Source organism: Amblyomma maculatum, chromosome 3, assembly GCF_055883805.1.
Source record: "Amblyomma maculatum isolate TAMU_Amacu chromosome 3, ASM5588380v1, whole genome shotgun sequence".
Taxonomy (NCBI): domain Eukaryota; kingdom Metazoa; phylum Arthropoda; class Arachnida; order Ixodida; family Ixodidae; genus Amblyomma; species Amblyomma maculatum.
The window spans coordinates 74,268,454-74,340,542 of record NC_139346.1 but is presented as its reverse complement, the minus strand read 5'-3'; the positions used below and the strand labels follow the sequence as shown (position 1 = coordinate 74,340,542).

The window sequence follows — 72,089 nt, the reverse complement described above, 5'->3', positions numbered from 1 at the left end:
CTACCTCAAGGAAGAAGTGGACACCGGTCCCTCATATCCATCCCAACTTTCACCCCCACCCCCACCCATACCCTCACCTCCACCCTTAACCGCTCCCCCACCCCTACATTCATGAAGCAACTTAGTTCTGCCGCAAGGTAACGCCTACCGTAAGCAGAAATAAAGACGTAATAAAAAAACGATTAATTTATAGGAAAGGAAAGGCGCGGTAACTGTCCCACTTGCTTTCTGTGGACACCACAACCACGCCGTAAGGAAAGGGAGGAAGGTGGGAGAGAAATTGGAAAGAGAGAAAGAGGAGCCGTAGTGGAGGGCTACGGAGCAATTTCGACTACCTGGGGATCTTTAACGTGCGCTGACATCGCACAGCACACGACGCCTCTTCGTTTCGCCTCCATCGAAACGCAGCCGCCGAGGTCGGATTCGAACCCGGGTACTACGGCACAGTGGTCGGGCGTCTTAGCACTGCACCACCCCGGCGGGGCTTCGTGCAGACAGAAGGGAAAACAGAGAAGAAAGGAACAAGAAGTGGGAGAGAAATACGCTCGCCAACAGCCGTCGTCCACCCCCACCGAAGCGGTGCCGGGTGAACTGACGGCCTACAACAGAAAACATTCAGTGGCAGGCAAGCCCACCTGTACCAGCCCCATCAGGGGAAGTCAGTGGGCTCCTGAACCGTGCCGCAAGGAAAGGAAGGAAGGTGGGAGTGAAAGTGGAGCGTGTTACGAGGGACAACGTTGACGCCGCGAAACCCAGGAACTGGCGCCAATGAGCTGCGTTCTAAAACGCGATCGCGCGAAACGAAGAGGCGTCCGTGTGCTGTGCGATGTCAGCGCACGTTAAAGACCCCCAGGTGGTCGAAATTACTCCGTAGCCCTCCACTACGGCTCCTCTTTCTCTCTTTCCACTTTCATTCCCACCTTCCTCCCTTCCCTTACGGCGCGGTTCGGGTGTCCACAGAGCAAGTGTGACAGTTACTGCGCCTTTCCCTTCCTATGAACCAATTTAACTATCTCTAGGACAGCGGGCAACGATGGAACAAACTCTAACAGATCTGAGAAGAATGGTGCCCTTTTTGCAATCATAAGGTTAGCGAACATCTAGATTTTGCAAAAACGTTTTGAGCTGCATAAATGTTCAGTGATGACGTTATTACTCTCACTGAAAAATGGAGCGGTTTGGCATACTTAAAATGATTGGTTTGGTTTGGTTTCTGGGGTTTAACGTCCCAAAGCAACTCAGGCTATGAGAGACGCCGTAGTGAAGGACTCGGGTAATTTCGACCACCTGGGGGTCTTTAACGTGCACTGACATCATACAGCACACGGGCGCCTTGCCTTTGTCCTCCGTAGACAAGCTGGCAGGGATTCAATCCCGCATCTTTGGGAACAGTAGTCGAGTGCCGTAACCACAGCGCCACCCCAGCGGGGTACTTCGTGATATATTTGATCCATTAAGGAGTTAGAACACAGCAAGATCCGCGTCTAATTACTAGAACCGTTAGTGTTGGCTAAATGCGCGCAAGTGCTAATAAATCCTGGCATGGTAGGCAGATGCGCTGCTGGTCTGCATGTGACGCTGTATAAAGACCGCGAAGCAATATGAACATCCGCAGTGGCATCTCGTAGAAGGTTGTGCGCAGATCACACTATGATGTTTCTATCACCTGAGGTGAGCAAGTGTGTGCCCATGGTTATCGCGCGTTTATCATATTCCTCAATAAATTCTTCAAAGCAATCTTTGATCGCAGTTACAGGTAAACAAAAGTCTGTCAGAACACCATGGTGTCGCTTGAAACAAAGAGTTCACTATACAGCCATGTTTCTGCAAACATACGTTGTCTTTTTTCGAAACAGATCCTTGGGATAATGCGAAAGCGGCCACTTTTGCCACCAGCATTATTTACTCCTGTAAGGACGAAATCATATCGGCAGACATACGTGCTTCAGCATTAAAGGTGAGGGAGTAAAATGCTTTTGGAAATTATAATAAAAACATCTATGGACTAAACATTTGCTGATCTTGTGCAACGCGAAATGTATCATGATCCCGAAGGCAACAATTTTGTATTTATTTAGCTACATATGGATTAAATTTACTTCAACTCTGGGTACAACTGGCTGTTCTGTGTGGGACCTTTAAAGTCGGATCTTCTTTCCAATTGAAAGCAAGAGTATGCACTGATTTAATTTCGTATTGTATTGATCAAGGCGCCTTGACCGCCTAGTAAAGAGCAGAGACATTAGTCTGCCAACCAAAATCTGTATAACTCGTGCTATGGTCTTTCCAGTTGTGATGTATGGATGCGAGAGTTGGACGGTGAAAAAGACTAACCGCCGAAGAATTGACGCGTTTGAATTGTGGTGCTGGCGAAGACTCTTCAGAGTTCCTTGGACTGCCAGAAGATCAAATCAGTCAATATTATCGACCATAAACCCTGACTGCTCATTGGAGGGTCAAATTCTAAAGTTAAAGCTCAGCTACTTTGGTCATCTGATGAGAAGAGAGGAGTCGCTGGAGAAAGATTTGATGTTGGGAAAGGTTGACGGTCGCCGAAGAAGGGGTAGGCAGCGAACGCGATGGTTAGATGGCATCCTCGAGGCACTGCAGATGAAGTTATGTGATGTTAGGAAGATAGTGAGAGACCGGAAAGCGTGGCGTGACATGGTCCATAGGGTCACGAAGAGTCGGACACGACTGAACGACTGAACTGAACTGATTGATCAAGGCATCTCTGTAGGTTATGCAGTTGCCTCGCTTTAGAAGTGCTCATAAATAACATGTGAAAGCTTTAGAAAACTCCAGGAGGCTGTTGACCCCCTTTATATTCAATAAACATAGTTTTCACGGTATTTATGTCAGCAGGGAAAAATGCCAGGGCAAATGCCACGGAAGGCGATTTTAAGAATTTTGCAATACTGGTGCTCCGAAAGGGCAGCGTGCCCAATAAATATTTTACTTGCCCGCTCACGTTATTTTCAGACTATAAAGGTGGGACAAAAAAAACAACAAAATTTCGCTGTACATGTACACAAAATATTTCCTGGTTCTCTACAGCGGGTGAAAGCAATCCTAATAATATTAGTGAACAAAATAATGTCTTCGCTTGGTTGTGCAGCGTATAGTTTCTATATAATTGAAAACAATATAGTTACTTGAGCGCGGGCCGACCGAAACACACCAGGCACCCGGCTGTGGAAACAACCTTATTCAACTCATCGCTGCCTTATTCCATTCTTTGTCTTGCGCTCTGAATCAAGAACCTTGAATTTTGCGACTATGTCGAAATACTGGGTGCCATGTATTTATTCTCTGACTGACTCTTATCAATAGTGGCTTACTGTTTTTAGTCTCGTGTTTCCGTTCCTCGAAAACGTGATTTCTTGAGACGCCGTGTGCCCTATACCCCCGGGCATAGACAAATTTAGCAAAAGAAAGGAAGGGACTCCAATTTACATGCTATTGGCAGAGTAAATTTTGCAGCTGGACTTTTTGAGGAGTGATTATTTCGTTTTTTCTTCTTTCAGGAAGCAAACAGAGTTTGTGCATTCGCTAGGCTGTGTTACACGTTCATCGAAGGCAAAAATGTAAGCAGGTTCAAGCTTTTACTCTTAAATGTTTAGTAACTGTAGCGAGCATACTCGTTGATATTATTTTTTAGGCGGGGGGAGGGGGCCGAGCAAACGCCGTTTTAGCGTGATGTTCTGTACAATAGTTTATAGGACCTTTTTTGCCGACAAACGGCCCCTGTAATCAAGTTCCTTTGCGCGCAAACTGAATTCGCACGTAATTTTGCGTTCATAGAGTTTTACGCAATTACTCATGGTGCAGCTATCGCAATGGTGTCATTTCATTTTGATTCCCATTTAGGAATAATCTAATAGTCAATTTCAGTATAGTGTGCGAAGGGAATTCCAACCAATACTGTTCATTGTAAGTGAAGGATCCCACTAAGAAATCGAACAGGAATAGCGTCCTGCTTTCCCTAATAAAGAAATAAAATGAAGACCTTTACCACTTTACCAAACCCTGTGCCAGCCTCTCAACGTCAAAAATGGGCGAAATTACGAGTAAAATAAGCAGAGATGTTGCCAATAGTTTCTGCAGAGGACAAAGTCATTGTCAAGCCTATGGGTGCCCCGAAGCCTATTTAGGCGTTCTGACGCGAACTGTGCACTTAGCTAATGACCGTCTTGTTTACTACCAGCGTAAGCAAAAAATCATCTCGATTGGTCTCTTCTGCAGCGGCGTCAACGTTGGTCGCTGCCTGATCTGTCAAAAATATTTATTGTGCGATAACCTAACGTTGTTTTCGTGGAGAGAAACATACTCTAGTCTGCCTGTTTTTAGGAAAGATGATAGGGATGACGGTATACTCTGAATACGAAGCGGTGTGCATGCCGTGTCGGTGAAGGTCACTTCGATAGTTAATCCGAAATTATCAAAGATTAAGCATCCCATATGGAGTGTTAGCGAGACGCTGGTATTGAAAAGTCACGTGAGCTTCGGCTATCTGTGTGAGCGAATTACAGACCCATAATCCCGGGAAGTTATCGGTGAGGGGAAGAGCAGCGTTGCCTGCCCGATAAGACAGAAAACGCGTCTTCGTTCCAGGTAGCTAAAGTCAAAGTAAGGGAGGGTATAGGAGTAGTGACTGGTAACCTATGCGTGAACCTGATGGCAGAGATCAGCTTCTGGCATCCCTCTGTGTTTGCAAGGTGCCGAATGGGAGAAATTGTTTACTAGACGCAGCCCGAAAGTTTAGCCCGAGTATCAAAGTGTTTCGGATTACAGTGGACAGTAGATACCGGGTGCCTGTGGTGGCGGCTACGTTAAACCCGGATGGGAGGATGACTTAGAAATCCGGGTAACCTCGGATTTCTGGACGGGCACAAAAAATCTCCTGTCAAACGTTGTCGCTCAATTACATTCACCGCTTGTTGAAGCACGCATTCAACTTCGATGCTGTTGCCTCCTGAGACCGAGAGGATATTTTAATTGCGTAAGGCACTCTCGGCACCGAGAGTAGGGAGCAAATACTACGTTCTGCTGTATGACGATTTAATAATATAGAGGTTAGTGAGAACGGCTGAGAAGGGGTCGTTATTAAGTGTTTTCGGTTAGTTTGGACATACCAAAACCTTTGTTGTCACTCTGGTAGAGGGCACAGTAAGTATTTCGACAGCTGAGGCTTATTATAATACGTGGATAATTTTGCGGTAAAGACTACCATAGTGTCGCTGAGGAGAATAATGATGAAGATTTCGTCCCATTTATTTACTTTGAGCACCATCCGGTGTCACAAAGATGTGTATTGGGCAATTCAATGAAGATTATTGAAGGAAGTGCAATCGAACACGGCTGGTGCGCGGAAATGGGATGGTGGTTCTGGTCCATGTTACGCTTCGGAACAAAGGAATCAAATTTAAGATTAGTTCTGCAGGATAAAACACGCAAAATTGATTGCTGAGAATGAGTTGCTCCGTCATTTTCGCAGAAGAAGAAGAGGGACATATTGGTCGAAGTTGCTCGGTAGCTAGTCGAGCTTCGGACGTTGGTACGGACGTCACCCAGGAGCCATTCAATATAGTGGGATTTAATCCACGGTTCATTGGTCATTCATCAAAGCGAAGAGGGTCTCAATAAACTGTTCGTTCAAATTATTGAGTGTTGTGTTCGAAAAAGCGTCTATTTGACTAGCAGAGGTACGACAAAGCTGAGTGAGAGCAAATCTTACTTAGGCTCAGTAATTTTCACGTCTATTATGGAAACGGCACCGCTCACAAAATTATCGTTGAGCAGCAGGAGCTTCATCGAGGAATTCTGTCAGAGATCGGGTATGGATGAAATGTGCGAAGAATATTTTCCTATTGAAATATATAGCAACCATCCGTGTCTGAAAATTTCGAAAGCGCTGTTGAATGTACACTGCAGCAATGCGAAAACCTAAGCGTTGCTGGTTCACACGGTGTGTCACGTTTGCTCCCATTGTGATTATAAACTAAATTCATAGTCATTACTATTGCTAATATAAGCATTGTCATTACCAATAATATCAGCTTCGTCATCTCTTCTATCCTTCTCATGGTAGACGAGGGAAATTACGACGTGCGTCTCACGATCCTGGGCATGGCGCAGTTGGCTAAAGCGCTCGTCTGGGGATCCAACGGATAGAAGAGACTAGCCCGACGTCGAGAAGCTTAACAAGCACGGAAACGGGCGAAGTCATGCGGCAGCAGCGACTGCGACAGCAGCTGATGACTTACGCTTGTCACAGTCTTGCAGAACAGCTAAATCTGAACCATGTTTGCTTTGCGCAGTCACAAGGAGTAATCGTGTAGCCAAATGCATGTAACATTTTGAAGGTAAACGAGCGTCTAATAATAATTTTGGATTATGAGGCACTAACATAAGCCATAAAAGTACTGGTTTCGAAGTACGGCTCACGTTTCAACCGCAAGCACGCCTGCTGAAATTGCGGCCGCCTCTGTTACATTACATCAGTAGTGTACCGAATGTAACTTGTCCAGCCTTGTTAGTCTAGGTTGGGTTATTTCGGGATGCTCCTTGCCGCGATTGGTGTCTTAAGAAATGCAGAAACTGGACTAACACCTCTGGAGGTACGTAAATGTTCTACTTCGCAACACGTGCGAGCGTTTTAAACGTGTGAATCTGAAAGGTAGACCCCCAGGCATTGCTTGTTCCCAATAACCGCTTTAATTATCTCTCTTTCACCTTTTGAGAGAAACCGTTTAGTGTAATTCTTTTCATAATTTGAACATACCGCAGGTTTCAAGTGGTTACATAGACCAGCTCCTGGATTGTTTCGCACAAATGGGTCAATTATGGGGTACCCTACATCCAGTGAGTAAACACATTTCTATTTACGTGTAGATGCCGAGAAACAAAACAGGCGTATCAAATGTTTTGCTCATGGCACTGCGGCAAATATGATGTGATGAACGGTTTAAAGGATTCAGCATATATAAGTGCGAGTAAAGTGACGCTATGTATGGCCGGAAGTCCGAAAGGTCTTGTGGTGCAATGGAGACAACGAGCGTAAGGCGACCTCTGAATAATATTATTGGTTGTATTAGTGTATTAGGGGCTTTAAGACAAGAAGAAAGCAAATTGTTTTCGACTTTCGTTTGACAAGAGTAAAAGGCATGTTGTGCGGTAAGATACAATCCTCCCGGAACTCTTGAGAAAGATATCTCTAGAGTCACTTATGTACACCTTTATCTACACCGTTTCTGTATGCCCACCTTTTATTATGCTCTTTCCACAGAGCTGAAAGATAAAAATTATGGGGTTTAAGCATGACTTGAACTAGAGATAGAGCGAAAGCTACGAGTGCCCAAGGGGTAGCCTATGTAGCGCGACCCATTCATTATAAAACGTCAGGAAAGCCATCACAGTCATTAGTCATGACACCATCGCCGATACTGACATAAAGCACGTGCTTGTAGAAATCATTTCGAAAAAGCGACATGGAGGGTTTACATTTCTACTGAACGTGTACAGCCTGCCAAGAGAAAGGAAAATTAAATTCTTCGAACTCTTCCATGGTGCGCGGAAGCTGGCTAAGGAATATTCACTCATTATCGCACGAGATTTCAACACCATGGACAGGAGCTGAGCATGCCAGAAACAAGAATGAAGGAATGAATGTTAACGGAGGTAAATGAATATTTTGCTGAGTCTCATCATAGATCCCGCGACTTACGAAGAATGGGGAATAGTCTGAACACCGCCACCTGCCCGGACCTCACGTTCGTAAGGAAGAGCAGACAGTCACAGTGAAAAAATATGATAAAAAACTAGGCAGCGATACACTTATCCTCCAGACGCGTATAGCAACGGACACGATAAGGTGGATGATTGGACAAGCAAAACTCATAAACTGGAGCGTGTTCGCGGGGCTCGCAAAAAATTTGAATGCGGCATCCAATCGCTGGAAGAATGGAGCTGCATAATGAGATAAAAGCGAGACAAATGCACAAAAATTGCAAGATCACCAACGACACCCAAAGTAGACGGGCACGTCTTTCGACTATGTGAAGCCCGACGCGGTCTACCAAATGTTGGCGCAAGCAAGAACACACAAAAAAATCTAAAAATAGCAGAATTGTGGCAAAAGCTGAAAAATATGTGATGCAACTTGCGAAACAAAATTGGGAACAACTTAGCTTCTCGCTTGAGGGAACCCTTGAAACGGTCGCAACTTGGAATCTCCAAAGAGCATTACTCGATCGAAACAAAATTAAATCAGAAAACAAAATCCACCCACTGACTCATCGATTCCTTCGAGGGATTGGACACCGACCTTCTAGAGAAGGCACGAGAAAATTGCTCTGGTTAGCACAACGCCCCGCGCTACCAAGGACTGTACCCTGGTACCGGAAACGAGAGACTCGACTCCCCTTTGGGCAGGCATCAGGAACATGACCACAAACACGGCAGCAGGAGGGGACAGAATCGGCAATGCCCTGATCTGCAACCCGAGTGGCGGCATATTACAAGTGCTTATAAGCTTTTATGTCAAACATTGGGAGATGAGATGGGCTGGCGAAGACTGGAAATGATACCTAGACCTGGAAAAAGCTTCAAATTGAACGTTTCGTGCCTATCTCACGTCGTGCCTCGAAAAGCTTTACGAGCGCGTGTTGAGGCTACGACTTCAAAATTACATGAAATATAATGACCGTGAACCCAAAATCATGTTCAGTTTCATAGAAAAACTGTCGACCAGAGACGTACTCCTCCAAATCAACGATATGCTCCACCAGGTGTCCCGAACGAGTCAGAGTCATAATGGTCCGGGACATCAAGAGGGCATTCGATAACGTCAGCCACAAAGCAATCCTTGCAGGCCTAGACAGCCTGGACAGCGTATACGTGAAAGCCTTCCTGTCTAATATAACTGCACCAAGGGCATAGGAGACCTTCCATAGAAGAATTTTCACACGCCAAACAAAATAACATATCAAGAATTAGTCATCTCATTCATCCTGTTCAACATAGCTATGATAGGGCTAATTAATAAGTGAAAACTTGAGATTGAAGGCATCACGCTCACCATGTACGCCAATGAAGTAACAGTCTGGGGGAACACCGGCTTCCTCGGGGAGAAGGAAGAAAACCAACAGGAAGCGGCGTCCTGTGTGCATCACTTTCTTAGCCGAGAAATCGGAACTACTGCGAGTCTGGAGAGGCAAGCAAAACCGGACTGTCCAAGCCAGTGAGCACCTGAGACTAAACAGTCAGGTAGCTCATGCGGCCGGCCCGATATTGGAAATTGATTGACGACGTCTGGTCCACCAGTACCCTGGCATTGCCAATGCGCTATAAATAATGGTACAGCATACGATAAAATTGACCTCTCTTAGACGAGTGACTTACATGTTCTTCCCGTGATTGGCATTCATGGGCTATCAACGGGCAATAATGACCTTCTGTATAGAATTGCTTGCCAAGATTGTATACACAATGATATATGATGGCCAATATTACCAAGACATTGGCAATGTTCTGCCCATAATTCGCGAATCATGGTGTACATTGGTAATATTTTTCGGCCAGTATATATGGCTTGTCGACATTGAATATAGCTTGGCATTGATTGCTCAATATCATCCCTCTAGTCTTAATGGCTTATTAACGTTTCATGCATCTTCAGTTCCAGTGGCCGATATTGCCCAACGAGTGGTGGCCACTCGCCTACATGGCATGCATTGGTAAATATTGTCAAGCCAGTATTGGCGGCTTCATAACATCGAATATATCTTGGCATACCTTGGTCAATATCCCCCTGCCAATAGTGACTGCTTCCTAACATTCTGTATATCTGCAGATAAAAGGGTCGATGATGGCATACACGGGTAAATATTGTCCTTCCAGTATAGCTGGCTTGTCGACATCTAATATAGCTTGGCATATATTGGTTAATGTTATTCCACTGATTAAAGTGGCTTCCCAACAATGTATGCTTGTTGGTTCCAGTGGGCAATATTGCCCAATGAGCTGTGGCGACTGGCTAGCATTGCATCTATCATGGCATACAATGGTGAATATTGCAATGTCAGTATTATATGCTTGTCAGCATCGAATGTACCTTGGCATACATTGGTCAATATCCTCACGCCAGTCGTCTTGACTTCCCAGCAATGCATATATCTGCCATTACAGTGGTTTATGTTATCTGACGAAGTCTATTGGCTTGCCAAAATACCATACATCTTTACACCGGTTAATCAATACTCTCTTGCCATCATTGATGGTGTGTCAACTCGAAATATTTACTGCCATATTATGGTCAGTATTTTACTACTAGCTGAGATGGTTTCCCAATGTTGTATCCATTATGATTTGAAGGCTCCGCCTTCTAGAATACGGGTTCGCGAGCGATGGTCTCGCCCGACGAGTGAAAACCAAGTCTTTCTTAAAAACACCGGTTTATTCCGGATCAACAGAAAAGTATAAAATAGAAAAGAAACAGCATTGGTCAATACTGCGCTGGAAACATGCCGTCGAAGTTCGCGACAATGGACTATGCAGAATAAAACGGAACATGGGTCAGGGCTTCACCGCGACAACACAAAACACACTGCGGCGCGGATAGGGCGAGTAATAGGGCCAAAGCGTTGCTCACGGTACAAAAACATTGCTACTCGCGTGGCAGCACTCACGCTAACACTCCTAAGGCTTCCTTGAAGGCGCCGCTTCCGTCTTCGCCTCGCAGGACTCCGCTCCGTCGTCCGTGTACATCCCGCCGTCTTGGGACGCTGCCACGCCCCCCTTCTCTGGCCGGCCTCCCGACGAAAAAGCCCCGAGCCCTGCTTCCAACGCGCTTATCTACCCTCTGTCTCACGCCGATAACATGCCGCCCCCGCTCCGGGCAGCTCGCTCATGCGTACTCGCGCTGCCCGGGCGGACACCAACACAAACAGAAAAAAGCGCGCGCGGTTCGAAACGCTAAAAGGGGCTGTGGGGCCCCACAGATTTTAGTGGTCGATATTTTATGGGCAGCTGCGATGGCTTGCCAACATTGCATACATCATTGTATGCATTGATTGATATTATCCTGTTAGTATAGCTGGCTTATCTACATTGAATACTGTTTGGCATACAGTGGGCGAAATAGCCTTAACAATTTTGGAAACCTTACAACAATGAATATGAATGGGTTACAGTGGTCGATATGGTCCACTTAGTTTTGACTGCTGGAAGAACATTGCACATAACATGACATGTGTTTATCGGAACTGGCTTGCAGATATTAACATTCAGTTCTCAACCTGTATATCCTGATAGATTTTAACATCTCGAACATACTGTCGTGTCCTTCACGATGGCTTTCAAGTATGTTTTAAACATCGTCAATGGCTTAGGCGATAAGAGCACGGTTGGTATAGGGTCCTCCCCCTTTGCTCCGGTGGCTTAACCAGTGCCAGTGTAAGGCTACATTTTCCTGACAAACCCATGCCATGGATAAAGGCAGATTCTTTAGCCAAAACATTTAAAAATCCGCGAAATGAATGATTGGGTGGCACTACGCATGCAAACACAGCATGCTTCGTGCAATGTTGCCGTCGAGTCGGACGCGTGGCGTAAGCCGTCTACGAAGCACTTATAAGTTTAGTACAGAGGTGGAAGGCGCAGCAGTCACATGCCCTACCATTTAGTCTATAGGTCTTCAGCATGATGCGTGAGGCCACTCATACGTGAAAAGTTTAGGAATACTTCGCCGCCCTCCTCGATAAAATCGCAACAAAACAGACGCCTAATTTTTTAAAGCCGACAACGATCACTGACTATGTATAGAAACACTACACGGAGCAGTATACAGGCATATTCTGTTGTGCAGATTGACACACCTCTCGAATGTATATGAGTATCTGCCTGCTTTCAGCGCATCATATGCATTTTCGAGGCTTGCTGTTGTCCCCCTCATAGTAGATGTTATTTTTCTGAGCTCCGTTCTGAACGATGCTCTCGAACACATTACAACAGTTTCCAAAGTGTATTTATTTATTTATTTCATAATACTGCAGGCCTTATGGCCCAAGCAGGAGGGGCATACCAGGTAACAATCACACACAGAATTAACAAAAAATACAATACACACTACAGTTCGGCGAGAAAAAAGGAATCATAATAGTAATAGTAATATTAAAAAATTTGACAGTCTAACAAATAAAAATAGGCAATAACACACAGCACAATTCGGCATGAACAAAGGAAACAGATATAAAGTACTGAAAAGTTGGGCAGCCTAACCAAACAAATGACCTTCCAGTGCCTTGTTAAAATTACTGCTTTGGAAAAGAAATTCTGGAAGCAAATTCCAATCAGAGATGGTCCGTGGGAAAAAAACTGTACTTAAATGAATTTGTTCGGGCAAAGACAGGTTGCAGCATATGTTCCCTAGTGTGTCGTGTTCGTCTGGCAGTAGAAGGTTGGACAAAGTTAGGTAATGGAATATTAACTTCCTGTGACAGAATCTTACGAAGAAACAAAATTCTGTTCATTTTGCAGCGGACTGAAAGGAGCGGGATGTCATTTCGATTTCAATTATTCATCTATCGATTTGTTGTCTTCTATCTGTTGTCAGAATAATCGCTCTGAATGCGTTCGCTTTTTCCACTTGCTCAGCTGCATCACGTTTCAGAGCTGGTACAGCAACCCACGCAAGGCTGTCGTATCTTAGACTTGCTCTTAACTAATCATCCGAACAAGCAACAACGCGCGTCCTGGAGGGGATTACCGACTATAGGCTGGTTAACCGCTCCTTAATGATGCCTCGGACTAACAAAATAAAAGAAAAGAAAAAAATGCGCGACTACGCTCATGTAGATATGCAGGAAAATAATCATATATTTTCTAGTTTTCTCCCTTGTTTGCAGACACCCTTGAAATGCGATCCGCGAACGAGAATTGGGGCCTATTGCGTGATAAGCTCAAAGAATTTGAATCTATTTGTATTCCACAATTCACAATCAGGGCAGGATCAAATGACCCCTGGTTCACAGTCCATGCGAGGAGAAGCCTGAACAGAAAAAAGAGGGCTCATAAGAAAGCTACCCGAACCAATTCATCGCTTGACTGGGAAAGATACCATAGCGTTTTGAATCTCACTACAGCTGCAATCCTGGAAGCCAAGGAAAACTATTTTAGCCGGACTCTCCGTTTATGCCTAAAACCAACCCTAAAAAATTCTGACGCTCAGTTAATCCCAAACCTGACCAGACTGCGCCTATCCTAACGGACGAGAATGGTTGGTGCCTGTTCCTCTCCATTTATTGTTGAAACGTTTAGTGAGCTCTTTCGTCAAGTATTTACAGACGAGATGCCACTTAACATTTCCCATGTACTCACTCCTTCGTGTACACAGTTTAGTTCCCCCAATTGTGATATCTTAAAACGGTGTAGCGAAGGCGTTTTTCAGATTTCCGCTCTCCACCAGTCCTGGCCCTGATGGCATCACCTCCAAACTCCTCAAACTAACGTGCAATAAATAATCTTTTCTTTTGTCGCTGCTGCTTCAGCGGTCACTTAACTCAGGATGCGACCTAGATGATTGGAAGATCGCTCACATCATTCCTATACATAAGGCGGGAGCTCGTTCTGATCCTACTAAGTACAGACCCGTTTTCCGGACATCAATATGCTCCAAACTATTAGAACACATCTTGTTTTCTCCTATTATGAACCCTTTAAACACAAATATCCTGCTTCTAGAAAACCAGCATGGTTTCCGGTATAAAAGATTATGCCAAACGCAGTTTTATTAGTTACTGACCTACATCATGCGTTACATATGTCCCTTGATACAGATGCAATTTTTGTTGATTTTTCAAAAGCCAAGGATCGTGTTCCTCACAAACGTTTACTGTTAAAAAATAAATTCTGCAGCTTGATGATAACACGACCAGATGGATCGCTGAATTCTTGACTAATCGTTTCCAAGCAGTTAACATAAAGGATTGCATCTCTAACCCTGCACGTGTAAAATCAGTTGTCTCACAAGGGACAGCTCTCGGGCCTTTGCTCTTTCTAATTTATATAAATTGCATAGCAAGTAACATCATCTCATCAATTCGCCTATTTGCAGACGAGTGCGTAATCTATAAAACGACATCTAACGCGGAAGTTCGATCTAAACAGGCTAAGTGAATGGTGCCATACTTGGAAAATGGAAATTAATGAAGGAAAAATTGAACATATAAGATTTTCGCCTGTTCCAGGACCGTTACTTAGCATGTACACAATGAATGATAAAGCTGTGTAATCTGTTCCTTCAATAAAATATCTGGGTGTTCATTTGCATTTTAATCTCTGTTGAAATGCTCATATAGACCTCGATCATCACCGGCAAACCTTTTACAAAACTTGGCATGCTAAGAAGTCGTTTACACCTCGCAAAGTCTAACACAAGATATCAAGCTTACATGGCACTGATAAGACCAACCTTACAATATGCTTCTATCATATGGCATCCTCACCAGGACTCCCTTTCTAATCTTCTTGAATCCGTCCGGAATAAAGCAGCAAGATGCATTACATCATCTTATTGAAGTTGGCAGAGCGTATCATCAATTTAAAAAGTTTTAAACCTACCATCGCTCACTTTCAGAAGGAAGTTTGCGCAATTACCATTTCTTCACACATTATACTATAGATATTCGTAATTTGCTCGCTCCCATCTTCTTCCTGCTCCTCACGTCTCATCCCGCCTTGACCATGCAAACAAAATCCTCCCAATTTTCGCCTGAACAAAAAAATACCTATATGCACCACTCTCTTTAGACAATAAATGAACGGAATCAGTTGCCGTCAAATATCGCTGTTTTGACTGATCTATCACAGTTTAAAGCAGCATTGCTAGCTTCACCAGGCGCATTGTAGTCAATTTGTGCGGTTTTGTCGTTCCCTGTGAAGAGTTTCCTGTTCTTGATTCTTTCGGTGTCATCTTTGTTTCTGAGTCGGTGAGATCTAAAATGTTTCATTTATCATCCTTTTTTCTGGTTTTAGTTTCTGTATTCATGGTCAGCTTTGTTGTGTCTGTCATGCGCGATGAGCATGTTTTTCCCCTTTGCTGAAATCACTGCAAAGTTTGTTCTTTTTACAGTTCCTGATTACGTTGAAATGTTGATTGCCCAACTATTATTTCTTAGTTTTGTGTAAACATTACTATGACTAGTTATATACTCCCGTCACATACCACCATAAATTCATCTCTTATCCTCTTTTTCTTCTACTATGATTTTCTTCTACATCCCTCCTATGTAATGCCCTTTTGGGAATTTAGGGCATTTCAAGTAAATAAATAAATATACACTTCTGCAATCTGCAGTTGGCCAGTAAGACGCAGCACCTTCAAAACTATATATACTATAGGCAGTCAGCCCGGCGTAGTTTGTTGCGATGACACTGTGAAAAGAAAGCAAAGAACAAGTGCATGCACGCCTACATCACAAAACTCTCACTGGAAAATCTCTAGCAACCGGTGTATGAATGCCTCCTGTGTCGACAGCAACAAAACAGACATGCAGTACATATAATATAGAATTAACCCCTCTCTGCTCCAGTGACATTTCGCTGTGGTGGTTCAGTGGATAGGGAGTTGGAATTTTAAATCTATGAAGACGGATCAGTCCAGGATGCGTTTCCTATTTTCCTCTACAGGGGGGAAAAAGTTCCCATGCGTACTTTGTATAACATGTTTTTGGGTAGGTTGGAGACTTTCTTGATTCATAAGAGCCCCGAAGGAACGTCCTGATTTCACTTATCTTGTTTTTCAGTGCATGGTTAGGGCCTCAAGTCTTAAATGTATGAATCCCTGCCTTCCGATATCCTGCGTAGGCTGGATTACAATGGGCGTCAAATCCTGAAAATAGTCACACCATTTTAATGAATATACAAGAAGGAAGGTTAGAAAGACGATATGCGCGACGAAATCTATGAACAGCTGGGCCCGCTTGCACAAAACAATCTTAAGACTGTCTTAGCTAAGTCCAGACTTAACTGGAGTCTAAACAATAGGCCACTAGCATGGCCGCTTAAGACTGGAGTCAAGACTGGGCTTCAGTCCTGACTTGAATAAGTCGCTTGTATGATTACGACTCTAGTGCTGTCTTGGTTAAGACACAAGGACGCCAGGTGTCTAAGTAGAGAAATTTTGGGAAATACAGGGATGCGCTGGCACTGTTCTTGCTGTAAGATGTACACATTCCGTCAATTTTGCGTAGTGTAAAATCCGTGCCATTGCTTTTTGCGGCTTAAGATTGTGTTACGAGGAAAAATGCCCCAAGTGGTTGCTGAGGCCGTTCTCGGAAGCCACTCTGGTGAACATGAACCCGAAGCGTTCGACGTTCGGAACACGAGTCGTCTTAAATAAGCTTGGTCTTTCTAAAGACACCATTTAAGTCTGGACTTAGCTCGGACTTTATCGTGCAAGCCGGCCCTGGTTTTTGAAGAGACACCCGAAAAAGCAAGGATGCTATAATAGTACTGTCTGAGTGAAGACAATGCCCGTGAATAGGAACCCGACGTCGCCATATGCATACTCTGCACCGGTGCGATAGGCGCGGTCGGTTCGTTCGCTTGATTTCGCGCTCGTAGATGCTGATCTGCGAGAATGGTAGTGTTCTGCATCCCGCTTGAATAAATTATGAAGCGAGTAATATATGCCGACAGTGGCACAGTCCGCCAGAGGCACATGAAATATACAGCATCTGCTTTCGTTTTTTATTTGTTGAGCTGCGCATTCTTTTCTACGTGCTCAGTTTAGCATTACTGTGCGAAGACGTATCTTACTTATAAATTGAAACACAGGCAGGAATGTTTTTACTATTTTTGCCCTTTTCTCCATTAGCGATTGCTTTGAAGAACTAGCTTGCAAATATCCCTTGCAAGTGAAAAGGAAGCGACCGCCACTTAAACAGACGATCACATCACTGACTTTGCGATATGCATGGAGAGCCACATCTTCCATTTGTGCAAGAAAATAGTGGTACTGGACAAGAAAACCATACAGGATGCACCATATGATGAAGGGAAAATTGGCAAGTGTAACTTGCCGCCACCATCAAAGAAACAAATTTGATCATTAGTAACCAATTGCAGTAAAACCCCTCGATTTCAAGTAAAATGTTATTGCAATTCCATTAAGTTATTTGTTTGGTTATCTGCTAATTTGAGCTCTTGGGAAGTGTTCTCCAGTTATTTCTTGTTGTATTTAGAGCACGCTTTCTGCAATATGCAGATAGCGATTTCACATGAAGCGGGTAAGACTAGCTGGGATATAAGCACTAGCTGGGATATAAGCTGACCAGGAAATCCTACATACGAGCTCTCTAGGTAACACTAGGCTAAAACAAACGAACGCTTGCTGCGTGCACACTTCGCAAACAGTAATCAATATGTGACATTCAGCCTTCACGCCTTAGGACTGGCGGATGCATAAATTCTAGTTTTGTCCCGGTATAGTGCCGCACAGGCAGCTCGAAAGCATTATAAATAACATTTTGGCTTGCTCTGAAACAGCCTTCAACAGAATTGTCTGTCTGGCTGGGTCAAGTTTGGAACTTCTCCTACCATAACTTCATTTCAATGAAACACATTTCGGAGCTGGCTTGGCTCCTTCTGCAGGGGTCACAAAAGGGTTGCTTTATACAGGTATAAGTATAGCACTAAAGCGGGAGAGTCAAGGAGTGGACGATCACAGAATTGAGACATGATTGTTGAGAAAGGCTAGAAGGGGTGAGAAATTGGGATGGCTTAAAACCTTTCTTGAGTCCTGTGTTGGCACAAGCAGGGGTGCTTGATGTGGTTAGGTTTCTTCAAAATAATGTTATGGTTGTGGAATGTTCAAGTTTCATTAATTGCGCTCTATGACTCAAAGATCTGTGTCAACGTATTCCTTAAAATGCCGAACATGCTGTTTGTATGCAGCTACGGTTGGAAGGGCGCTTGTTGATATGTGCCTTCACAGCGAATATAGAGACTCAAGCGATATTGTAGGCACTTCGATACTCGATACAGCAAGTGTTCAAGACCTGGGACGCTGCAGAGAGCTACTTGGGTAGTATACAAGTCAGTGTTTCCTCCTTTACTTGTACTAGTTCTCAACATGGCGCAAGAAAAGAAGGCGAAAGAAATTAGGGTGACAATTAAGCACTGCCTTAAGCACATGACATAGTGACCATAGACTTTGTGGGGCACTTCCTCATTGAGAACACGACGTAAATATGTAATTCGCACTACGAAAGGCAGTTTCAAAGTTAGAACGCGGACACGGCATCTGTCTTGGCAACCATGCGGCAAGTCTTGATGAATTTCTTCGAGCCGCCGCATGCCGGCGCCACAGGCGTTTTTCCGACATGATTGACTAAATTTTGGGTTGCGGCGATGGCGAAGCCTTCTCAACCAGACGAGATATGCACGCTCGCATGCAAAAACGTTTAAATGGTAAATTTGACTATAATGGGGGGAATCGCAAAACAAACAGCTTAAAATGTGACGCTACTTCTGCCAGTTTCGCAGTGTGCAGCAAATGTTGTTTAGTAATGCGAAGCATGTTCGTAACTTATTTATTTAAACCTATTGAAACACGTTAGTTGAACGAGTAAGGGCAGAGATCGCAAGGCAGAGGACCTTCTTATTTGAGCGTTGGGTGCTTGGTAGGTTCTCCAGCATTTCCATGAAGGCAGATTGGTTAGGATTAAAATGGGGAGCACACTTATAGCTTTCAAATGTGCATGCGGCAACCTGTGCTTATATGAGTTGGTTTTGAAAAACAAAGGGAGATAACGAATGCTGAGGAGTGCGTCCATCTGTTCTTTTGATTTGCCTTAGAAGGTTTTGAGAAGCAGAGCTTCACGCATGATTTTCATTCTATGCTTTGTGCGTGAATGCGGAATTTGGTAATTTTGATTTATTTATTCATTCCTTTTGTATCTCTCAATAATCTTTCTTTGGTATGTATTGAATTCGTAAACTGCGTTCTGACTGTATAAAGGTCCAATACCAGTATCGCAAATTTTGGTAGGAATCTCGTTATAGAAATATACTGTTGTGCACGCGAACCAACGCACTGCCACACAGCCTCCTAGCAAACGGACGCACGGCCGCTCCAGTTGCAATGCCTCCTTGCACCTGCGCGCCGGCCGCTTCGGAGAGACCAGCGGGGGTCCCCCCTGCCTGCGGGGATCCCCCTGCTGCCTCGGAACTGGACCGTCCTCGGACCATGTGCGCGACCAGGGGACGAAAAGTAATGCTTTCTTTACAGGCGCTCGCGCTTCCCTCTTTCCTTCTCTTCCCCTCTTTCCCAAAGCACAATAAAGTAGTCTCTACCCAGCAACCGAATCGAGAGGTTCCTCGCTCACAGGGCTCCGACGCCCCGATGATAACACTAGCGATGCGACGTTTGATTTAGAGTAGATGCAGATTAAACTCAGGCCATGGCTACAGGAGCGATGCACGGCACCATCGAGCCGTTTAACGGCAAAAATTGGTCTTCGTGGGTGCAGCGCCTAACTGTCTACTTCTTTGCAAACGACGTCTCCAATGAAGTGAAGCGCGTCCTCCTGACGCTTTGCGGAACCGACACTTTCGAGACTGCCTGCGCGTTGGTTGCGCCGACGACTCCGGAAAGCAGTTCTCGAAAAGCACTTCGACGCTAAACCATCTGGGGTGTACAGCCGGTACGTTTTCCAGCGACGCGACCAACTGCCTGAAGATTCGATCAGCAAGTACGTCGCAGCCCTCTGAGGTTCGACAGCCGACTGCAACTTCGGAGTGCTGACGACAACGTCTGCAACATCGACTCCACCGGGAGGAGACACGACTGCTCTAACGAATCCCACCATGGTGCACCAAGGCGTCATGATTCGCGACAGATTCGTCTGCGTCATCTGTGACGAGCACCTCCAACAGAGACTGTTCGCGGAGAAAGACTTGTCATTTCAGCGTGCTTTTGACCCTGGCTATGTCAGCAGAAAGTGCGTCGAGGCAGCAGCGACGACTCAAGGGAGCGACGAGCTCCACAGAAGTGCACAAAACTTCGCAACTCAAAGAGCATAAGAATTCACCGCAGCAACGACACTGTTATCTATGTGACGGCTGGCACAAGGCTCACACCTGCAAGTTCAGGACAGCACAATGCCGTTTTTGCTCAAAAAAAAAGGAGACATCGAGAAAGCTTGCATCTTCCGCAAGAAGGAAGCTAAGGAAGGCAAGCCTAACACCAGGCCAGAAACGCACAGTGTGAACGCTCAGTCCACGAGCAACAACACTCTGCACCGCGATCCGTGCTACGGGCTTCACGCAGTGAGTGAGCGAAAACCCTGCCACAAATTCCTAGTTGATGTGAAAGTCTAGGGAAGGCCGCTAAAATTCGAAGTCGATACGAGCGCCATATGTTCTTTAATCAGCGAGTCTACTTACCGGCAAACATGGCCATCAAACTCCCTAAAGCTTACAAGGGAGCCCCTTGACTTGCGCACTTGGTCGGGAGAGGAACTTCGCACTCATGGATCGGTAGAAGTTCGTGTGCGATTTAAATCAAAAGACTACGTGCTACCTTTGCTCGTAATAAAAGAAACTGGCTGCAATTTGCTTGGACGTGACTGGTTTTCCGCGCTACACATGCGATTGTACGGAAGTAATCAGGTCGCTGAGCCAACACCAGAGCTGCAAGAGGTTCTCGCACACCATCCTGATGTGTTCAAGCAAGACATCGACGGCTACACAGGACCCTTGGTTCATTTGGTCTTGGAGCAAGGCGCAACGCCCGACTTCCGTAAGGCGCGTCCAGTGCCCCTTGCTTATCAAGAGCATATGGAGGAAGAGCTCGACCATCTTCAACAACAAGGCATTTTGGAACCGACGCAACGTGCCGAAATGGCTAACCTTTAGTGCGGGTGCGCACAAAAGACGGAACATTTCGTGTGTGCGGCGACTACAGGAGCACAGTTAAAGCAGTGGTCAAGAAGACGGCGTACCCGCTACCGACAATCGCGGAGGTATTCGCAAGGTTGCCTGTTGGAACCATCTTCTCGACGCTTCACCTCTACCAGGCTTATCAGCAGCTCAAGGTCGACGACGAGACGGCCGCAGTGCTCACTGTCAACACTATCAAAGGACTGTTCCGATGCAATGACTTCCTTTCGGAATACCCGCTGCGCCAGCCATCTTCCAGCGCATGATAGAGACAACACTGGCAGGATTTCCTGGGGTGAATGTTTACCTTGACGACATTATTGTCAGTGGGAAGGACGCTAGAGAACATGAGCAGCGTCTAGACAAAGGCCTGTCGAGGCTAAGCGAGAAAGGCCCACGCCTCAAGCAAGAAAAATGCCGCTTCGGCATCAAGTCAATCGAGTTTCACGGACATGAAATTGATGCGTAAGGCGTTCATACAACTGTGGGAAAACTCCAGGCTATCTTTCAGGCTCCAAAGCGGACTGACAAAACGTCTTTGTAGGCTTTTCTCGGGCTTTTGGCGTTTTATGACCGGTTTCTAGAAAACTGAGCTACGGTTGCAGCAGAGCTGTACAAGCTTCAGGAGAAAAACACACCCTGGACGTGGAAGAAAAGGCACCAGATTCCTTTTGACAAGGTCAAGCGTTTGATTCGCCCTTCCACAGTGCTTGCGCATTACGACGAGACAGAGCCTCTACTTTTGTCAGTGGATGCATCACCATATGGCGTTGGCACGATTCTAGCCCAGAAAGACGCGTTCGACAGATAGGCCCCAATTGCGTTCGCGTCGCGAACTTCGGGAGCAGCAGAAAAAAACTACTCCCAACTAGACAGGGAATGTCTGGCAGTAGTTTTCGGCGTGAGCCATTCAGTACATCGCTAGCCGGCACGTGACCGTATTAACGGATCTCCAACCGCTCCTCGGCATCATGGAAGAAAAGAAGCAGTTACCGCTGATACACTCGCCTAGGATGACCCGATGGCGTCTGAAGTTGGCCACGTACTATTATGATTTGTTGTACAAGCCCGGACGCCTGCACCAAAATGCTGACGCACTTAGCAGGCTGCTGCTGCCCGCTCAAGTAGATGAGCCACACCCTCCTGCGGATGTGCTCATGCTGGCTTCCACGCCGAGCATAAAAAAGTGTCTCCAGATCAACTCTCAGAACTTAGCCGGGAGGGTACATTGCTGTCCCGCGTAATGAGAGCTGTGTCAAGCGGAGGTCTGCACAGATTGCCCGGGCAGGAATTTTCTGCGTTCGAAAGGCTGGGGCCTGAATTATCGCTACAGCAAGGTTGCCTTATTCGAGGTACCAGATTGGTTGTTCCGGCGGAAGCGAGAAAAGACGTACTGCACTTGGTACATGCAGGTCACAGGGGTGTAGTTGACATGAAAGCGTGCGCTCGAGGATACTTTATTTGGTGGCCCGGTTTCGACAACGACATAGAGCGGCTAGTGAAAAATTGTGCAACTTGCTGCCAGCATCAAAGAATGCCGCCTAAAGCTCCACCTCCTGATTGGAAGCGCGCGACTGCTAAATGGCACACGGTGCACGCCGACCTCGCTGGCCCCGTGGAGGGAAGGATGCTGCTCATTGTTGTAGACGCGTACAGCAAGTGGCTCGAAGAGCGCTACATGCGTAACATACAGTCAACTCTAATCGAGGAACTGCGCAACCTGTTCGGACCTTCGGCATTCCCGAAAGGCTGGTAACGGATAGCGGCCCGTCCTTCGTTTCCACGGAAATAGAAGCCTTTCTAAAGAAGAACGGTGTAGCGCACATTACAAGCGCTCCCTATCATTCGGCCACGATAGTGCAAGCAGAGAGATTTGTGTATGAAACAAAACAGGCGTTGACCAAAAATCAGTCTAGAACATTCTCGTGCAGGCTGGCGCGGTTTCTGCTCAAGCAGCACACAACTGTTTCGGCAACAACGGGCAGAACACCAGCCTCACCCATGTTCGAACGTGAGCTCTCGACGGCACTTACACGTATTCAGCCATAACCTGCTGAGAATACCTCGGACGAGAGCGTTACGAGGCGAGCGGCCGTCGGAAAATCGGTTTTCTACCTCAGCTTCGCAGGAAGCTCTGCTTGGATAGAAGGCACCGTAAAAAAAAGACCGCAACTTCGCAGGAAGCTCTGCTTGGATAGAAGGCACCGTACAGAAAAGACTAAGGCATCGATCTTGGATGATCAATTCCAAAACCGGAGCGATTCGTCGGCACCTTGATCACATAAAGCTAGGTGCTGAATCCTACTCGACGGAAGATCCGCCACTGAACGATCAGACCAACGGACCAGCAGCAAGCGAACAACAGTCCACACTGCTGGTTCCTTACAAGATCGCGACAGCACAAGCGGAAGTTTCGCCTGCGGACGATTTGGCTACAGCGCCCCACTCCGAACACGAAGCTGAGGCCCGACAAAAGGACTGGGCGCGTTATGTTAGCCTGCTCCGAGCTCCGAGGAGGGAGTACTCAAGCGCGACACCTAGGAGCTCAGTCGGAGCGCAACTTGACGGCCATGCTGACGGCCATTTCATTCCTGTGCACGTATGAGCGCGCCACCCGGCGTTTCTGCCATTTTCGTTTCCGGAATTATTTCGTGCGCATTTTGATCATGGAAGCAGACAAGAGCACGTTGCTGAAATTCTTGCTAGACGATGACGAACTGGACGAGCTTGACGCCCGTAGGCGCAGGCAGAAGCAGCTGTTTACCTTCATGCTGCAAGCTGCCCGCAATTCAAGGTAAGGTTCCACTGATTTATCGCATTACAGAATATTAATTTTCTGCTCTGCCCGTATGAAGACCACAGAATCGCCGAGAGGAGCATCCGTGGCATTGAATGCTACGTACTCAACGTAGCATCCCTCGGTACACAGAGTTCAAGGAGTTCAATGCAATTCAAGGAGAATTTCTGGATGACCCGAAGCACCTTCAAGGTAAATGACACGGTCAGGTTTTTGTGCAGCGCTAACGAACGACACACAGAGAGGCACAGGATGGCGCTGTGCCTCACTGTATGCCATACTTGAGCGCTGCAAGAGCTTTTAGTAACTATAAACCAAAAAGCCCAGCTTGCAGTTTTGCTACATTTTTGTTTGTTCACCATGGCGAGTCCGAGTGCTATTAAGAATGCTGTACTTTTTGGGTGACCGGCGTCAAGGCCAACCAAAACGAGCGGAGCAGCGAGAGTTTTTTATAATATTTTGGACTGCGAGTGATCCGTAATTCCGCCCCAGAGGCTCCCTAAGATCAAGCAAGCACTAAACACACTTGTGAGCGCACTTTATGTCGGTAAAAGGGCAACACTTTCTATACAATTTGTAACTGCAGAGAGTTAGTATCTTAAAATGCACTGGCGCATTTTGTTGCTGATGAAATTCATTATATCTATGCTCATATCTTCAGCTGGAGCAGAAACCACTGGACATTCAAAACTTTATGGTTGCCATGCAGGTGCTGCTGAGAATCACGCAAGAGTGGCTCATTATGGAGATGGCGCCTCGAATACCTTTGCAAACTAAAGTGCTGATGAAATTGTGGTCGCTGGGCAGCCAGGAAGTCGTTTCGTGGAGTTGCAGATAGATTTGGCATCAACAAGTGCTTGCTGTTTTATCTAACAAATCGCATTATAGAGGTCTGGGCACGCGCTGCAAAAGAACTCAGCCGTTGGCCAACTAATCTGCAAAACGTTGCTTGGGAATGTGCACGAAAATGGCGCTTTCCAGGATTTGTTGGAGTGTGGACGGATGCCACATTGCGATCAAGGCCACCGAAAAAGAGCAAGATGCATACTACAATGGGAAAGCATTCCACTCAGTCATCTTGCAGGGTTGCTGCGACAGCAACATGATATTCACTAATGTACACGCAGGCAGCCCGGAACGAATGCACGATGCCAGAGTTTTCGCCACATCTGGCCTTCAAGAGGTAGTACGCAACTTACCGCAAACTCTCATATCCTAGGTGACTTTGCTTATCCCTTGTCAGTGGGTCTCATGCGGCCGTACAGAAACAATGGCCACTTGACAACACAGGAGATGAAGTTCAATGAAACGCTAGGAGCAGCAAGGTCAGCAATTGAGTGAGCTTTTGCTCAGCTGAAAGGAAAATTCAGAAGGCTGAAGTACCTTGACATGAAACCTACTGTGAAAATGAGCAACTATATTATGGCATCGTGCCTCGTTCACAACATAATCCTTCAATGAAAGGAAAAATTCGGTGACGACGACAACACCATGGAGGAAGAGCGTGATGCAGATCCGACTGCAAGCCCTCGTGGTAGACGTGTGCGGGACGCCTTCACTGATGCCCTGTTTGTTCTGCTTAATCACCCTGGGACAGCAACACGGCCTGTGCGTCACATATGTAGTGCTGCCTATGCTCCAGACTTGACGTGGTGGTTGGGCGCGGGAACCCCCTCATGGCACATGGAGCCAGACTGCTGGGGAAGTGATCAGCACCCTATCATCATCGGTCTCCATCTCTCCCGTCTCCGCCCTTTACGCCGCAAATGTTTTGTGATCAACTGGGACAGCTTTCGCTCATGTCTCGACAGTATGTCTTCAGATTCGCCGTCACTCCTTGTTGACCGTTTACCGAGAGCACTAAACAGCGCTACGACTACTACCTGAATTGATGTAGGTCGACCGCCACCAGATCTCGGCCTGCTTAACTTGTGGGCAGCCGGCCGTCAAGCTGAGCTGGCTGCTACGCGAGACCCTACTTCCGGGCAGGCACGTACACGACTGAAATCTGTTACTGCGAAGGCTCGAGGATATGAACGCGATCTCTCGCGACGCCAGTGGCATGCATGGTGTGAACAATTTTCTGATAAATCATCGAATGTCTCACTCTTGCGAACGTTTCGTGCAATGGAACACTGTCGTAGTTCTACTTACGCAGCAGCAACAGCATGCTTTGCGGCTAATCTGTCGCCGAGCGATTTCGCCAAAGAAGCTGCTCGAAAATTTTTCCCAAAATAGGATATACTGCCTCCTTTAGCTGCAAATCTTAATTTGGCAGGTATCCCTGCAGACGCATGGAAACTACCATTTGCTGCCGACGCAGATGGAATTGCGAGCCCTTTTTCGATGTCTGAGCTGCTGGCTGCAATTGACGATGCGAAACGGAAAACAGCGCCCGGCCTGGACAAAATTCAGTGTGATGTTTACAAGAACTTCAGTACTGCTGGACTTCCTCAACTACTAGACGCCATAAACAAAGTGTGGCTTGATGGTGTCGTACCCGAGAGCTGGAAAACCGCTGTCGTGATCCCTATTCCCAAACCTGGGAAGCCTCCAACAGACCTCGCCAACTTACGACCAATCTCCTTAACATCAACGCTTAGCAAGCTCGCAGAGAAAATGCTAGCCACACGACTTTCTTGGTGGCTTGAACAGCAAGGTTTGTATCACCCTGCTGAAATTGGATTTCGTCTATACATAGGTACAGAGGACGGTTTGGCTGTCCTGGCATCAGAAGTTCTATCATCTACCCGCAGCCGCAATGTACGTACCCTATTAGCAATGAACGTTGAAAAGGCATATGACAACGTCAGTCATGCTGCAATCCTGAATGCCATTGACATGCTTCATCTCCCTCCGAGAGTACGCACTTTTGTCGCATCATTTTTGGACGGAAGAAAATTTGCAATACGCCTCAGTGGTGACACTGTTGGTTCATTCGTTTCACTACGTGGCGTGCCCCAGGGATCCGTATTGTCTCCGACGTTGTTCAATATTACTTTAATTCCTTTAGCGTGGCGCTTACATGATATCCCTGAAATCAAGTTTTTGCAATAAGCAGATGATATCACGGGATGGAGCACTCACCATGATCTTCTCACTCAAGAGTCCGCCCTTCAGTCAGCATTAGACGTAACCTCTGATTACACATCCTTGATTAGCCTTCAAATTTCTGCGTGTAAAACTTCATACACGTCAGTCGCCAACCGCTGGGGACACCGTAAAGTTACCTAAATCCAATTCGGCTCTCTCTACCAGGCACCCCAACAAACGAAAGTTCGAGCCTGAAAATTCTGGGCTTAACAATTCACCAATCAGGATCAGCGACTGCTCAGCTTTCTCAGGCAGAAAAGCAAGCACTTGAAACTATGAGTTTAATAAAAAGAATTGCACCTAAAACGGGTGGCGCTGGCTCGTCTGTTGCACGGCAGTTTTTTTTAGTCGATATTTATTGCCTCGGGGCATCAGTAGGATATGAGATGAAAGATGATTGAATGATTAAATGAATGGAAAAAGGTTGGCTGATTTTATGAAGTCCAGAAGTGACGCCAGTTAGTGAGGGCGGTTCTGCAGCCACGTATTGTTTATCAGGCCCAGTTCCAGCATCTTACAAGAGCACAATGGGATCGCCTTGAAGGCGTAAATCGAGAAGCTATGAGGACCATAACATGCCTTCCACGACTCACACCGGTCGTAGCGTTACAGGAGAATGCGCAACTCAACACCATCGATTAGGTGGTGCAGCAGCGCCGTGATGCTCGCAGACTCAAGGCCACTTTGTAACATTCCACGCAAGCACTGAGGCAGTATGCAACGTCACACATTATTCTCCAGCCACCTGCGCAAGTTCTCCCCTCCTGGAAATTTATACAGTTAGGAGACAACAAGCCAACTGATATCCGCAGACCAACGTTTGCCAACTCGGCATCGTTGCTTCGCCAGAAATATGGATACTCACCTGCCTCAAGATTCCATAGTAGTGTACGTGGATGGAAGCCTGGAAGGCTGTGAAGACAAAACGGCAATCTACTGTCCACGGAGACCTAGCCTGAATCATACAACTACGTTTCAGCTTTCGGAACCACTTAAATCGTTCTGCGCTGAGCTCGTGGCAGTTCAGGAGGCACTCTGCTCCGTGGCTTCCATAACAATGCTCCCTACAGCCCACGTTGTCATCCGCACTGACGCACTTCAAGCAGTTCGTCTTCTCCGACGTATCAGCCGCTGCCCTCAAATTTGTCAAGACAACCACCAGCTTGTGGCGCGCATCCCACAATCAATACGCATTGAGTGGGTCCCACGGGATCTGCTGCCTTCCCAAAGTCAAGCTGATTTAGCAACTCGCCTCGTGAACCAAGACGCATCAATCCCACGGCTCCTCGAAGTGGACGACGCTACCCTCCTTTTGTCCAGAAAGGAGCACCTCCGGCGCCGCCACGTGCACTTATCCCTCCGTGTGCGATATCCCTTCCCCGTGGTCTCACCCGTGCAGAGGAGGTTGCGCTTAGGAGGATCCGGGTCGGTGTTGCCCTTACACCAGCTGGCACTAGAACGTGGTCATAATTCCAACACTTATATCCTTGCCCAGGATGCCCGATCTGTAAAAACAAAGATGTCGAGGCCGACATCCACCACTTGCTGTGGGACTGCCCAGCACTCAAACCAACACGAATCCGGCACCTGAGCATAGCTGGCCTTTGAGCAACCAATCCTGCCTCATACATCACTTGGACGCAGGGACCTCATCATCGCTCACTTCTGGACTTCATAAAATCAGCCAACCTTTTTCCATTCATTTAATCATTTATTCATCGTTCATCTCATACCCTACTGATGCCTTGTGGCAATAAATATCGACTAAAAAAAATAACACGCTTCCTGTGCAGAAAGTACTGTTAAAGTTTAAGACAGGCAGGGTACTTCCAGTCCCGAAGTATTATTCATGCAAGATACATCACACGCACAAGCCCTATGTGGCGAAAGTATTTATTGCATACACGAGTTGATCATTTTCAGCCAGAAGAACTCTCACTGGCAATAAAATGTTGAACACAGTGTCTGGTTGTTTTTTTGAATAAAAACTAAAGTGGGCGGTACTGGCTTGTACCACGATCACAGACTAGAATATAAACTGAGAAATTGCACAGTATTCAAACAGCAAACTCATACAGAATGAACGAAGTTTTTGCCCCAGCATGACACACAAAAAGAACATCACAAAGTTCACTGCTGCTTATCCAGTGCTGCGAGGCGTTTCAGCATACCCAGTTTGAGCCTCTACATCTTTATTTGCTGCTGGTATCGTCTTCTTTATTCATCCTGTCATTAGTGTAAGTTCAGCAGAATTTCCCCCAATACAGCTGCTGGTGTTCGACGATGCTTCACATTTGGTTTGCTTTTCTGGCGCGGAACATCATCATTTCTTGAGTTGTTTTCGCAGTGCACATTTTCTTCTGTTGTCGGTGGTTCATTGATGCTGCACGGGGTGGCCACAGCTAATGTGCAGGTAGCTGAGGTGGAGGGCTGTGGGGGCTGGCTTGACGCCACTGGAGCCTGGTACTCTGTTATTTGCAAGCAAGTCATCTATCACCTGAAGAAATGGCCACTCCTTTCTTTCCCTCCCACTCTTCTTCTTGTGCTGGCGGTGCTTGTCATACGCGCGCTTGAGACCTTTGAACTTCGTTTCACAGTCCGCAGCAGTTCGCGTGTACCCGTGCTTGCACATTTCTTCACTAATTTGTTTCCAAATGTCTTTTCCCTTTCTCTTTCTATCACTGAATTCTTGTTTATGATTCTCATAAGATGAAATCAAATGTACCTTGGCATGTCCCCAGCTTGAACTTTCTTTTGGGAGACCTACAGCAAAAGGAGAGCTACAGCTTAGGCCGCCTCATACGAGATCAGTAATAGAGCATGAAAACTACTTCAATGAAAAGAAAAGAGGCATTACTCACTGTTGTGGTTATGGGTATGTATGTTGTGAAAAACTGGTCATCTGTAAAAGTAAATCAGTCATGGTGCACATCAGCCTACACCAGGACTCATTTAATAAAGAAAAATATTAGACGCTAAAAATTTACAAAAAAGAAGAGGTCTTCGTCGCCCTGTGCGTCAAAAATAGTGGCAGTGAATACCTCCATAACCGCCCGTGTCGCGAGTACAGTGGAAAATTAACCCGGCAAAAAGTGAAAATTCATATCATATCACAATTTCTATCATAGTGAAAATGCAATTCATGAAATAAACAGCTTTCATATATTATAATATTCCCTAAAGAGCCCTACTGCTGCAAGCACTTTGGCAAGAACGAGCGATTGCGTGCACCAAATACAAGATTTGAGTAGGCGAGTAGGAAGTACCGATTTCACGAATTTCCGAAAGCACTTTGTACTTATTTTCGCTAAGTGCGGTGACGTATAACACATGGCGCTCGACAACGTGCCATAAACGTAGCTACAGCCTTAAAATAAAGGCGATGTGCTACGCCAGCAACGCAAGACAAAAGCAAGAATTTAGATTTTCAAAGCAAGATTTCTGCAGTTGTCGCTCGTAACTGCTCTTTCTCTGGAAACAAACACAACACTTGATAGTCCAAGAACGAAACAAGGCATTAAAAACTCGCATTGAACGGTTTCCGGGTAGACATCTGACCCTGTGCTCGCCACACCTCCTCACAGCTCAAGTAAGTCAGGCCCTACAGTCACAGCAGCCGTATAAAGTCCGAATCCTGCAAATGATTAAAACGAGGTCCCCGACGAACTAGCAACAGTTTACGTACCTGTGCTCGTGTTCACGACGAGCACAGGCTGCGCAGCCATAACTGCCGTCCCGTAACCGCGAAAGGCGCCAAAAAGGGAGTAGCTCCATAGTATCCGGAAATACGTCACGTCGCCAAACGCAAAAGACCCGCGCTCCCGCACACCGTCGTCGAAGACGGAGCGCGTAGAGCGCGCTCTGCAAACACACACCGGAAGTCAGTTGTGGTTGTTTAGCTTACTTGGAGCGCCCTCTGACGACTCAAGTGCGCTCGAGTCCTTTAACGTAACGCGCCCACTGCGTAACACAACCCTGCGACAGCCAACAAAACAAGTCCAGGCATGATCAAGCTCTGCCAAGGACTCAACGTGAACGCCGTCCACCCAACCGATACGGCGACCCAATCTAAGGAGGAAGGGATGTTGTGTACGCGAACCGACGCACTGCCACACCGCCTCCAAGCAAACGGACGCACGGCCGCTCCAGTTGCAATGCCTCCTGCACCTGAGAGCCAGCCGCTTCGGAGAGACTAGCGGGGATCCCCCCTGCCTGCGCCGACGAATGCGCGCGGGCCCGACGTAACACGAGCCGTGCGCTGCCTCGGAACTGGACCCTCCTCGGACCAGGGCACGAGAAGCAATGCCTTCTTTACGGGCGCTCGCGCTTCTCTCTTTCCTTCTCTTCCCCTCTCTCCAAAAGCACAATAAAGTAGTCTCTACCCAGCAACCAAATCGAGAGGTTCCTCGCTCACTGTGCTGCGACGCCCCGAACATAACATATACCTACCACGGTTTCATCTATAACGTTATTGGAATATAACAGTGGCGGGTGAGGCTTGCTAAAACAAGAGAACGAGTATAAAGATTGATCGACTAGAGTTGCGTTAGCTTCAAATTTCTATAGCCACCCCGAAATGCTGTTCCCCGCGAATAAAGCAATGTGGCTTATTTGCGATTTTGTGATACTTTAGAAAATTGAAGAACAGTTGTGTTTTCAGTAATCCGCAACTACGCTGAGTACTCCTTCACAGCGTGTCATGAATGACATAGCATTAATTAAAATCAAGAAATATTTTCACACCTTGTCGTGGTGGCAAGCAATAAATACATGCTTGGGAGAGTGAGTAGTCAAAAAGAGCTTGCGCGAACGCCTTTTTAGGATATGAAAAGTAGCAACTTCGAGATAACAGTTGGGCCACAATGTCTCACTCACGTGCTACCTCCCAGAGGTGTTGCAGTATGACCTGATATCAAACGGTTGAGTGAAGCCGGCGTGTGCAGGACTCGGAATGGACTCGTGTGGAGTGGGAATAACAGAATGGAAACATGGGACGCGATTTCAACCCAAGAACATTAAATACGTAGTCCGACAGAAAGCCCGGCTTCCCTGATATGAGCTCAAAGTCCAGGGAGTACCTAAGACGGGTGGTAGGTTGCAGGTAAAAGACGACAGGCGCTGACTGATCTGCTGGTTATACAACGTAATAGGACAACATGGTCACTCAGGTAGTTCTTTCGAAAACTAAGCGTGAGATAAGAATCGAAGACACATCTTAAACCAGGCACATTGACCCTTCACGTGGCGGGTTGATACCCGTTTCTTCAATTCTGCTATTTACAGCAGACGTATCCTCTAATCTGCCGGCTGATTCTTACTATTAAGTTATTATGGTCGGTCGTTTTTTATTCGTCTTTTATTTTACCGACTCATGTTTCCTTATTGTCTGATGTGAGCCCGCTTACATCTGAGGCATTCTGGCTAGTCGATGCTTTCGTTACACTGATACCTTTAAGTGTATCTGAGCCTTTAATGCACCTGGATTCTTTGTTATAGAAGGATTGATACCGCTCACAGACTGCTTCGGCACATAAAGCCCCACTGACTCGGCGCTTATGTGCCCAAAAACTTTGACGTTAATATTGATTCGGACTGCCCTAATATTGTCACGTGTTAGTGACGAGGTCGTACGTTCAAAAGGGAAGACAGGAGTAATAGTACTGGAATCAACTCTTTATTGGTCTGACTTTCGCCCGCGAAAGAACTAAGCAACTCTATGGCAGGAGCAGACATGCGCGTTGATCATCGGGTTAAACATGCATGGTGAATTCGTCAGCGCTGAACTTAAAGGGGGCGAATAACCATATAGATAACCGGCAAAGGAAACTAGAACAGTACAATGAACAATACAACGAACGATATAGAAATATCGTCACTTCTGTGTGATCTCTCGGGAAAATCTCTGATCTATAGGGAATGTGCAAATGAAGATTGGTATGATTCGGGGCAATATTGTTGACATGTTTCGCCTCATTTATTTCTAAATTATAATGTATTGAACTGCAGTTAATAACAAACGCAATACAGGTGTCTTTACACATAGAACACCTAAAATCCAACTGCCCCTTTGCGTGAGATGCTGACGGGTAAGGAATTGTATACTTTGGCCCTGAAACGGATTAGTGCGTACCACCTAGCAGATTTGTGATAAGCGTGGCTTTTGATCGAAGGAAATAGAGAGTAGGAGCTAGGAACCCCACTCATGATGTGGCCAATTATGATTCCTGTCCGGTGTTATCAGCAAAGTGTTTCAGTTTCTCAGAGAGAACAAGCCTTCGAATGCGAGCACATCCTTCATGAAGTCGTATCCCTATACTCAGTGACTCTTTGGCCTCTTGTAACTGTAAATATTATGACAACATTTGCTTTTATTTTGTTTCTTCGTTTTTACATTGTTCATATAAGAAAGTTCGTATAGTGACAACAGGTGTCTAGATTGTATTTTAAACGGGCAGCAGATAGACAGCACCCCGTGAAATAGGAAGCTGACAGGGTCATGTGCAAAATATTTTAGAGCATGCTTCCCACCATTTCTTCATTTCTTAGGTTGTTGACCCCTAGCCGAGAGACGCCATAGTGAAGACCTCCAAGAATTGTGACAATTTAGATTATTTGCTTGCCTGATCACGCTACTAGGCAGGGGTTTAAAAACTGTATCGCTGGAGCTTGGCTGCTCAGTCTCGCCGAGCAAAAAAGGCGTCTCAGTCTGAGTGTGTCGATGCCGAGCAGGCCTCGTGACGATGTGTTGCCATTTTTTAAGGAGCTTAGGCTAGGACAACTAGGTTTAACAGAGATGGTTTGGTTTGGTTTGCGGGGTTTAACGTCCCAAAGCGACTCAGGCTATGAGAGACGCTGTAGGGGAGGACTCCGGAAATTTCGACCACCTCGGGGTTTTTTAACGTGCACTGACATCGCACAGCACACGGGCGTCTTGCTTTTCGCCCCCACCGAAAAGCGGCCGCCAAGGCCGGGATTCGATCCCGCGTCCTTGGGAACAGTAGTCGAGCACCGTAACCGGTTTAACAGAGATAAAACTGCGTAATGGCTAAGTGCGAATAATGGTAACACAAACGAACCTGTCCCCTGAGCACATTGTTTGGCTTTGGATAATTCAATAGAAGACAGCTATTTATCTAGAAGGTTCAACTTGGCGCCTCAATATCAATAAATGACTTCAGTGAGGCGCTTCGACGACTGCAAGACGACTCCATAAACTACAATCTAGCCTCATACGCATCGCTCTCATTCTCGCAACTAGATAGAAAGAAAATGGGATGAGGGGGTAGCGCTCAGAAAACGTGCTTCTCTGTTGGGAGGAGGTGCGAAAAAACCGCGGAAGAAGAGGGAACTGCAAGCAATAAAATGAGTATGGAAACCTGAGCCAAGCAGCTGATGAAGAGAAGCCGTCACATTGTCTTACTGCCCCTTCAATTTTTCGTTTTAATATTGTCTTGCGTTTACCCCTGGTGCGTGTGAATTTATTGCAGTGCAGCTCTACTTGTCAAAAGCTGCATATAATTTATCGGGAGAACGACAGAGAATGTATGACGTACTCAACGAAAAATGGAAATCCGCTTCAAAATATGTGAGAAAAGAGCAAGAAGAATATTAACGCCTAGAGAACACGCCGTCTAGGCTAACTGAGCAAGACACTCCATTTCCTCGCATATTGATTGCTGTGGACATGGGGGCAGGTAGCACCTATCGCCGGCAGTTGTATAACTGGCAACTAGACGTGTGCTAGTCTCAGAGAGTTTAGTAGAGCGGCGATGGAACTGCGAAAGGTGTTGGGCGATCATGGCGTTTATTTTAATAGAGGCACCGTTTTCTAAAACGTTGTGGAGTGTATTCGCACTTTTCTTATGCTTTTCGGTAATGTCAGACTGTGAGCAAAAAATGCGTTGGTGCGGTGGCCGATTGAGTGAGTATTCGATAATGTTTTGTTCTGTACGCAAGTATTAAATAATGGCGTTTCGCCATGATTTGGTACGTTCGCTCTTCACGTTGCGTATGGCAATTTTCTTGTGATGTGATGTGGTATGAATCGAAACTTTGGCAGAAAAGTTTCTACGAAAGACAACCTTCTGCCTGGCTCTTTCTGGCTGCACAGCAACGTTTGTTGCTGCGATAGTTGGGTCATGGCCTTAAGGTGAAATCGTTTTTAACGCAGCACAAGCATTTGTTGTAAACATTGAGATGGAGAGGAGCAATGTGGATGATGGCTTGTGTATTTGCGCTGTCCGAGTTTGACCGATTAGGCGCGGTGGCAGTCACGGAATAAATGCAGTTATCGTTTCTTAGATGGTCCAAATTCTTAAAACAGAATGGTTGTTTTTATATTAAGTTTAGGCCAATAGCGATACTCGGCGCTACGTCGAACAGCAGGTAAGACGTAGAAGGCGTAATTGGACTGCGAGTAATCGGCTAGGTTTACTCATTTTAATAATTTTCATTTCAGAGAATGTTGCATTTGCAGAATAGCAATTGGTCCTTTATATATTATAGTAACAACAAAGATTTTCTCAAGGGTTACAATGCCGTAATTGTCACCCTGACAGTCGGTTTCTACAAATACCAAAGCGCCAGTGCCGTGTACGGCACAGATGGCCCGGCCAATGCGCTCTTGAAGTCAGGACTGCAAGCCCGATGAATTCGACTATTTGATAGCAACGCGGCGGCTACCAGTTTTTCCGCGGCCGAAACGAAATTGACACACAAACCGCTGTGCGCCCGTGTGGCTCTCTGTTGATGCCACCAGAGTGAAGGTGGAGCGATCTACGTGAGAAACGCAATGCTACTGTGTGAAGCTGCTTATCAGAGTGGCATTTGTGGGCCTTATATCACGCGCTGCAATTTTTAAAGAAAACTTGTTTATGCGGTGATACATTTGGACGAGGAGCTACACTTCTTCAAAACCAAAATAGCCGCAAAAATCAAATTTAAAAAGGTAATCAGTATGTTTAAAATATTTAGGGAAGTAAGTAAGCTATTTGCCTCTTAACTGGTGTCCAATGTAGGCCCAAACAGAGGCCCAGGAGGAAGTATATCTACCTTTCCCTTTAAAATCTGGACGTTCTAATATGACACCTTGTATTGCACTGGAAGCCTGACAGCACCAAAACATAAAATGTAGGGATAAACACGGGCCTCCCAACACAAGCCGACCCTACACCTCCTGCTTCTTTGCTTCAGATGCAGTCAGTGCCGCTCACTGTTATCAGCACATAATAAATCACAATCTCATGACCTGCCGATGTTTGTATAAACGCTGGGCAGATGTGACGTGTCACGGCAGATGTGACGTGTCAGGTGCCTTTAGGGCACATCTCCTATATGTAGGATCTGCGAGTCAAAACCGGCAAACCAGCAGTTTAAATGCGGTACATTCTTGCGCCGACCTTTTCCTTTATTTTTTGAATGCTCTCATGGATTACATATAATTTGTCGAAAATTTTATTTAGGACGAAGTGTTTCTAGTTTTGAAGACATGGAAGCTTCCAGGTGAAATAAAAAGAACATTTTCAGCTGTGAGTGGAGACAGTGATCGCACCTAGGAGATAGCCAAGGCAGACTGAATACAGAGTCGACTAAAGCGACAGTCGGACGTGTCGAAGCCGACAGTGGCACTTGTTGCCGTTTTTGGTACGTGTCTTCGTCGAAAATATTTGGGCCGATTGCAGCTCGCTATCTCTATCCGCTTGGTTCTTATCGACGTGATAAAATCACTACGCAGCACGGTCGCCATCAGGATTCACTGCCGATTTAGTGTGTACCGGGTCGTCCATTTCTAGCTAGAACAAGGCCACTGCTTTCAAAGTCACATTGCTCTCGACGCAGGCGCATGTCGAAGCAGAGCGACCAAATACAGAGGGGCATAGAGGTGGTGCATCGCACTGCCTACCAATTAGCTATAATGCGTGGCCGAGTCGGACGATGTGGCGCTTTGAAAGCAGTGAGTGCGTTATAGCTAAAAGTGGATGAGCCTGTACGTGATGAAACAAGGGGCAACTTTAACACGTTCGATAAAAAAAAAAAGATACGTCCGGAGTAGACAGCGAGCTTGCTCGTGCTGAAACTGAGCACATACGTATATAGATTAAGTGCTCGAAATGTGTGACGAAAGCGTTTCATTTTTGTACGTGTTTATCAAAGTTTTTTGCCAAAAAAGCCTATTTGCGCGTGCAGAGCGGATATTGTACAAAAACCTTCCGTTTTCTTGGCAACAAAACTACAATGCGATCCGTCAAAGCTGCCATGGAGAAGCATTTACCACGTGACGTAAGGAATTTTTCAAAGTGCCCCAACCGCCATCGAATGATAGGACGACGGCGAGCATTAATAACTGTGGCATGTTGGAGAACAGCACATGGGTCGCATTACTGCTTCGCTATTGTTGTCCTGTGTGGCTTACACCTAGCAAGCAACTGCAGTGACGTGCTGATAGCTCCTTGTCTGGTTCAGCGCGGTTATATTGTTATGATATAGGGTTGCCCGAGGTGAGAAACTAGCGCAAGGCGAACATGTTTGGCGGCGGACGTCACTGGGAGCAATGTAGAACTCCAGGGCCTTTTGTGCCGCACTTGAGAGAGCTGAGTGACACTCTACACTATCATTCATTCATGCGAAGGTTTTTTGAGGGCCTCCCTCGGTCACCGTGGCAAAGCATGTCCTCGACGTTCGCAAATTCAATGGGACTGGGGGGTTGCGGCGAAGCGTTGACAACAACATTTACCACGCCGGGCTATCTTACAAGATCGAGCGCGAAAGGAAGATCCGTCCTCTTGAATTTTCACGTAAAATTAAGGAAACGAAACTTACCAGAAAGCGTTCCTTGACTTCTCAGCGGAAAATATATAAATTACGAAGTTATCCTAAAGCTTATTTGGTGCACGGCTTGCATGCAATAAGTTGCGTACGAAAGAATTGTAGACTGACCTAATATATGTCTTTCACAGCCCCGCCATTTTTTATAGTGCCCAATTAAAAAACCAAACCGCAACATCGACGACAACAAAAAAACTTTTTTAATTTTACCTACACCTGTACTGAACAACGTTGGATTGACAATCAAGAGAAAGACTGCGCAAAGAGTGTGACAAGGTTTCTTCTTTTTCGACCACCTACGAAGCACATTAAGCGATGTTAAACTGATGATCGCCTTAGAAGTCTCGATAAAAGAATTAAGCTTAAAACCGTTCGAAAGGTGAATGCCATGTAATGCTGCCATTGCCTGATTCATCCGAAGTCTTCGAGAGAGGCCCGAAGGGCTCAAGATTCATCGAAATCGAGTGTCGAGCATAGAGCACAATAGCTCGCTTGCAACCTCCCAGTCAGAGCTCAGGGCAGGAAATAACCGACGAAAATCAGTCTGCGGCTGTGTATCAGCGATTCAAAGCAAGCAGATAAACCTAATGCGAAAACGTGCTCGCCATCGTTCACCGGACGAAGAAGACGTAAGAAGTTTCCTACTTGTAATCATTTACGGGATGACAAGGTCGCCTTTGCTTAGACGTGTATGTGTCCAGTGTATTGAAAAGCAGTGGGATGGTTTTGGGAAATTATTTTCGAGGCAGATTTACTAAGCGCGATACACGATTGTCTTGATCCGTTAATGTCGGCTACTCGTGGAGGCGTGTGGATCTGTACACGGCAGGATTGCGCGCCGTTTACCGGTATGTGGGGCCACATGGACCTCACAGGTCGGTCTGAGCATGCGCGGCCGCATCTCGCGTAAGCGGACCGAGGATAGCGCCTAACTTTAATTTTGCCTAGACATATTTTCTTTGTGTTCATAACTGTTGAGTGTCAAATATATTATTCGGCTTACCTTTAAGAACGTCCTTTGTCGTAAGCTTACATTTAGATTGCAGGAACTAATGCCCGAATCACATTTACGCAAATAGCTCACGATGACGAATTTCTTTGCCAAAAGCGTGTTTTTTTTTTCTTGAAACAGATCCATGGCACAATGCGAAAGCGAGCGCCGTCGCAACTGGACTTGTTTACGCCTGCAAGGACACCATTATGAACCTCAACATACATCCTGCAGCAATGAAGGTGAGGTAGTGAAATATATGTGGAAAGAAAGTAGGGAAAAACTGTCTCGTGTAAAAACTCGCGCAGGACTTTTCCGGCACAATATATATGAATGACGCGAATAGAAAATTATCTATTTGTTAAGACTTCGTGGGGATGAAAATTTTTCAACTCTGATGAAATGTCGCTGTGCAATGCCTGACATTTACTTTCTGCCTGGCGACGAAAACATATATCCTTGCTGTTATAGTTTGTTGTTTTGGAAGTAGTTGTATGGAAGCGGTGAAAAACCAAGAGGGCGTACAGTGCTTTATGCTTAATGAGCCAAATGTTTAGTCTATTTGCCTTTATCGTGAAAATAAATATAGATTCCAAGGCGGAACGAATTTTGAAAATTGTGCTATAATTTTACGCTTGGAAAGGCCGATAACTAATTGAAAATGCCGCAACATTCATTTCAGGGCTTTCAAGTTGCAGGATCTTATATCTTAATGGTATAAAAAGAGAATCCACGACGCCTGCACCTACACCCTTCTCCATACTAATTTCCTAACAGCTGTTCTTAGCTGTATCTTTTTCATTCCTTAAAGCGTTTCTATTCATTGGGTCATTCATTCGTTTGCGAACCCGCCGCTTAAACATGAGCTAAGAAAGCGAGGATACATGAAGGAGAGCCTACCTGCACAGGTCTAGCGCTCGGATGCAAAAGCAGCCATCAGCACCTTCTCGGCTCTGGCTCACCGTCTTCATCCGTGGCCTCATACACGGAACAAGAAATCTCGGTGCTCCAATTGCAGTCCCCCCCATTGCTTATTATATTTATTCATTAATACTTTTTTTTGGAGCGTTTATCGTGTTTAGTGATATATTCGCGTTATTCTGAAAAGTGATTATGAGCTTTTGCGATCATTAGTGCTATATTTAAAGACGCAGACCAAAGAAGCAAGTTTCATGGCACCAACTGTAATGTTCTATTCTGTAGAAAGCTCATAACATTCAGGGAGTATCATTGAAGAAACATAATTCGATTTTCTTTTTCTAGGAAGCCGACAGAGTTTGTGCGTTCGCTAGGCTGTGCTATGCTCTGAGCGAAGAAAACAAAAATGTAAGCGAAACTGTTTTTTCCCTTTATTAAGCCGCTTTGGAGAGCTCAAGCGAATATATTCAGGCAGGTCAGTGTTAAGTGTCCGTGCTTGCGAAGCGTGCTGCTTCAGTTTGATGAGTAAGGGTATTTCTACACGTAAAGATGCGCACATATATCTAAGGTGTCCCAGCTAACTTGGTCCAAGGTGTTACAAAACACGGTTTGCCCTATAGCAGCGTGAAACAAATTCAGAGATGTTTATAGTCGCCTATACTAACCTTCAGTATTATTTTAGTTTACTTAAGTTTAATAATTAGTAAAGACTAATTATTATTTCTAATTACTGGCTTGAGAAAATAAAGCTGATTTCGAATAATAGAAAGCTACGTTGTTTTCATCACGGTACGACTTACGCCGCCCTATTTATAGGCATTTTTTATTTATTTATTTATTTCAAGTACCTTCAGGGCCGTTGGCATTAGAGAGGGGAGTGGTTACAGGCATAAATAGAAATTAAATAAACAAAATGGACCAACTGTCGAAAGGTTACAGATGTGGTTAATCATACAATGTTAGCTAAGGCATCCTTGAAAAGCTGATGGTCTTTGATGGTTGCTGTTGGTGCCGGAAGGTGATTCCACTCTGCTGCAGTGCGAGGTAAAAAGGACTGAAAGAAAGCGTTAGTTCTGCAAAATGGTACACCGACTTTGTAGGCGTGATCTAGTCTTGATGATACGTGATGCGGGGGAGGGATAAGTTCAGTACGTAAGTGCGGATGATGAAACATTTTATGGAACAGACAGATACGAAACATTTTACGACGTGTAGCTAAGGGTGGCAGATTAAGGCTTGATTTCATTGAAGATATGCTGGCGCTCCTGTGATAGTTTGAAAGAATGAAACGGGTAGCGTTATGTTGGACCATTTCTAGCGAATGAATTAGAGTTTCGTGATGAGGGTCCCAGATAGGTGCGGCGTATTCTATCTTTGGACGTACCAACATTTTGTACAGCAAAAGTTTGAGCGAGGAAGGCGCTCTAGCGAAATTGCGGCGGATGTAACCCAGCATACGATTAGCGTTGTTAATTATGTGTGTGATATGTAAAGATCAAGTAAGAGTGGAATTGATGTGTACACCAAGGTACTTACATGAGTGTACCGATTCTAACGGAAGATGGTTTAGAAAATAAGTGGGAGTACTGTCGCAAGTTCTGGATACGCGAAGGGATTTACATTAATTGATGTTGAGTTCCATTAGCCATGTTTTGCACCAAGAAGTTATAGCATTCAGGTCTGATTGAAGGGTGGTTACATCGTCACTGCATGTTATTGCTCGAAAAATGACACAGTCGTCAGCAAATACGTGAATATGTGAGGAAACCCTTAGCAAAAAACAGGCACACTAAAAATGTACTTCAAACGCATTGTATTTATTTCATATTAATTTCGCATTTTTTTGTCCCAATGCCATACAAATATGTTATAAATATACTAGGAGTACAACACTGCATATCTTAATATAAATATGTTTAAAATATGCTTTTCGCCTATTGAGCATATTTCTAACATACTGAAAATGTACTTTCTTCAGCTTGGCAGGGTTCACAAAATCTTCCACCGATAGACTGACAATGTACTTTGAAAGTATTACTAATGTACTTGACCTATTTTTCATGCTGGGAGAAAGTACCCTTGGAATGGATTAAAAATATATGAAAAATAGGATGCGCTCATATTTTTTGGAGCATTACAAATATGTTGCAGTTATATTTTCCAAACCAAGAAAAATATACTAATAATATACTAAAAGCATAAATTTATACCATTCTCGGAATGCACTAAAAATACATGAAAAATGTGATGCGCTCATATTTTTGATGCATTACAAAAATGTTGCAAAAATGCACCAAAAATATAGCTGCCAAATGCTGAAAATACGTCCGACATTTTGAAAACTAGCTACCGAGAAACATAAATGAAGGGCAATACCGACAAACACCTCAATGCGACATTTGTGTCCATTGTCATGACCCTTTTTCATGCTCCTTGGTTGACAGTTTTCAAAAGTCAATGTTACTTAAGCTAACTTACCGTTATTTCCGTCCGTATTTTACCCACCCAGTCTGAATATATGTGACACAACTTCCTTTATATCTTTATTTGAAGCATTTGAGTACAATGACCCACCGTGGTGGTGCTGTGGTTAGGGTGCAAGACTTCTGTGCCCGAGGATGTGGGATCGAATCCTGGCCGCAGCAGCAACTTTTCGATGGAGGTGGAAAGCAAGGCGCCTGAGTGCTGTGCAATGTCAGTGCACATTAAAGAACCCCAGGTGGTCGAAATTTCCAAAGCCCTCCACTATGGGGTCTTTCATAGTACTCGCAGCAACCAATTTCGGCCATATCATATCACACATTAAATCACAATACAGTCCATGGAAAAGAAATACGCCTATGCCACTCAATATCTATTTACAGAGTTTAATTTTCAAGAAACAGTGCTACAATACACCAATATATAGAGTAACAAAACACTGATCTCGTGCTAAACGAAAGCAAGTAGAAAGTCCGGACCGCAGATCTGGATAGGTTCCAAACTTTGGACGCAACGTGGACTGAAAAGGAAGAAAACAAGACACAAATTAAAGTAGGCTTTTTAACATTCCAATTAACAATCATATACTGCTACAAGAACAAGCTTTAGAAACCAGATGGTTCGTTCCTTCTTAACATGGTTATGAATGATGACAAAACAAAAGTAAAAAAGCTGAGCTGGAGTTGGAAACCGCAATGTCTGAAACGCCGTATTTGAAATGTAGACTATGGCAAAGCCACCAACCTGTAATGGAAACCACAATAGGGCATTCTGTTTTTTTATCTGATCCTGACATGAATATAATAGTTCCATTTTTCAGAATAAAGGAGTGCGGGTTAGAATCTTGGAAGCATATTTTTTTTTTTTTTATCAGAGAATGAGAAATGAAACATACTTCCCGTTTATGCATGAGGTTCCATAGCGTGCATCAAAGAAAGGACCGAACACGAGCGCTCGTGTTATGTCCCTTCTTTAATGTGCACTATGGAACCTCATGTAGATTACCCACTAGCCCGAACCCTGACCCTTCCTGTTTATGATTCTTTACTTGCTTTCTTCAATGCACTCGCTGCATTGTTGAATTTGTGACGCAAAAAACTCTGGACCATAGAGTAAGGTAGGTGGGGAAATTTTGACATCGCATGAACTGAAGAGGAAGGAAACAAGACACAAATTAAAGCCCTCTTTTTAACATTTAAAACAATCAAATACTGTAACAAAATAATAAATACTGTAAGCTGTAACAAATATGGCAGCCCCTATTTACGCAAAATAAGTGAATAAAATTCTCAAATGCAGCCCAAATCTGGCCAGGTTAGATATACCAGTACCGCCCTTCTAAAAGCCGGTGTCATGATCACAGCTGACCGCATGCTTTCGTTGATTTATAAATGCAAGAATGGACAACTCTTGCAAAAAAAAAAAAAAAAAATGATAAATGTGCCGCTTCTTAACATTCGCATCCACCATAGCTTATGCTACTCCGCACGTTCAGACGACAAGGACGGTCGACTCTGGCAAAAAAACTAGAAAAAAAAAATCTCCGCTTCTTAACGTCCGCCCTAATCCATCCTAATTTACAACGAAATTTTGTTTTTACACAGCAGCATTTATATAAAAAAAAAACACTGTTATATTACGAACTTCACTGCATGAACAGTTTGTCTTTTAGCGGTGTAGAAAATACAAAACCCAAGTTTTCAAACCCTTCCCTTTCCGCTTAATCTTGAATGCATGCATTTGCGACTCTAATACAAGCGAATTTGGAAGAAACAGCAAACGAAACAAGTAAAGCTTTGGTAACATACAATTGCATACCTCAAAATATCAGTACAGTTGAAATTTTCTGTGGAGCCAAGCTGCTCCAAACAGGTGCTCTACCATTAATTTTGCCCACAGAAAACCTTTTGACCAAACTTGGGACATCTCAATTAAAATCCTGACTGACGGCTGGAGGTACAAACATTGCCATCAAAAATTATCATGAGCTTCATGTGTTGATACAACTGCCATGAAATGGGTGCTCCCACTCAATACGAAACCAATTGGCGCTGTGAATGTTTTAACGGTGCCTGAAAGTCTGCAACTGCATTGCAGGTATAATAGGAATGGGATGTGCAAACTGAAAGTCTCTGCAATACAGACCACCAAGTTCAGTTTGATTCTTGTACTATAAGTTCTCAATGGTTTTCTCACATGAATGCAAACTAGCGCCCATATTGTAAACGTGCCTCGACTCGACGCTCTACCACCAGTGCTTGGAGTGGAGAAAACAGCCACTCCTCCACTTCAGGGCCAATTAGGATTCATGAATCCAACTCGGCATTTCCTCTGACAAGTTCTCTTTCTACTCGAAGCAGCGCAAATGGCGTATGGGGATGAAATTAAGGCGTACTTTTGGCCCGAAAACTGTGTGCTAAAGTAGCACGCTTAGTTTTTCATGTTGAGTCTTCAACAACCTTCGCAAGCAAGTTCGATGTTAAGAGCATAGTGGAACTTGTTTTGTGGGCTAGATGAAAAGGGTGGCTGTGAAAAACTACCAAAAATGCTTTTGCGCCTGGCAACAGTCGCTGCTGGTGACAGAGTTTTATTTGTTTGGTGTGAGATGTTCTCGCCCTTTGCTGCTTTGCCTTTTTTTTTTTATTGCCATGCTTTGACAGACATCAAAATACATTTGAAAAAAAAAAAAAGTAAAAGCCGGCACTTTCTATGAACATGGCTTTGGCCTTCAGAGGGCTCGGGGGCAAACGGTGAAAACCTTCATGCTGCTTCACAGTGCGTTTCAGCGCATACACACTGAATTCGGAGCCCTAACTGAAAATGTGCTTGAAGAGAATGCCTTTGCTGGCAGCGAATATCCTTCCGTAGGACAAGCACACCAATGCACTCCCTCGACAGTGCCGCGCGTCCGAAGACGCACTACGTACCCTCAGGTGACAGGCAAGCCATTGATGCGTGGGGTGCAGCACAGATGTCCGCACAGCCCCACCGCGCCTTCGGTGCACCCCAGCTTACTGCATGTGACATGCTGTTCCCCCACGACAAGTTTGCCGCCGTTCATCAGACAAGGCGAGCTATGGAAGGAGTGCGCCTCCCCCACAGCTCGAGTCCACCTGCAAGCAAGCTCACCATTAACCGTGAAATGCGCGCCTCAACTCTGCACTCAGTAGGCTCCGAAAAGTTGTTCACTTCATCGGCAACGACTTGAAATGTACCCACACCACAGACGCATAATGCGATAATCAATTACAGTACTGGTACCGGCGGCTGATAACAGTTATAAAAGCTCGGCACGGGCAGCAAGAGGCTACGGCCACACCTGTAAAACTATAACGTGCCAGATGTCCTGGGTCGCTGTCACTTTCAGCCAATGCTTTAGAGAAAGGTTTGGTGCATCCTCGTCATATCCACTTTCGTGAAGTTTGATATACCGGTAGAACAAAGTCCACACAGCGAGCAAACGATGTGATGTCCTCAGTGTTTACAAGTGGAGTGGTCGAGGAGCGGCGCCAAGGCAGCGGCGCTGCGGACTAGAGATTCTTGAGAAAACTCGAGTTCTCTCTGCCACTGTTGGGAGTTATTCGAGTGGAGGTTGTTTTCTGAAACGAAAAACGGGCCTCGGGGGCCGCTTGGAGTAGAAGTTAGAGTGAAGGCGCAGTCGTGAATATGGCGGTAAGACTAACTGCCACATTCACGACATGCCTTCACTGCAACTTCTACTCCAGGCCGCTTGGAGCGGGAGATCTGTTTTTTTTTTTTCTTTTTTCTTTTTTGCCAGAGTCGACCATCCTTATAGTCTGAACGTGCGGCGTAGCATAAGCTTTGATAACTCTGATCAGCTGCCGGTACCAGTACTGTAATTAATCATCGCATTACACTTTTGTGGCATGGGCACATTTCAAGTCGTCACTGGTAAGCGAAAGTTTCGTGGCTTGCCCTGCGCGATGGCTTCCCCAGACGACGGTGGACTTGCAGGGAAGCAGTGTGTTACATGCAGTAAATTGGGGGAACTGGAGGTGCGGAGAAGCTGTGCGGACATCTGTGCTGCACCCCACGCATCAGTGCCTTGCCCATCGCAGTCGAAGAAGCGCATTCATTTACTCATCCTACAGAGCGATATTTGCAGTCAGCAAAGGGCATGGCTTTTCAAGCAGGTTTTCAATTATGGCTCCGAACTTGTCCGAAAGAGACTGGGCAATCAATGAACAGAAGGGTAAATGAACATCGGGCAGACACAGGCAAAAACCTCCCAAAAGCAGCTTCCCAGCATTTCAATCAGATGGGCCGTAAGGTTATTGAAATTTATTTATTTATTCTCCATGTTGGGCTTTAAATCTTCAAGGGACACAAAATATAGGGTGGCATATCTAATCCATAAATTTAGAAGATTGGAACCAACAGGAGCAAATATTGTTACGTGGAAACTATGTATTTACAGTATATTTACAACAGCCTCAACAAGCATAGCCGCGAGCAGCAACATGGAACCAGGCCCACTTTGTTGTCATCTCCTTGTCCCTTCCAAAAGGCAAGTGAAGGAAACACTTCGTTGTCGTTATCTTGCAACAATATCTTGAAAGAAGCATTAGTATTCCTTAAATATATTTCCTCTCTGCCACAACTAGTCATGACAACAATTCCATAAAGTGTAAATAGTACACTTTGTTCATAGCATATGTACAGGCTGTTTCACACTTAGGGGAAAACTCGGAGCGAGTGGCATCGCGAAACGGCGAGCGCTGCAATCGGGAGCCGCCAGCAGCTCCAGCATGCGCAGACGCTCGAGGGGCGGAGTCTAAGCCGCGTCGTCTGCTACGACGCTCGGCGCTCGCCGGGAAGGGCACCACTCTGGGCAGTGCGCGGTTTTCGTTGTTTTGCGGCAACTAAGCCGATATGCTGCACTAAAATTTTGCGACGCCAGCATGTAGGCCTTCATTGCCAATAATGGGCCTGTAAAGACTTCCCTTCAGAGCATGTGTCACTTTCTCTTTATTAGGAGGGCAAGGGTACTAAATGCGAGCAGCCCTATCCCCAGTGTGCGTTCCCGTAATAATCCAAGAACTGACACTAAACTGCGCGCAGTGCGTTCAGCCTTTATTGGACCACGAAATGAAAAATTACTAAACGCAAAATAGCCCATGCGGCTGTACGAGTCTAATACAATGAAACGATCTGATACGATTGAAAGAAATGTCTAGAGGAAGATATGGATGCTGATGGTGCTGCATCTCGACAACACTTTATTACCCCCAGACAGCCGTGCCCGCCGGCCGGAAAACGCACACGTCACGCTTGGAACTTCACTTAGTATATCTTCATGTCCCCAGCCACAGCGATAACAGTGCTCATTCTAGAAGGCAGCAGTGTGTAAATTGTCTCCGTCAGGGACCTCAAATCAAAGTACGCGCCATGAGGTATTAGTGGTGGACCTACTGGTGATTTTCGTTTTTTAAACTGCTTAAGGTCAAAAGAAATAGTGCTGAAAAGCCAACAAGCCTCGTCATCTTCCTTCAGTCACTGCTGCGAAAATACTGGCGTGACTCGATAAAGATACCGGTAGCTTTAAAAGATTGAAGACTGCTCTCGGCGCTCATCTTCCCTGCCTCACTCCAGCTTTTTTATTTGACAAGAGCGGTACTATACCGTCGGCGATCAGATTTTGTCTTGTGCACATGGCCCGTATTCCGGAGAAAGAGCGATTCAAAATTGTAGAACTATATTGCAGGGACTATACTCAAAAAAAGATAGCTGATATTATGGGAAGATCTCTAAAAGCTGTGAACAGGATTTTACAAGCATACAAGAAAGAAGGACGCATCAAGGATGCTCCCCGTGGACGTCCGCCAAGGGCCACAACAGAAGATGAGGATTTGTGGATAGTTGTGGCTGCTGCAGACGCCCCCCGCGCATCACTTCAAGAAATAAAGCAAAGCTTGAAGCTGAAGGCATCGAAGGCTACCGTCAGGCGGAGACTGAATGAAGCAGGCCTGAAGAGTAGAGCGGCAGCTCAAAAACCTCTGCTTCGGAATGAGAATAAGGCAAAGCGGCTAGGTTTTGCAAGAGAACATGAGAGGTGGTCCATTGAAGAGTGGAAAAATGTTGTCTTCAGTGACGAATCCACTTTTACGACCACTGGTGACGAAAGAGCACGAGTGTGGTGCCCTGTCAAGACACAGTATAGTCTTTACTGTATACCCACTAATTATTCATTTGCTAAATCTGGAGATTAACATATAATATTTACGTTTTTCTAAAGAGGTACGGCTCTAGCCTTATTTTTTCAGCATCCGGCAGATGAATCATAAAGCGTCAGAAAATAGTCCTTGGTCTAACAAATATTTAAATATATTTGGTTACTGGAACTGCTTATTAAATTGACCTAAAGCGCCGCAATGCATCACTTATTTCAGTCTGTATTGCAATTTAATCACCGAGTCTACGGAGGGTGCATGAGCTTGTGATTTGAACCAGCACTCGCAACGGTTCTGTGAACATGAACCAGTAAAGTGAACCTAGCCCAGATTCGAAGAAGGGTTGAGGCATGTGGTTTAAAATATCGGAACTCAATGGACGCTTTTTCGCTTTTTTTTTTCAGCTACATGTCTCAGTATCTGCAACGGGTCGCGGCGAGCGGGCGTACAAGTGTCAGCGTTTGGGCATGCATCAGTAAAGATGGACTTGGACCGCTAATACGTCTCGAAGGAAAGTTCACCGCCGAAAAGTACGCGGGAATTATAGGCGACGTTTTGATTCCTTACATTCTTGACGGCCCATTCCCAGAAGGCGACTACATATTTCAGCAAGACAGGTCGCCCATCCACACCGCTCGCGTTGTGAACGAGCTGCTCGAAGAACGCGGTGTTACTGTGCTCGAGTGGCCGCCCCAGTCACCGGACCTCAACATTATAGAAAATGTTTGGGGATCGTTAAAAGCATCTTTGGCGCGCCCCGCTCTGCATGGGCTGTCCAAGGATAGGCTCTGGTCCACAATTATCGCCGAATGGGAAGCGCTGCGCATGAACCAGTCCCTTACCGAGTCACTTTACGCCTCACTGCCATCCAGAATGAGCGCTGTCATTGCTGCTGGTGGAGACATGACGAGATACTAAGTTAAGTTCGGAGCTTGACGTGCGCCTTTTCCCGCCGGCGGGCACCGGTGTGTGAGGGTAAGACAGTATTGCCGAGACGCAGCACCGTCAGCATATGTTTCCTTCATTCGTATCGGTTTGTTTCATTGTGTCTTACTCCTACAGCCGTTTGGGAACTGTTTTTCATTTATTAAATTTTTCTCTCGTGATTAAATAAAGACTGAGCACACTGCGCACACGTTTCTGTGTCTCTTTCTAGTCGCGGCGTATTACTGCAGCAGACACAGTGGACAAACACACCTGCTCGCGGTCAGTATCCCGATGATGAAAAAAAAGAAGCATGCTGTCAGGGGAAGTGTGCACAACCTCAGTTTCGCAAATGAAGGCCAAGAGGCTGGCGTCGCAAAATTTTAGTGCAGCATATCGGCTTAGTTGCCGCAAAACAACGAAAACCGCGCACTGCCCAGAGTGGTGCCCTTCCCGGCGAGCGCCGAGAGTCGTAGCAGACGACGCGGCTTAGACTCCGCCCCTCGAGCATCTGCGCATGCTCGAGCTGCTGGCGGCTCCCGATTGCAGCGCTCGCCGCATCGCGATGCCACTCGCTCCGAGTTTTCCCCTAAGTGTGAAACAGCCTGTACATACTCTGTATCCCCGCCCCCCTCCTGTAATAGCAAAAGCTCCAAGTGTTTTTTCAAACATGTTAGTTTCTCATTACTTCTTACTTTGGTTCCCCCTTGAATCGTTTCAGATAATGCCATGCTTGGCAGGTATAGTATACTCTGATTTGTTGTTATTTTAATTTTTTTTTGTCCTTCTCTCCCCTTTCCAAAACCTCTTGATAGCTGTTCCCATGCAGCTAGCTGTATTGCTCATCAGGTCCCTTTGGAATGCTTGTCCCTTTCAATGTATGAAGGAGCACTGAACAAGGGTAAAAGGGGTACAAGAATGCTGAATTGGGTGAGTTGGTGCGTTTGCATTTGTCCTTGTCTTCTTTGCGCTACGTTTCCTAAAATGTAAAAGGGGTACATCTCAGTTTGCAGGTCGAGCCAACGTTTCGACAAGTGGACTTGTCTTCGTCTGGGCAAAGCGATCATCAGTGGCAGGGGTTTAAATACGCTGTTGCTTCCAAAGAAGAAAAGCTGTGGAGGTGAAAGTGGGTGAGAATAAAGCAGGTGAAGGAGTGGGGAGGGGAGGATGAGTGAGAAGATGAGAAGAAAGTAGGTCATGGAGTGAACAAAAAAAAACATCTTCAGTATGTATTTCTCAGCCTGGAACCAGGGATCCTGTGGCCAGCAAAAGAAGTAAAACAGCATACCAGGAAAAACTACAATACCGGGTAGATGATTAGTCACCACTTAAGAGAATCCCTTAAGTATATTCCCTATGCAATATAACTATTCGTGGAAACAATCCCACATAGCGTTAATTGTACAGTTTATTCACAACGCATGTACAATCTATTCCCTTCTGCAATAGCATAAGCTGTACATGCTTCTCCAAACACATTTCCCCCTTATCACTTGTTGCTTGAGTTTGTCCTCAAACTTTTTCTTTTGCATGTCATTTGTGGTTCACTGTGCAGTTATTATCCTGTGACTTTGTACTAACCTCCCCCCCACCCCCCCCCCCCCACCACCACCACCAGCTTTGCAGAAAGTTTTAAGAATTGGCCCCCTTAGATATATTCCTTATCAGGGCCCTTTGCAAAGCCTGTCCCTTTGTCAGGTGTATCTGCACCAAACCCTCTTAAGTGGTGACAAATCATCTAACCGGTATTTTAGTTTTTCCTGGTATGCTGCTTTTACTTCTTTTGCAGGCCACCCCAAGATCCCTGGTTCCAGGCTGAGAAATACATACTGAAGATTTATTTATTTTTTCACTGCATGACCTACTTCCTTCTCACCCATCCTCCCCTCCACACTCCTTCACCTACTTTCTTCTTACCCACTTTCCCCTCCTAATCTTTTCTTCTTCGAAAGCAAAAGAATATTTAAACCCTTGCCAGTGATAATCACTTTGCCCAGACGAAAACAAGTCCACTTGTCGAAAAGTTGGCTCGACCTGTGATCTGAGGCGCACCCCTTTTACCCTTGTTCAGTACTTCTTCATACCGGGTAAACCATCTTCCTTTTGTTCTACCTGTCCCCTTTCAAGAAACACGTGTCAGCATCGAACCTGCTTTAGGTGCTGACAATCGTTTACTTTGCATATTAAATTTTCTTGCTGCTGCTGCTTTTCTTTTTTTTTTTTTTCATGCGATGATGAAAGCACTGGTTCCATGCTCATAGAAATTCATACCCAAGGAAACATTCTTTCACTTCTCGCCCTGCTTCTTTCTCCCCCCCCCCTCCCTAGATTGTCTTCTTCGGAAGCAAAACCGTATTTAAAACCTCCACTAGTAATTGTGCTGCCCAGACGAAGACAAGTCCCCTTGTCGAAATGTTGGCTCGGCTTGCTAACTGAGGCTCCCCCTCTACACTTGTTCAGTGCTCTTTCATCCTACAAGCGAATTCCCTACTTTGATCTAATAGATGTGCCACCTTCATGGTCCCAACAGCGCAACAAACATTGTTTAGACTTGATGTTAAACTCTTCTGTTCATAGTAAAACTGAAGGTGTATCTGGGCTGATTAGATTTCTTACTGCTTAGACTGTGCAGCTCTGTCAGGTCAATTTTCAGTGCCCCAATGAGGCATTTACACTACCCAACTTGACACACAGTACTTTCTGAGAGAATAATGCTTAGCAACGGGTATAAAAAAATAATGCAGAATAGGTGCCTCTTATAAAGGGCTACAGGTTAACTTAATTTTCATTGCATCAGTTGATCAACACTTACAGGACAGCCAAAACACTCAGTACCTCCAGTATTTCCTGCTGCTGCACCAGCCATCCCAGAAGTATTGAAGACGTCAACAAGTTCTGGCAACTCTATAAAACAACAGAACATTACAGAAAGAAAACATGAGCAACACTGCACATTGGAGCTTCAGATGGGTGAAGTTTAAATTTCGCAAACTTATTTAGCTACCGACAGCACAGAGCAACACAAAGATGCTACTCAGCTAGAAATCATTTGCACTATGTCGTGCAGCAACCAACAATGCTACTGAGTAAAACTTATTTGCCTTTGTCTGGGCCTTAGAAAATAACCTTCTTTTTTTTTTTTTTTTTCATTTGCTCCTGCACAAGGTCTGCAGACATAATCAGAAAGGTATCACTTGCAGAGTTTAGAAATCGTCCTTGAGGTGGCACCACAAAAGGCAGCTATGTATTGTACAACCAACGCCGAATGAGCTACCACTGCACAGCACCAACTATAAGATTGGAATGCAAGGAGGCAGTGTCCATATTCCAGTGTACATAAAGCAATACCTACAGGAAGAAGGTGTGCCTACATACGCACCCGCCAGCTGCTCGGTTAAATGGACTCACTTGCTCAAAATAATGCGCAATGGTCTCAACTGCCTCAGATGAAACAGACAAAGCGAGCACTCAGATTAAAATATTCAAGGTGCATTCTGAATGAGTGAGCCCAAGAAAATTTGCACTTTTCTTTCTAGATGCAAGATTTCTGGTTCCCAATTCAACGAAAATGTTTGTACTCTAAAAAAGTAGTCGCATACAGTGCTAAGTCTGAACGACAAGCACTGTATCGCAACAGTGCTCAGATAACAACATTTTAGCGCACATTATTTGGATTACATAACTGGTATCAAAGCCTCCCTTGACCTTCACCCACTGGAAATTCTGACGGAAAATTGCACAACTTTGTCCTCATTGACCAAAATTGCTCTTAGAGTCGCCACTACGCACTTCTCGTTGCCATTATAATTCAATGAGCGTTCAGCGTCTTCATGGTCACACTGATGCTTTCAACAGGTCCTTTTTTTCCTAGACCAATTGCAGCATGGAATAAATTATCCGAATCAATAGCCTCCAAGCATGACATTTAAATTTACGGCTATACTTGCTGCCGATCTAAACGAACAACTACAATAGTTTCCTTTCTGTGCAATTTTTATTCTTTCGAGTTTATGCGATTGTGGTCTATGTTGCATTTGTTTTTGCTCTTATACTGCCATAGTCTGTTTTAGGAGTTTTTGAATTGTGCTCAGGTACAATTTATGGTATTCTTGTATTGCTGTTGTATTACTGCATTGTAGTGCCTGTTCTCGTTTTTCATTTCCTGACCGCTGATACATATGTTATCGATCCCCCCCCCCAGTGTAATACCCCACTTGGGGCCTTTAAGGGATAGAAAAGGATGATGATAATGATGATGAGACAGACTATTTGGCTGGCAGAAAATGTCTGCTCCTTTCCAGCTCTTCAACACAGTAAAGGTTATATGAACGCATAACTTTTTCTATCACGCAAACAAGACAGGCAGTCTTGTGCTCGTGCCAATAACTTTGGCATGTAATTATGCAACATAGTACAGCTAGAAGCAATATAAGAGAGAACACAGGAGCACGTGGCCTCCACACTTTGCAAAGTGCTGCCACCGACATGTGATCAGAATCAGCAGTAAAGGCGCACGCAAAGTAAGCTTGGACGGCTCCTTTTTCCGAGGATGCCCTTTACATTATTTCTTTAAACAAAGAAATAAGTGGTGAGTGGTACCATGGATTGACCCATAATTTGATGAAGATTGGACACAGACATGGCATCCGGATTGTGTCCTGCGACATAAAACAGAGCCAAAGGCAAGTTTGCTCGAGTGAATAACCAGGAGTTTAAGTCTAGATGCCAAACTGCGCACCAGACAAGGTACTCCGATTGTATCCAGGGGATTGTCTACCAGATTCCCTTACATTGTGGGAAGCAATACATTGATTAAAAATTCCTGCTGGGCGAGTTGGTAGTTCATCTTGATGTAGGGTTGTTTTTTTTTTAGCGCAAACGTCTCGCCTTTCTTGTCTTTATTTGCGCTAAAAAAAAAAAAAAAACCTACATCAAGCAGTACATTGCACAAACAGGAAGATTCATTAATGACAAAATTAGAGAGCACGCTGCAGCAATATCGGAGAAGTCAGACACCAACCTCGCAGTGCACTGCAGAGGCTGCTTTATTTGTATTTGCAAAGACCAAAAATGTCCAGCTGACCTTCACAATGTGAAGGTTTTGAGAAGGAATAAGGACAGGTTAACAAGGAAAATTTTCGAAGCACGTGCAATCAGGAGCTCGGAAGACCAGTGTGTTACCACGCCTTCAGTGGTACGGTTGAAAAAGGAATCAGATTACGCTTGTTGGCAGGATGTTAAAGATAAGGAATAAGTTAGCTGCAGAGGTAAAGTGAAGGGAGAAAAGATGCGCGGGTTCAGATCAATATAGTTGTCAGTGCAGCGTTGTCCTTGTGTCTGTGTGCGCTTCTTCGGTTTTGTTCCCCTGCTCTGCTGCCTCCTTCCAAGATGTTACACCAATTAGCTCAACATTCTACTCTATTATTGTTCAACTGAGTGATTTCATGTGAAAACCAAAGCCTTGAATGTACACGGCATTGCGCTCCACTGTTTAGGGCATTTAAAAGGCAATAGATGAGAAATGTATGTGACAGTCAAGCACAGCAAAACTGAACATGCCGCGCCTACATTTCTTGCCATCACTTCCTTGTGTTTCGCCCTGCAGCTCGGAAATTTCTTTCTTTCCCTACTTCTTGCTACGCTTTTCCGCTCTTTTACTTCTGAGTGAACTGCACCACCTTCCTTCCATATTCATAGCCACCTTTACTTTTTTATCCTATGCACTGCATTCTTTCCTTCACGGTTCTAAGGCTTATGTAAAGTTGGCTCCTTAGTGTTGGTGAGCCTGATGATAAAGCCATTAAAAAAGCAGTTTTTTTTTTTTTTTTTTATCTGCCCTTCGATTCTAAGTAGTGCGTGTGCAGTGATGTAATTTCAAGGGAAGTACATCCCCGTGGCCAGGTGCACTTTACGACAACTGATTGTTACCAAAAATGTTTTTACCATTTAGGCAAAAGATGTCACTTATGGAAGAGGAACTGGGACTTCAGTTTCATTTTACTATATCCGAGTTTACTATACTGGGGTTCCACTGTATTAGCACTGCGCTGCGTGTTCGTTTATTGTTAGTTTCGCTGAGCTAAGACAGTGCACTCTTAGACAGGCCCTCCAATGGTTAACCGGCTTCAAGACATAGCAATAAATGAACCAGCTGTGAATGGACCCCTTTCTAAGTCAAGCCAGAGCTTTGAAATCAATACTGGGTTGCAGGCAGTCACAAATTTGCAGTGATGGCAGATAGGACTGGGACAGGCATTGAAAAACATTCCTCATCATATGTCTAATTCTGCACATGCACCATGCCAATCATTTAATGTGCCAGAGAGTGCCATGTAATGATTGATCACAGGCCTTTAATTGTGACACTCAATTGTACCGTGAAAATCCTTCCCCATTTACAAAAGTAATCATTAGCTGTAACATGACCTGTAGAAATTGACACAGAGAGCTGAGGCTGTGTGATCACTACATGCATAATATGATGATGCATTCCCAGGCCATTAAAATTGCAAACAAGCCATTCATTTCTCCAGTAGACACAATATGAAAAATTTTTGACTGATTTTAACTTATTTATGTGGAGGATCATAATATTGCAAAAGTGTATTTAAATTGCCAATGACAATTTTTTATTCAATATGAGTTATGCATAGATAAGCCTTCTAACTACTTCAACATGGCCAAAAACATGTAGTTGCTTACCTTTTGATCTAATTCCAGCCTAAGATGCTGTCTCCCCCTTTCCTTTTCCTGGCTTCTATTATACAAAAAAGAAACACCATAATTTTTTTTTCAAAAATGAGGTTTAACTGCTTAAACACAAACAATTTAGAACTGATTCCTAGCTTTTAACAAGCAGCAGTCATTCATCAATAAGAGGCCTGGAGGAATGAAAGAGACTAATGGTATAATGAAGAATGCAATTTGAACATTATTTTCAATAGCAAGCTGTGGTACTTAAGAGAATAGTGAAAGCTTAGCATCAACACTAAGGCAACAGGTGATGCCACCAAGCTGCCCATTAAAGCTCAGAAAAATAATTTATTTTGCCAATGTACTGCATGTTAAACTCGCTGAAATTGGTGTGCCAGACTTACTGAATAACATAAAAAGCTTTCTGCTGAATAATTTGACAATCTACCAGCTCCAAGATGCTGTGGAGCTGGCCGATACACATGGGGTTCACGACCACCCTGTACAGGATTTCTGGCTCAAACAGGCTTCTGCAGCACACTGCTAACTCGAATAAGGAAGTTGCTACATGATGATCTTAAAACATATCTTAATGGCCCGCAGATCTATTTAATTTCTGACTCTGTCTCAGGGATTAGATTGCAAACGTAAGCATTTTATGCTGTTGTCAAAGAAGGAAAACAATACATTTTTACAGAAATCTAAAAAGCAATACAAAACATTTTCTCATTATGGCCTATAACACACGAATGGAAGGTACAGAAGACAGAAACCTTGCTGGTCTTCAGTCGATGGGCATCACCACATCCCTCCTCTTCCTCAAACATTGCATTCAGTAATATTTCCAGATTGCTGCGCACAGCTAGGAAGAAGAAAACCTATTAGCAGACATTCTCATACCCGTCTTTGCTTCACTCTATATTATGGCTTGTGAATGACATCACTTGCCTTAACATACAAATGGCACAGTTCAAAATTGAGCTCTTGCTCTGAAAAAGCAATGACTACGTTCATATTTGTTTTTACATATCGAACACCCTGGGCGGGGACACTTATGTCCCCACCCACGGTGTCCGATATGCAAGAACAAAAATGTTGAAGCCGACATTCACCACTTGCTGTGGGACTGCCCAGCACTGAAATTGACACGAATCCGGCACTTGGCGATAGCTAGCCTACCAGCAAACAATCCTGCCTCGTATATCACTTGGACGGAGGGACATCATGCTCACTCCTTCACTTCATAAAATCACCCAACCTTTTTCCATTAATTTAATCATTTCTTCATTCTTCACCTCATACCCTACTGATGCCCTTAGGCAGTAAATATCGTTAAAAAAAAAAAAAACAGACGGCACAAGCAGGCAATGTACTTTCCGGTTCTAACCAAAAAACATTGATAAACATTCGCCGGTAAAAAAATTACGGCATCTGAAAAACCCAATAACGCCGGTTTTTGGTATCTAGGACCAGTTCTTGACGAAAAACTTTCCTCTTCCGTCCCTTCAGAGTACAGAAACAAGCATAAAGTATTTTAACCATGGCTCCACTTGTTTACGTCACTGCAAAATCCGGACACTGCGATATGTGCCAAAAGTCTTTCTGTGGCGTGACATCGTATTTTTTTCTCCCTTAATACCAACGTTGGGGAAAAAAAAATTACTGCACTGTCGACATGTTGAGTACTACGTGCATGCCCCTTCTCCCCAAGGAGGGCCGTAAATATAAATAACCAAAGAACCTGGGAGACCCTGCACAGCTCTGACCCTGAGACCCAGCTGGGCGCGATCAACCTGACCGAAGAACAACGCGCACCAGCCAGCATCCGAGGCGAAGCGCCAGACGCGGGTGGAGGAGATACGCGAAGTCTATTCCTCCTTCTTGATAAACATGCATGCATACCGCCACAGCGAAATAGCAACGCTATCTGGCTCAATGCAAGGGCGCCAGTTCTACATCTGCAAAAAATACAATAACAGTCTGTATACTTACGGTTGAACTTGACAGCTTGCGCGACGAACAGCTTTGATGAGCCAGTTGCCCGCCGTTTTTTATCCTCTCGAGCCAGGCAACGTTTATCCGATTGACCTTCTGTGAAGGGCCGCTGAACGTCGGCAAGGTTTTTGAGTTACGTTTGACGACTGCGTCGTGCCCCTGAATTACATTAACATACTCTACAGCAAAAGACTCATCGGGAAATTGGAACAGCGCGAACTTGAACAAGGTATCACATGTCACCAATGGATCCCAAAATGGCCTAATCGCACGTGTGTCGCACCCGCCACCTATAAGGAGTAAATAATGTTTCTGTCTCTTCTTTTAGTAGTAACTCACACCATTTAGCCCAAATATAGCCCTTGTTATTCTATTTTAACGATCTTTTTCCTCATTTATTTTTTTTTCACTTATGACATCTTTTTACCATGTATACAAGCATGGCCTCCGAGATCACCAAACGGTGATCTCGGAGGCCGTAATACAAGCAACCTTTTTATATATTTATTTTTCAAATTTTATAGGCCTACACGACACATTTTTGTCTCGCTTGACATTGACACACACAATGTTCTTACACAGCTCCTTCTGCATCTGCTTTTGTGTCTGCTTAGGTTTTGTAACGCACCATAATGTGTACAGCTTCATATACAAAGGCGTAGCAATTTCATTATCAACTCCATTCTTATTTTATTTTTATTTTTTTGTCAATTAGCGGTCGCCGTCGTCAGACAAGTCGTACTGCATGTTGCTCCTTTTGCCCGGAAGTTAACGAAGAACTCGCCCGCAGCGTTAGGAGGACGATTGTTCGAGAGGATAACAATTCGGCTTTCTCGCTGTCTCGGCATCATTTCACTAAACTGCTAGCTGAGAGGCGCACACGACCACAAAACATCAGTCATGATGTATGTGCACCCCTCGAATGTATTCAGGAAAACAAAAGGGACGCAGGAGGTTTAGGAGGTATGATCTAGTCCTGAAAGTGGTATACGTGAGTCCCTCTTAATCACTTGAGTAAGAGACAGAGAAGATCGGCATCGTGGCCATCGTGGCCACGGACGTTCCGCCACGCTACGCTCTGTGGCCATTTCAACGTGTTAGCAAACACATCGCAAGACATCGTCGCTGCCGTATTCAGCTGATTGTAGTACATATGTGAAAGAGCATATGTGTGATCCGTACTAAGCTCGCCATACGTGTCTGACACGACGTCCCGTATGTTTGCTTGTGTTATATACGTGATCGGGATTGGGGCAGGGGGTCGGTAGAACACTGCATGGGAACGGACCGCGGGCCGGGGCTTTCTGTGTATACAGCTTCTTTCGGAAATGAAGGAAACCTGCCGCTGAATTTGGTCCAGTGATTTATTTGACGCCGAATAAAAGAAAGCGTATTGTAGACAAAGGAGTAAAATGTCTTCCCAAAACTCTCTCGACGAAACCTTTGCTTCTACAGATACTACTGCCCTTAATTCTCTGTTGAGAATATTATTACTGTAAGTTTCTTTTTTTTTTTTTTTTTTTCTCATCTTGGCTTATTTTTATGTACTGGCGGTAAGCAGTACATTTTTAAGGCGCATGCAGACTTTGTCGGGCCTGGGGCGGGCCTATATTGGAAACGCGGGCCAGGTACGCGCCTGGTTCATGTGTGCATGGGCCAGGCCCAGTCCCGGGCTTGGAGTTATGGGCCCGGGCTGGGCTCGGCCTTTAAACGGTGGGCATGGGCCGGGCCCGGACCGGAAAATCAGGTGCAGTGCTCTAGTCATGGGGTCGAGCGTGTGTTAATGCTGGAAGCACGTAGAGCATGAAAGCTTGCAGCGCGAACCCAGGACCCTTTTTGCAAGAAATTTCTATTAGCCAGCCAGATATACCAACTGGGAATTAAGTTCTATAAACAAATTAGACCATGCAATTTACCATGGGCAGTATCAAATAACTATATATGGTCCTTGAAGAAAAAAACTATGGCAATTAGACCATAATCGTTCAGCGGTTCAATTGTGCAAGTGCGTTACTGCAGGAAAACCAAATTCAATTTCGAGCGACCCGGGAATTAATCTTGTGCCCTGAACGTCCGTTTCAACTTGGATACCGCGGCTGCGCTCATGTACCCATGCATGCGTGTTCAACGGACAGTCCTTCACGCTCTTCAGCGTTTGAATTTTTATGCCGAGAATGAAAACGAGTGAATTAAAACGATGTAGGCCAAGGATTCTGTGGCTTAAAGGCTACTGTTGCAAGGTAGTTTTCACAAAATACAAAAGGCAGGTGGCGCATAGTACCACTTAATTTCAGTGGTATGTACATTTACGTTCATGATCTACACTATTCACCAGATATGTGGCAGTTATCTATTTAATCACCACACCAACCACACCAAACCATAGATCCATAGAGTTAATCGACAAACACACACCGCTTTGCCAAGGGAAGGCCTAGGCCTAGCTGTAAAGGCAGTACGATTTCTGGATACGTTTTATTGGACTGATTCGTCGATGTGCGTTCTGTGACAAAAGGGGGACTGTGAAACCTGTGGAACGACGCGCGCTATGCCTTTAAGGTGCAAACGCCACCTTGAGCAAGATATGTGCTCATGCACAGAAAAACAGAAAATCGGCGGTTCAGAATGCACATGGCTGCCGAGACCTCTCATGCCTCTTCGAGCGGTGGAGCTTCTGACTTCGACGCCCCCAGCTTGGCGAGATCTACGACGACGACAGTTCTACCGACCACTCTGCAGTAGTACAAGGCGGCCGGAGAGGTAAATATATACGTTCGAACTCGGTTGGCTAAAGACGCGCGGACAGACTTTACTCAAATCTGGGCTTGCTTTCATGGTGTTAATTCATTTCATTTGAAAACATAGAGCCGAGTCTAATAATTGTTCTGGGGTCGGAAAGCGCGATCTTTGAGGAGCGTCTCATTTGCATAAGTGTGTGCGCAGTCGAGATCTCTCGTAACAAAAAAAAAAAAAAAAAAAAAAAAAAAAGAAGTGGCGGAGGGGGGGGGGGGGGGGGGGGTATAAGTACGCCAAACATCCCGGAAGTTGCTACTTTGAATCTCTCACTGCCTGGGCGCTGGACATTACACTGACGCCATGTTTACTGACCTTTTACAGTAATTGGCACGGTATTCCGTACAGCACCTTCATAGACTAAGTGTCATCTTAAATAAGCTCTCTGCTCCCAGTGGGCTGCAACCTATGAGAGTAGGAGGAGGGGGAGGGAGGGGGGGGAAGGGGCTTTGTTTTAAGCTGCATCATATATGCAATCACAAATAATGGAACTTCCAGCAACAGGCACTTAGAGAGAAAACCAGAACACCACATAATCTTTGTTTAGCTGTTGAGAGACCTTGTCGAGATGCAAAAACAGGATTTCTAGGAGGTCCCTTTTTGTGAGGTGATCTGCACTTCCTTAGTGACTGGAGAAGTGAAGGAGAGAAGTGAATCTCACAGTCCTGTGGTGATAGACAACATTGAAAAAATGGAACTGCACAATAAATGAGATAATGAGGAAAATATTTTTCTGCCACCACCGTCACAATTACCCTACATCTCTCAAATAGTTCCATCAATGTTTTTCTGCCGCTTTGGAGGAGGAAAACAGGCCATATCAGTGTGAGTCCAGGACTAGTCTTTTATGCATTACCTCCACGTCTGATTGTTAAATAGCTTGTGCTTGGATTCTGTGAGCTGAAATTAAACTAATGCATCACCCTTGCCCTAACTCTACTATTTTAGTTCCATGCGGTTAACATACGAACCAGGATATATTATTTACATTATTAGATATATAGAGCATAGTAGGAAGGGCCGCTGTGTGTGTGTGTGTGTGTGTGTGTGTGTGTGTGTGTGTGTGTGTGTGTGTGTGTGTGTGTGTGTGTGTGTGTGTGTGTGTGTGTGTGTGTGTGTGTGTGTGTGTGTGTGTGTGTGTGTGTGTGTGTGTGTGTGTGTGTGTGTGTGTGTGTGTGTGTGTGTGTGTGTAAGGGGGGGGGGGGGCACATGCACTTCAGCATGTTGCATAGAGCTCTGCATTCGAAGCTTTACTTGAATGTATGTTAACGGTGTGCCCGATGTTTCATGAAGTCGGCTGATTTAATGTCTAACATCTATGCTCTTTGTTACCAGGTTACACAGAGCATTGATGAAGACGAGGATAGAGAGGTGCCCCTGGATTGATGCCAGGTATGAAAAAGGCTTTTGGCAGAGAAAGAGAATGCTCATGGCACAAAGTTGTCAGTGTTTAATTACATATTTGTTTCAGTTGCCCCCACTACAAGGAACTTCATATTCGCACAGTACGAAGTTTCTTGATTTATAATCTGGTATCTAATTTTCAGCACAGTTCAAACTAAGCACAGTTAGCATAGTTTACACATGACATCTCACACTGCATTCTTTCCTTGATGGTCTTTATTTTGAGATGTTTCAAAATACCTTTTATTTCTCTGTTGAGAAACTTGGTGACCTATTAGAGCTGCCACTAAAAAGTGATAAATGTGATAACCAATAACCCTGCCTTTCTTACACCAGGCCAAAGCAAGATATTGCTTGCCAGTAGGCACAGATGTGCATGACACTCTCCTGGAGCAGCCGGCAACAGCGCATGTAAAATTGTAACATTTTAGTTTGGCCTGTCCCAGAATTTGTTATGGAAACGTTACAGTAGCTCTTGTGCTTGTTTTTTTTTTTTGTTGTTGTTTTTTTGTAACCTATTGTGCTGCAAGTAGAAAAAAAAAAGAAGATTGAGGTCTAAAGATCTAAACTAAAACTGCAACCAGGGTCCAAGATTTCAATATTTTTTTGTCAAGTTTCAAGTTTATTGCACTTCATATATGATAGCATTACATACATAATAAATACAAAAGGAGTCCCATAGTGAAATGTACTGTACTGGGACCTCCTCAGCTAATTAAAACGAGTTATGAAAGGGAGCAGTGGTTACAGCAAATGTACAAAGTAAAAATATAGTATGTTATAACAATAATAATGTTTTCCCTTGCCTCTATAACAAATAAATGTTATAGAGGCAAGGAAGAAAAATTCATTCTGAAATTATAGAATACCCCACAAAGAAGTAGCCGTAGACAGAACGACAAGTAGTATCATATCATAAAAAAAAATGAAAGGAAGAACAGCAGCATAGCGTAAAGTAATACAAGAAAATACAAGTATCCATTATTCAAATATTAATACAAACAAGTGAACATGTGCAAGAAAACAAGTTTTAAAAGTAACTTTTTACGAAGTGTGTATGAAGTATTTCATTAGTTGGTGGCACTGAATGATTGAAGAATTGAAGAACAAAATGAGCGCCATTAAACAAATGTATCAAAAGACTTGATTTGATGTCCGGAGGTATGTTATTCCATGCTTTGACTGATGTGAATCCAACTACGGTAATTAGTGCACACTCTTGGCAGGAGAAAATTACTTCTTGATGAAAATCTAATGGTATTGGGGTCAGTAAGATCTTGACGATATATAAACTAGAGAAGATTGTTGTTAATAACAAAAAAATATGTGAAAGTGCCTAAGTTATACGTGAGTAAGGCAGAGATGGGAAGAATGTTAAGTTGCTGAAAAAACTTGGGAATATTGGCACGGTATGGGCTGAATGTAAATATACGTAAAGCTTGGTTTTGTACGTGTTGTAGTGGTGTGATGTCACGTGTGAAGGATATGTGAAATCCCAAGTCGTAATGCAGTAATTAAGATGACTATGTATGAAAGCATAGTATTATGCTCATATTCATGGAGAAAGGACCAGGTTTGCAGGTTTGAAATCCATTTATCGCTCTGAACACTGATAGCCTCAGGCAAGAAACAGGAATTAGTGGCTGAGTTGCTGCTAACGCAAGGAAATGGCTTGACAAAAGCTGAAAAATGAGAGCACCTGTAGGAGGACAGGGTTTCCAATGTCACCAAGTTGCAGTTTCCAAAATACACAGTGTTATCAAGTGTGTTTACCATGCTTAGGGGACACCCTATCTGAGGTTGGTCATCAATAAATATAAGGTCACTCACTAAAGTCTGTTAATTTGCTTCTGTCAAGCTTTATTGATGACTTTAAAATCATAATTTTAATGCCAATGACACCTATAGTTGTATGGATTTACTGAAAAGTCAGTGGCTCTTCAGATACTTTTTATTTTTTTCTTTCCCACCTTTTATTACCTGACCCATATCACAAAACAGCACTTTAAGCCCTGGTCACATTGTTGCATAAACAGGGATGTGGCTTTGATATGCACCACGCTGAAGGTTTTTTAGTTTTCTTTCAGCTTGAGTGTCACTCGCGCTACCAAGAGTGAGATTCTGTGATCAGTAATGCCTGCGATAATTATGCAAAAAGCAGTTCAGTGTCTTGGAGAGGTATGTCACTGTGATTTTGGAGGGAAGTGGATAAACAAAAATATGCTTCAAGGCTTAGTCAGGGCTTTGTCACCTTCTATGCATCAAGATTGGTAGGGCCTGAATTACTCTTTTCTCCTCTAATTTAGCAGCTGCGCAAGGTGGAAGCAAAGAATTGCTAAATATATACTTAAATATTGTTTAGCAGAATCAGATCCATGTACGTATCTAGCCTGACCATTAGGAGGAGCCATGTGTGGCTCTGGAAGAAGCAAAATCATGGTCAGTCAGTGCTACCACGTGCATCTTCAAGTTTTTGCTGCAACAAGAGCACGCCATAATTACCCCTCGCTGCACACAATTACTCGTGTCTGCCATAGGATGCCACAATGTTAGGAGACTCAGGTTATCATAAAAGACATAAAAGATGAGTGCTTGACCTATGGCAATGTAGTTGCTTAAGATTTACACTTTTCCAATGTACATTTAGTTATTTAAATGTTTAGTTCTGGAGAATTGCTGATTTTAACTCTAATGCCGCCAAGACTACTAAAAAAGGTGCTCTTCCTGGCTGAATATCGTTCCAGATACTGAAATTACGAACACTTTTTGGCTTGCAGTTGGCAAGCGGCCATGTAGCAAACTTGGCCTTCCAGCGTTCACCATGTAGCATTTCTCCTTTTCCTTCCATTGACTCCCCTTAACATCCAAAGTGTTTACATATACGGCTTTAGGTGGGTGTTTCAATCAATTTCAGTTATAACAGTTGCTTTTAAAATTATAATTGCCATATGAGCGCTTAAGCCTTTCACATGCAAGTGAGAACTCCAGCAATTTCTGCCGGAGTAACTAAAAAACTTATTTTGATTTAAAAAGTAATTGAACAAATTTTAGTTAAATAGGAAACTAGCAGAGATAGCTATTGTCTCTTTAAACGTTTATCGAGCCTCATAAACTGATTATAAAAATGAATTGCATGTAGTGGCCATCCTCTCTTTTTTTAAAGAATTGGTTCTGTTGTGTCCACTTTTCTGCTCCCCCTCTTTGGTTTAATGAAACTGCCATGCAACATTGATTAATATGCTACTGTCATATAATAGTTGTAAGTGGCGTGCAGTGCTGTTCATGAAGCTTACCATGATATGAATATTTTAAGCTTCAGTAATTTCAGAAAGGAAAGCTGGGCTAAGTTCTTATTGAGTGAGGCAAGATTTTCTCCTCTGGACTCACATTTTTTTTTATCAAAGCAGGAAGAAGTGCCAGTACCTTATCCTGTGCCAAGTGATGCAGACAGCTCAGGTTCTGATGAAGACTGAGGTCCTCAAGTGAGCATGTTTCTTTTTTTCTGAAATGCTGAAGATTTAAATGCCAGATAATTCCATCTTGACACCAAAAGCTTTGAATCAAGTGCAAATGTTAAGCATTTTGGGCAGATAACCTTTCTCTGGCTTGCATGTTCAGTACATGCTCACCTTTATGCTGACCCTAACAAATGTAAAAAAATGGAATTTATCATGCAAGGAACCATATCGCACTGTTTGTCAGTAAAATACACCTGTCATTGTATCAGTTAGACTCTGCTATTTGGCACTTATGTATAAGTGGACTGTAGGAAAATTTGATGTGAACTAACATTTTCCTCCAATTAATATTTGTGGAATATCTCATTTATTTTAAGATGCTGACTGCAGAGCTCAACAAAGTACTTTGCAAGTTGCTGATGAGAGGACACAAGTTGCAGCCCTTCTCATGTCCTATGTGATGCACCATAAAGTCAGCGACCAGGGGGATGACAGACCCGCTGGACCTGCTGAATATCATCTAGTACCCAGGAAAAGCTCAAAAAATTGTAATATACTTGCTTTTCAAAGCTTTGGGTGTACGCATTCCTGAAGCTGAGAACCACTTCTATTGTCTTGATTGTACCAGGTACTTGGGTAGTACAGCTCAGATTGAGATTCACTGCGAGAACTGTGAATGGGATATTGACATAGCCTTTTGCTCTTCCTTTCTTGTAATTCCTTTGAAAGAGCAGCTTCAACGAATTCTTGGGCAGCAAAACTTGAAGTTGCTTCCGCAAAGAATCAGAGGAAGTGTGATGACGTAGTGGATGACATAGAACATGCCAGGCTGTCGGCTGATTTTTCAACTAACAATATTTCACTATTGTGGAATACAGATAGAATTAAAGTGTTTTAAAAATTAACGTTTGACATCTGGCCAGTTCAGTGTGATATTCTTGAGCTGGACCTTGCAGTCTGAAAGCAGAACAGGCTTATGCCTGCTATTTGTTTTGGTTTTTCAAAGCCAAACATGACCACTCTTTTTACACTCTTTGCAAAGGAGCTACAGAAGCTTTCCTTAGGATTTCCATTAGTTAAACATGGAGAACAGGTCCAAATAAGGGTATTTGCAGCTGCATATTCAGTGGATGCCATTCGTTCAGCAGTCGGAAACTATAAACAATTTAATGGCTTTTATGGGTGTGGCTGGTGTTACTACCCCGGGGGCTCTTCGTACGAATATTGAGATCCTGCTCCAGTGTGCAGGACTGCTGTGAAGCATATTGAAGTGGCTAGAAAAGGCACATCTTAAGTGCCTGTTTATTAATAGAGTCAAGGGACCTTGCCTTGCTGTGACCTCGTTTTGATGTGGTGGATGGTTTCATCCCCGATTACCAGCATTGTGCCTGCTTTGATGTCATGTGACAGTTACTCAAACTGTGGCTAGAAAGCGAGTATGACTGCCCTTGGTAGAAAAGATACAAATTGACTCAGCTAAATAGCCTGGTGTTGACCATCTCACCTCCAATAGAGATCACCTGCACCCCAATGAGGTTTGAAGACTGAGCTAGGTAATTGGAAGGTGTCAGACCCCCTGCAGACACCCTACCATGCTCTGTACAGAGGAGGGCTCCTGCTTCTTTGTCGAGCAAATAGGTACTTTGGGCATACCACTTCTTTCTTTTTATTATTATTTCTTTTATTTTCTATTATTATCATTCTTTTGCTGGAGGTGCTGCGATGTGCAGGTCTGAGTTACTCCTTTAGACTGAACCAGCTCTGCTAGATGCTTTAACAATAGTTCCACGAGTTGTGTCGATACATTTCATAACTCCTCTGTGGTGCACTGTTATTCACTGAGGCTTGAGCTCCAGAAGCCTGCAGTATTGGTGCAATAGGCATTACCTTTAGTAAGTGTCGGTTTCCTCTTTCACTCCTTGTTTCCACTTGTGCAGCTTTATGCATTTTGGAAGTTTTCCAGTCATGGATGCTTACTGAGTTTTTTATTGCCTTTACTTTTACATTTGTCATTTTTGCTCATTCTTTTTCCAATTGTATACATACATATATATATGTACATTTTCCTTCTCCCTGCTAAATGTTTTGCCATTGTTACAAGTAAGCTTGTTTTTTTTTCCTGTCATGTGGCTTCTATGAGGTATGTATTTATAGTTGTGCTTCATTTACCCTTTCATACATCTTTCCTAATTTTGCCTGCTTGGCGAGTATTTGGGTACAGTTTAAACCTGATGTAGTGAAGGATGTGTTCTCTGTGCATCTTCTTTTTCCCATTATTTTTTGTCTCTATATATATATTTTTTTTTTTTTCACTTTCTGGCCTTTCATTTTTTTTTTTTCTTTTGCACCTCTTACAATTGTAGTCTAACGGGCCTGGAGGAAAGTGGTGGCACATGGAGCACTGAATGCAGGGCTCCACTTGGGAAGAAAGAGATAAATGAAATAAAAGTTGTTCCTCCTCCTAAATCTGCTACTAATATATCTTTGTCAGTTAATGAGAGTGGGCACGTTCCAGATATCTTGTCTTTGGTGAAGTGAATTCCTCGCTGCTGGCTTACTCAGGCACATTGACAAGATCTTGCCTTTATAAGAAAAAGTTGCTTGCCGAACTGCACTATAAGCACTTGCTTCCACTCTGATCAGCTTTTGAAATGGTAATGAAGGCTTGGAGCATCATGCTTTGAAAGGGTGATATAAAACAGGAGAGAGGGGGGCAAGTGATCTGAAAAGGCAAGCTGTTGGGTATACTTATGTTCATCTTGACATCTATTCATTAATAGCTTTCTGTTGCCATTGAAAGTCACAATCAAGGAGTCCAGCAAGGTCATATAACATTCACTGCTCTTGTGAATGCTTGAGGCAGCGAGGCTTGCCGATTCTGAAAGTCGACAGCTGGAACTTGCATGTTCTGTGCAGGGTCGGTGCCAAAGTTGGCTAGAGCTGTTGTGTCAGTGACAGAGTGGCAGGGTCAGTTGGCGGCAATATCAGTAAGAATATTGTAGATTATTTCGTCTTCATAACAATATTGTTCAGCGATTACCAAGCCAGCGGCTTCCTCCCATTTGTTGAGTGTTATGGCAGCAGTAATGGGGCAAAGGGGGCAGGTGGGCATCAGCTTCTTAGGCTTTGACTGTCTAGGCTTTTGGCAAATATGGTCAGCTACGAATGGGCAGGATGCTTTGAAGTTAGTGTCTTTTATTGTGCCTTATGTGAGCATGAATGTATTTAGCACTAATCCAGCGGTTCAGGGCATAGCCAAATTGTCTAATGCTTGTGTGTCTGCTTGTAGTGCTTTCACACTAAAAAGAAACAATGGGGACATAGTGGATTCAAACCCAGGAATTACTCATGGGAAGCAAGTATGAAGTGCTGTAGCTATAACTGCAGTGGATCCCCCCATGTGCAGACTGCAACACACTCTTGCACTGTGCACTGGATGTCCTCGTCTCCATCAACTGCCACCTGTGCACAAAAGCTTTCGCACGTCTTACTCGATTGTTAAATTTTTTTTTTTTTGATGCTCAAACAACTGGGTTACAGGGAACTACATAGGATGGCTAAAACAAAGGCTCATAACGCAAGATGAAGCCGTGGTTGTCTCTGGCTTCGTGAATGGGCTAAGCTTATTGTTTTGACTCCATTGCTCTTCGGGTGTCACTTGGCTGATTCTAATGGATGGCTCGTATTCTCACTCATTTCATTTTGTAGAACAGGTGCTGTTATATTTTGATTCTATTATTTTCTTTGTGCAGTCACCATTCTTTGTTGGTTTAAAATGTGTAATAAATTTTTTGAATGTCTTGCAACCTTCGTGATTATTGTCCTACAATGATACATACATCACTGAGCAGCTCATAAGTTGCAAAGGGACACATGAGTCATGATTTCCACTTTTTCTGTGCTTCCATATATCCGTAAAGTTTCAACACATAGTTTAAATATGATTTCAGCCATGCCTACTTGATGAAGCAGCGAGTCTAGAGCTCGAAACTTCATAGCTTTTTGCAGATTCATTAAAATAAAGATGCCAGATAAGAGATTTCCTTTTTTTTTGCACAGAAAGGAACAACTATAGATTGCAACAAACACTTGTTTGGAAAGTTAGAGGGCATAAAGAAAAGCTGTTTTCTTTTACCATGATGAAAATAACCACATTTTGCTCAGCCTGACTGGATTTTGAGCGTGAATTTTCTGTCTTTTGCAGAGTTAAAAAATAGCCTTGGGCTAAAGCGCTTACCTAGACCCCCCCCTTTTTTTTTTTTTTTGTCCTTACTCACTTTTATCCTACACTTCTGCAGTATGCCCCATTTTATTCTATATATATTAAATTTAAGAAGGACAAGATGTGATTATTGCAATTAGTGCGAGAGTGATGCATTAGTTTGGCACCACACAGAACAGAAGCAAAGCCATTAACAGTCAGACATGACTAGTCCGGCACTCACTCTGACATAGCCCATTTTCCTCCCCTAAAGAAGCAGAAAAGAACAGACAGAACTATTTGAGAGATGAAGGGCGATAGTGATAGGGATGAAGGTGGCGGTGTAAAAAAAAAAATTACTTGCATCAGCTCTTTCAATTACATTTTTTTTATGTAGTCCACTGTCACAGGATGGAAACCCGTTATACTTTGTGGCACGGGCAGAGGCTCTTTATTTTTCTTTCCTTTTGCATGCCTCAACATAATATATGTCACAGGATGGAGGGGAAACTATTAAAACTTCTGTGTTAATATAAGCAGGTGCAGATCACCTCACATGAAAGGGGCCTCCGAGAATGGTGGGGAATCCCTGCTTTTGCAGCTCGACAAGGTCTCTCCTGTTGCTAAACAAATCAGTCGGATTAAGCAGGGACCCCGTCTCATTCTTAGTTTTCCTCTTCATACCTGTTGCTAAGTTACGTTATTTGCCGTCCTATATATGAAGCAGGTTAGAATAAATTGGCCCTCTCCTCCTATCTTCGGAGATAAGACCCTGGGCCGCAGCCTCCTTAGCCCACATCTTAATTCAGCGCTGCTTGGCCACCAGCTCATTAATGGCCAGAGATTAAGACCCGCAGTAGCAAGAAGTCCCTTTTAAATGAAAAAATATTGGGAAAGATGGTCAGCTTGATGAATGTAGCTCAGTTTGACATTATCAATATTTAAAACCATGCAAAAGTTGGAAAAAAAGTGTGTTCCAGAATGAGTAAAAAGCCCGACCTGCTCGGTCTCACTTTGTGCAAGAACTTTTTGGCAGTTTCTTGGAACAGGAGCTTGTGGGTAAATGCAACATTGAATGGAAGGAAGGAACAGCTCAAACGGACCGGACATAGGAAGGCGAGACAGGCGCATGAGCAGCTCATGTGTCTGTCTCGCCTTCCTACACGTCCCGTCCGTTTGAGCTTTTCCTTCCTTCCATTCAACATGAACCAGCCAGCCCGACAAAGCTCTCTTCTTGAAATGCAACATTATGTCTTTTGCTTGTCACCATACAGTGCAATAGCGCCTATGTGTGTGTCAATTTTTCTGCTGGATTAAAATTTCAGAAATTGTTGAGCACTCTTTCTGGGAATGTAGCTTTGTTGCATATGCAAAAAATATATCTTTCATTACCTTTGAAATAATCCACAGAAGGAATTAAGGGTTGAGCAATGAATATGGGTTCTGCACACTATTCGAAGCACTGTTTTATGTGTTTAAAAAAGCTCGCGCGGTAATAGGTAGTGTAATGTCTGTGATATTGTTAGTGGCCCCAGGTCCACCAGGAGCCAGAGACAGCTTGAACACACATGGCAATGTAGTGGACCCACGGACGGCAATGAAAATGACAGGAAAACAAAACAAAAAGAGCATCCTACATGAATGGCATTGTTTAATGCCAATGGCTGGCAGCGAGGTGTGGGACAGCAGCGTGCGTCGCCTGCATGTGGCTTGGAGCACTGAGCGCTTGCGTCAGATAACATACGGGCTGGCGGCTGGCAGGGTACCATGATGCGTTGCCGAATGCCAGTCTCACGCGGCCACGTTACCTGACCGTTCCAGCTAACAACGGCATCACTGTTCGGATGCGCACGTGTGGCCAGTCCGCACGAGCTGTCATCCACATCTACATCATTACAATGCATTTTTATTTGCACAAGGTTTAATGATCATTAAATTTAGTCCCCAGTGTCCGTTTATTAAAATTGTACTTTTGACAAATTAAATACACATTTGCAGAAATACATTTTTAGTTCATTGCCAATATGCTACCCCAAATATGATTTTGAGCACTGATCTTTGAAGGCAGCTTGAAGTGTGCTTGAAATATATTTTCAAGGAATATCCATTTTCATAATTGAGGCATACTTTAGGCGCATTGCTTTCACATTTACAAAAGTACATTTTAAATTCATTTTCAAGATGCTGCCCCAAATATGATTTTAAGCATGGTTTTTCTAAGGATGCTTGAAGGGTGCTGCAAATATATCTTCAAGGGCCACCCATCTACTATACCTGAAGTGTACTTCAGACAAATTTATTTCATATTTGCAAAAGTACATATTTAATTCATTTTAAGTATGTAAAAAATGCCTACATATCTTTTCACCTATTTGAACTATAC

General features: G+C 44.3%; 1 protein-coding gene, 1 long non-coding RNA gene and 1 pseudogene across 4 annotated transcripts; 1 reads left to right on the top strand and 2 right to left on the bottom strand.

Moving 5' to 3' along the window:
* Positions 1–28,722: 28,722 nt before the first annotated feature.
* Positions 28,723–30,558, bottom strand: LOC146194986 (uncharacterized; annotated as a pseudogene).
* Positions 30,559–42,419: 11,861 nt separating this feature from the next.
* On the bottom strand, positions 42,420–58,635 carry LOC146194985 (uncharacterized). Of its 2 annotated transcripts, none has more exons than XR_014705934.1 (5): positions 57,848–58,635; positions 56,629–56,717; positions 55,865–55,919; positions 51,975–52,066; positions 42,420–42,567 (listed from the first exon to the last, which is right to left on the bottom strand). It is a non-coding gene; the product is annotated as an uncharacterized LOC146194985 (long non-coding RNA). The 2 variants fall into 2 exon arrangements; XR_014705935.1 differs by having other exon boundaries at positions 51,998–52,066; positions 57,848–58,634.
* Positions 58,636–60,018: 1,383 nt separating this feature from the next.
* On the top strand, positions 60,019–69,311 carry LOC146194984 (uncharacterized). 2 transcript variants are annotated; one of them, XM_084597599.1, is made up of 4 exons: positions 60,019–60,610; positions 61,979–62,035; positions 65,455–65,529; positions 65,883–69,311. In XM_084597599.1, exons 1-4 carry the CDS (start codon positions 60,399–60,401, stop codon positions 65,887–65,889), a joined length of 351 nt encoding a protein of 116 aa, XP_084453725.1. In that variant the 5' UTR covers positions 60,019–60,398; the 3' UTR covers positions 65,890–69,311. The 2 variants fall into 2 exon arrangements, with proteins under 2 accessions (XP_084453725.1, XP_084453724.1); XM_084597598.1 differs by having other exon boundaries at positions 60,032–60,610; positions 65,452–65,529.
* Positions 69,312–72,089: the final 2,778 nt, after the last annotated feature.

Coding starts and splice junctions, on each gene's coding strand:
- LOC146194984 (XM_084597598.1), top strand. CDS start 60,399: ATGCCTTTAAGGTGCAAACGCCACCTTGAGCAAGATATGTGCTCATGC. Junction 60,611..61,978: donor AGTACAAGGCGGCCGGAGAG/GTAAATATATAC, acceptor CTTTGTTACCAG/GTTACACAGAGCATTGATGA. Junction 62,036..65,451: donor TGCCCCTGGATTGATGCCAG/GTATGAAAAAGG, acceptor TTTTTATCAAAG/CAGGAAGAAGTGCCAGTACC.